This window comes from Gastrolobium bilobum, unplaced genomic scaffold (assembly GCF_033153095.1).
Source record: "Gastrolobium bilobum isolate Gb01-03AN ecotype WA unplaced genomic scaffold, APGP_CSIRO_Gbil_v1 utg5903, whole genome shotgun sequence".
NCBI lineage: Eukaryota > Viridiplantae > Streptophyta > Magnoliopsida > Fabales > Fabaceae > Gastrolobium > Gastrolobium bilobum.
The window spans coordinates 437,744-509,832 of NW_026899498.1; the positions used below are offsets into that span (position 1 = coordinate 437,744).

The 72,089-nt window shown below is 33.1% G+C and overlaps 5 protein-coding genes across 6 annotated transcripts in view; all 5 read left to right on the forward strand.

The window, feature by feature from the left end:
- The first annotated feature begins 15,407 nt into the window (after positions 1 to 15,407).
- On the forward strand, positions 15,408 to 17,670 carry LOC133290700 (chitinase-like protein 2). The gene is made up of 3 exons (XM_061488828.1): positions 15,408 to 16,358; positions 16,655 to 16,814; positions 17,034 to 17,670. Exons 1-3 carry the CDS (start codon positions 15,983 to 15,985, stop codon positions 17,452 to 17,454), a joined length of 957 nt encoding a protein of 318 aa, XP_061344812.1. The 5' UTR covers positions 15,408 to 15,982; the 3' UTR covers positions 17,455 to 17,670.
- A 13,538-nt stretch (positions 17,671 to 31,208) lies between these two features.
- Positions 31,209 to 37,018, forward strand: LOC133290674 (acetate--CoA ligase CCL3). The gene is made up of 3 exons (XM_061488802.1): positions 31,209 to 31,493; positions 34,464 to 35,051; positions 35,600 to 37,018. Exons 1-3 carry the CDS (start codon positions 31,278 to 31,280, stop codon positions 36,494 to 36,496), a joined length of 1,701 nt encoding a protein of 566 aa, XP_061344786.1. The 5' UTR covers positions 31,209 to 31,277; the 3' UTR covers positions 36,497 to 37,018.
- A 7,860-nt stretch (positions 37,019 to 44,878) lies between these two features.
- Positions 44,879 to 45,445, forward strand: LOC133290690 (uncharacterized). The gene has a single exon (XM_061488818.1). It carries the CDS (start codon positions 44,879 to 44,881, stop codon positions 45,443 to 45,445), a length of 567 nt encoding a protein of 188 aa, XP_061344802.1.
- A 6,223-nt stretch (positions 45,446 to 51,668) lies between these two features.
- LOC133290673 (putative beta-D-xylosidase) lies at positions 51,669 to 57,692 on the forward strand. The gene is made up of 6 exons (XM_061488800.1): positions 51,669 to 52,514; positions 54,608 to 54,889; positions 55,558 to 55,727; positions 55,819 to 56,267; positions 56,375 to 56,788; positions 56,886 to 57,692. The coding sequence occupies exons 1-6, from the start codon at positions 52,101 to 52,103 to the stop codon at positions 57,479 to 57,481; spliced, it is 2,325 nt and encodes a 774-aa protein (XP_061344784.1). The 5' UTR covers positions 51,669 to 52,100; the 3' UTR covers positions 57,482 to 57,692.
- A 13,310-nt stretch (positions 57,693 to 71,002) lies between these two features.
- LOC133290715 (uncharacterized) overlaps positions 71,003 to 72,089 on the forward strand; it is a 3,127-nt gene continuing 2,040 nt past the window's right edge. Inside the window, exons 1-2 of one of the 2 annotated variants that reach the window (XM_061488850.1) lie at positions 71,003 to 71,140; positions 71,397 to 71,454. In XM_061488850.1, coding sequence (XP_061344834.1) covers positions 71,407 to 71,454 — 48 coding nt within the window. In that variant the 5' untranslated portion in view covers positions 71,003 to 71,140; positions 71,397 to 71,406. Of the gene's footprint in view, positions 71,141 to 71,383; positions 71,455 to 72,089 lie in introns of both variants that reach the window. The other variant, XM_061488851.1, reaches the window with a different exon arrangement.

Consider the following 72,089-nt stretch of genomic DNA (forward strand, 5'->3'; position numbering starts at 1 on the left):
TTCTCTACTATTGCTGGAAAAGGATCCATTAAACTTTCTGAACACATTACTTTTAGAAAAAGGTTTTTCAAGAGGAAAAGTGGACACAACTCTTTTTATAAAGAAGAAAGATGATCATCTATTATTTGCACAAATTTATGTTGATGATATTATCTTTGGTGCCACTAACGTTAATCTTATTGAAGAGTTTGCTAATCTCATGCAAAGCGAATTTGAAATGTCTATGATGGGAGAGCTAAACTTCTTTCTTGGTCTCCAAATAAAGCAACAGAAGGATGAGATATTCATTAATCAAGCTAAATATTGCAAGGAGTTACTCAAAAAATTTGGAATGGACAACTCCAAGGCCATTGATACTCCCATGGGTACATCTTGTTCTTTAGACAAGGGCGAATGAGGTAATTCCATAGAAATTACTAAATATCGAGGTATGATCGGCTCACTCCTATATTTAACCGCAAGTAGGCCTGATATTATGTTTTGTGTGTGCATGTGTGCTAGATTTCAAGCTAATCCTAAGGAATCACATTTAAGTGCCGTAAAACGAATCATGAGATATCTTGTAGGCACTTCACACATGGGATTATGGTACCCTAAAGGTTCATCATGTGAACTAATAGGTTATTCCGATTCCGATTTTGCGGGTTGCAAATTGGATAGGAAAAGCACTAGTGGCACTTGCCACTTTCTTGGTTGCTCCCTAGTCTCTTGGCATAGCAAGAAACAAAATAGTGTGGCATTGTCCACGGCCGAAGCGGAATATGTGGCGGCCGGTAGTTGTTGTGCACAAATCATATGGATGAAACAACAACTAAAGGACTTTGGGGTTGATCTTGATCACATTCCCATCAGGTGTGATAACACTAGTGCCATCAATATCACCAAAAATCCCATTATGCACTCACGGACTAAACATATTGATATTAGGCATCATTTTATTCGAGATCATGTGCAAAACGGTGATTGTATTTTAGAATTTGTAGAATCTTCAAAACAATTGGCCGACATTTTTACCAAACCTCTCCCAAAAGAAGTGTTTTACAATTTGCGAAGAAAAATTGGTTTGATTGATCCATCATATTTGTGAACTTATATGGATTGTTCCTTGGCTTCTATATCTTCCTTGAACTTGAAATGATTTATCCTAAAAAGTTATTTTATGTGCCTCTTAATTCCTTGCTATGTTTTGTATGCCATATGTCATGTTTTGTTGGAATAAGAGTATACTTTCTGGTCTTTTTCGCATCTGATATTCAATATCCGAATATATTAAAATGAATATCCGGATATCATGAACCAAATATCCGGATATTCAATATTCGGATATCGTGAACCAAATATCCGAATACTTGTCGCACTGGAGGTTTTTCAGTCAGTGACCGTTCGCTTTTTTTCTTTCCCCCTTTCATTTCTGTATCGCCGTCTCCTTTCTTTCCCTGCCTCAGCCCTCTCTGCCCAAACCATATCTCCCATCCTCTCTGCGGCTCTCTCTCAAAGAACCATTCGCAAGCTCCTTCCATCTTCTCCTTGCATCATCATCCAAGCTTCTCTCTGTGCGCGTGCTGTTTCCAATCGTTCGTCTGAATGAGGTTTTGGTTTCCCCATCTTTTCCATCGTTTATTTTGTTCTCTTTGCAGTCTGTGCTGTTTCTTTCATTCAAATTCTGTGCTTCTCATTTGGAAAAGAGAGTTTATATATATTATTATTTATTCTGTTCTCTCTCGGCCTAATTCGGGTTGTTTCTTGCTTCATCCCAGCCATGGCTAACCGTGAGCGCCGCTCCAAGACGAGAAATGACACCAATGCCTCTTCATCTGCCCCCGCTGCTGTCGATACTGATCGTTCTGGCTTCGGGTATCTCTTCGATGGCAATGCCGAAGAGATACATACATTTATTGAGCTCTTCTCTACTCGACCCATTTTGGAGCCGAAGTACCTGGACGTCAAATTTTTCACTGCTCAGGGCTTTGATATCTGTCAGATTCTTGACGCCATCAACCTACGCGAGTTTGCTGCGCTTCGATGCTCTTACTAGGAGGTGCTTGTTAGAGCTTTCTACAAGAACCTCGACTACTCTCATGGCACGCTGCGGTCTCACGTCAAGGGAGTTGACATTGTCGTCTCCCCAGATGATTGGGAAGCGCTTATTGGTTATACTTATCAGTGGGATGATGAAGAAGTGGTGACTATTGCTGAACCAATCACTTTTGATGGCATTCACTTTTCAGACGTTCAGTCTTACGATCGTGCAGCTTTCGTGATCTCTGTTCTTCGCCCTAGGACTGCACAGACCAATCTGGTCCGAATAGGCGCCAAGAAGCTGACCATCTCCGCCCGCATTCTCTTGTATGTGCTTTCACACATCATTCTCCCCAGACATTCTAATCATGCCATTGTTTAGGAGAATGATCTATTTGCTATGTGGGCTATCGGTAATCAGCTCCCCATAGACTGGCGCCACACCATCTGCTCTCAGATGCGAGAGGCTTCCCATGGCTCCACTACTCACTTGCCATACCCTATGCTTATTCAGCGCATCGTGGAAATGAAGGGTGTACCAATGGATGGAGAAGCGAAGAAGAAGCTGATGACGGGTCACCACTGCTTCGGAGAGAAGTTACTTATAAAGGCACACATCATCCAATCCCATGGCCGGTGGCAATGGGATGATGAAGCCTCTGCTGATGATATGGAGGAGGACTTGCCCACTCCGCATGCTGCTGATAGGCCAGTCGATCCACCTTCTACTGTTGCGACTCGCCTTCCTCCACTGCCTCCTCCACACACCGCGTCTCGAGGCTACACTTCTCACGACATCATGCTTTACCTTCAGTAGCAAGAGGCTGCTCATATTGCTTTCCGTGAGGACTGGTACCATTTCCGTACGGATGTCTCTTCTCGTCTCACTCGCATCGAGACCTCCCTTTGCCTTCACTCTCCTGACAGTGATACTAGTGGCTCTCGTGATGATCCTGCTGAGGGAGATGAGGATGATGAGGCCACTGCTTCAGATGCGGACACTTCCAGTGCTGACGACGACTCTTAGTCTAGGATTGCTTATTTCTCTTTTGTTTCCTAGCTAGACTATGATTTTTTTTAGACGCTTGTACTCCTTTTGACTGCTGTTATGTTTTGAGTACAAAGCTTATCTACTTGATGTATGTACCGCTTTTTGCTTAATGATATGCATCGTATTTTCTTTGACATTTCATTACACTATCTTCTTACTTGCATACTCGTCTCACTATTGGATTGTTTCTTTTTGATATTGCCAAAGGGGGAGAAAGATCTACTAAATTGCGAAATAATTCAATTAGTCAAATTGCAAGGTAAATAGGGGGAGACATTGAAAATTAATAATTGAAATAACCTATACCATAAACTAAGGGGGAGTACTATATTTCAATTGAATGAATTTATGCAACACTAACTCTTCTTCTCAATTTAAAGTTTGTCATCATCAAAAAGGGGGAGATTGATGAATCAAAGTGATGATGTGGATACAATGTACACTTGATAATTCCACGTCAACATAGTTTTGATGACAACAAAGAGGAATGATTCAAAGTCAAAGCAATATCCAAAAAGCAAACGTGAAAGCATGCACCAAGTCTCAAGCATCAATCCAAGTCTAAAATCTCAAATGGTATATTTATTTAGGACTTAGGAAAAATGTGTAAAGATGTATAGATACAAAGCATTGCATGAGCTCAAGGTCATTCATCACTCATATATTTCAAAAACATGCATCCTTAAAAGAAAAGTCAAGACAAATGATCTCATATGTACAATATTGGTTTGGAAGAAGCACCTATGTGATACAAAGTTTTCTAGATAATCTCCATAACCAATAACAATGCATTACAAGTCATAAAGATCATTTGGAAAGAGTAGAAACTCAGAAATTGTACAAAAAAGGTTGCTGCTATGAAATATCCGGATATTCTACTTTGAATATCCGGATATCCAATATCTGGATATAGAATACAGAGTATCCGGATATCCAATATCCGGATATGGAATCCAGAATATCCGGATATCCAATATCCGGATATGTGCCCGATAAATATCCGGATATGTACGGACTGCAACGGCTACAAATGGCTAGTTTTCATAGGAGGTGTCATTATAAATACCCACATCAGTTGGGATGAACAGTACACGACCCTATAGCATTTATTGAAGCTTTATTACTCTTGCTAGCCTTTTATTGCTCATTAATTACTCACTTTGATCATTGCATGCACTTGAGCTCATCTTTCCTTTGAAGTTATACATCTCTTAGCTCTTCAATTTGTTCAATCTGTACTTTGAGAGTACTTAGCCACTTCTAATCACCTCAATCTTACTTCTTGATTTGAGAGGGAAGTGAACCCTATACTTAAGAGGTTACCAAATTCCTAAGTAAATTTGGAGTGAAAAATTGTGAGGCATCAAGAGCCCGAAGTCTTGAAAGGTTGTAGAGGTTTGTCAAGCACCCTCAAGCTTGATAGTTAGTGAAAAGAATTGATCGAGCGAGTTCAGTCTGGACGTAGGTCACGGTGGTAGTGACCGAACCAGGATATATCTAGTTTGCAATTTCTCTAACCTTTACCTCTTTACTTTATTATTGAAATTGCATCTTTAGATTGTCTTTATCTATTCACTTGCTTACTTTGTTAATCTCTACACTTGATCTCACACTTAGATTTTTCCTCATTAAATCACTTTATTGAAGAAATAGTCTTTAAAATATCAAAGGAGGCACTTTGCGAAAAGATTTTGTAAAACTCAATTCACCTCCCTCTTGAGTATTGAAGCTACTTGTGCAACAATATGCACATGTTCAGATACATATGAAAATCGCAATGTATATAATAGCTTATTCCCAAACTAATGTAAGTTTTGATATCATAAGTATAGTTTATAAATAATTTTAAAAAAATTAATGAAAATTTCAACATAACTATTTTGAGAATAAACACATGCAATGAAATGTTCAATATTAATTTATATTAACATGCAATAATCATAAAAAGCTTTTGAAATAAATTGAAATGATTTATCTAAATGAGCAGTCTTAATATGATGATCACTAAAGATATAACGTTACTCCAAAGATTTAGGTTAATGTGTTCTCTATATTTATTCAACTATATTTTTAGTTAGTGATATCTTATATTCAATTTGCATTGAGAACATTTGACACATGAACATTTCTTATAATAAAGAATCCCCTAGTTCTTAAATAGATATCCATATATATGAATTATTAATATCGACATAAAATAGTCTACCCAATCACATGTAGAGTAATAAAATTGTTTGGGCTTGTAAATTATTTTAGTTTCCATCAACATAACAAACTTTTGGCATACCCAAGACAATAACTTTATTAAATTTTTAATTTGATATATATCTATTTCAAACAATAAAATTTTCAACTTAGTAGTAAATAAGATATTAATATTGTGATTGAGATTTATTTGTCTAAATAACTAGCTGTTCATGCATAAAAAAAAAACTAGCTTTTCTATAACCTTTAAACAAGTTTGTACTGTCATATATCCTAATTTGTCTTTAATTTCTATATATGATAATATACATATTATCTTGAATTAATAAATAAAAATATCCTAAAAATCATATCATATATAATGGACTGAAAATCTCACAAACTAATTAAGAAATGTTAAATACACATAAATCAAATACATATGAAATGTAAGTTTAAATTGCTGACTTTTTTCCTTTCACCAATCAAATATTTCTTTCTATCAAAATGTTCAAAGAAAGAAAATATAAGCAAGTGCATCATATTAATAAGGCCAAGGTTAAATAAAATTTCCATAACCAATACTTTAATCTACAATAAGTACATGGAGAGTATCCTTTTCTACTACTAGAATGATAATGTATATAAAAATTGTTGCTTCATTCATTACACTTTGATGACTTAATCTTTCTTGCTAAAGGGTAAAGAATTTTGTATAAACTAACTTTTGGTTAGTAACAAATACTAGTTTCTATCAAATTTATATTTTTATAGTACAATCTAGAAGAGAAAATCCTGAATTTTTTATGGCAAGGTCCAAAAGATTTAATGTGGGTTATTTAATATTATTATCATTCATGACTTCAATGAGATAACCATTACAATATATATCTTTAAAATTTAGCAGATTCCTCATGGATATACCAGAGTATAAGGCATTGATTATTAATAATTTTATTCCTTTAGATAATAAAATACAAGCTCTTATAGAGTTTTCAATCAAGTTTATAATGCCAAAAAATAAAAATGACACTTGTCTTAGTCATATCTAAGGTCATTTGTTTGTAACCATAATCTTTTTAGTGTCTAAAATTATAATTCAAAATATTCGCTTCAATGAATATAGTTAAACCCATTGGTTCATAATTGAAATATGTCCATTTAAAACATTCACTTTATGGTTTATGGTTTTTCATCAAAAACTTATTTTTTTGTCTTCAATTACAAAAATGTATAAATTTGATTCATAAATTTTTTTCGAACAAATTTTCTCGATATGGTTACTACTGGAATATATTCAAGAGACAAAAGAATAGAGTGTTTTTTTCTCTAAATATCATTATTTTAAATTATTCAAAAGATCAATTAAATATTTTCAATCATGGTATAAATCTCTAGTTCTTTAGGAACTATGACACAACTATAAATAATGACCAATGATATCAATTTATTTTGTGCAATCCTACAAGGATGCCTAAAATGTATTTTCTTTAAGAATTTATAAAAAATTACAAATTCAAGATAGACAATGAATGTTAATCAACAATTTTTTATAACAAAATCTCCATGAAGAAAATACAAAACACAATTATATTGAAAATAACATGAAGAAAAAAAAATTGAGCCTTGAATCATATTAATCCAAAAGGAGAGGACAATAATACATTACTTTTTCAGTATAATCTCAAACTTGATTACCCCATCACTCCGTTGCTAGATGCTTTTGCCTGAAGATCAACATGAAGAATTTCGCTATACTATTAGGGCATATTTGGTGCACAGTATAGGATAAGCCTTGATAGTATAAGACTTGAGGGTCTGTTTGGTGTGACGTGTAAGACATGATAGTATAAGCTTATACTATACGTTATGACATTTTTAGTTGTTTGGTGTGACCATCGTATAGTATAAGCTTATACAGCATAATCCCTTAATACATAAAAACGATGTATAACTTAATCTGGCCTAAGGGTGAGGGATAAAACCTGATAAGAGATTGATGTATTAAGATCGTTGACCAATGTAATTCTCAAAAAATAATATATTATTTTAATATTAATCTATTAAAATAAAAATTTATTTTTCAATATATTAATTTTTAAAATATTGAATATTTTTATTTTTATAAAAATTAATTTATATTTTGGACACACTGATCAATAAATTTTTATAAAAATTAATATCATATGACATTTTTTGAAGAATTATATAAATTCTTTATTAAAGGATATTTTTATTAAAAATATTTATTTCTATCATATATAGTATTATACAGTGCATTACCAAATACTAGATAATATTATCTTATACAATATATTATTTTATACAATACCGTGCCAAATGCTTGATAGTATTAAAATTCAATCAGGTCTTATACAATCAGGCCTTATACTATCAGGTCTTATACTATCAGGCCTTATCATATACTATGCACCAAACATGCCCTGATAGTATAAGGGCCGATTGTATTAGACTTGATTAAATTGTAATACTATCCATCATTTGACATGATATTGTATAAGATAATATCATCTAGTAATTGGTAATGCACTGTATAATACTATATATAATAAAAATAAATATTTTTAACAAATTAAAAATACCCTTTAATAAAAATTTATATAATTCTTCTAAATATATTATATGATATTAATTTTTATAAAATCTATTGATAAGTGTGTCCAAAAAATATATTAATTTTTATAAAGATAAAAATTTCCAATATTTTAAAAATTAATTTTTATTTTAATATATTAATATTGAAATAATATATTAATTCTTGAAAATTGCATTGGTCAAGAATTTTAATACATCAACCCCTTATTAGGCTTAATCCCACCCCTTAGGCCTGATTAAGTTATACATCATTTTGATATATTAAGGAGTTCTGTTGTATAAGTTTATTCTATATAATGGTCACACCAAATAACAAAAAATGTCAGTATGTATAATATAAACTTATACTATCAAGTCTTATACATCGCACCAAACAAGCCCTTAGAGACTTGATTGTGCTAATAACATGTTATGAGATAAGAAAATAAAATATAGAAAAAGAGATGAAAACAATTAAATATGAAACTCTATTTCTTCATGAACTAGCAATAACTTATGTTTCTTTTTCATTTCTTCGTAAGAAAAATATGTCTTATATAAGACTTCAAACATAAAGGGGAAGAAAGGTTATAATACACCATTATATATAATGGTGTAATGTAACACACCATTATATATAAGGGTTCGCTTTTTCTGCAGTAAGCCCAATACGACATTTTTTTGGGACGGAAATCATGGTATTTTGTAATTTTAATTTATTTCAGGGTTATAATAATCTTTATATTTATAATTTTTTAAAATTTCAATACCAAAACGACATCGTTTTGGGAATAATTGCAGATAATTTATCTGCATTAACTGCAGAAATATTTTTCCCTATATATAATGGTTACACTTTTTATTTCTATTTTTGAGTTTTCTCAACCGGTTCATCATTCGGACTAGTCCGGTTCGAGCACTATCGAATTCAAAATGCCGGTGGCACTCCCAAGACTATTTTTTCAATTCTCAGGGCTCGAACTTTAATTGGACACACCAAACACCATAACTAATTTTACACTTAATAGTCATCCACTACATGTCAAATATCATGTTTTATAACAATACTTTATCTTTTTAATATTTGTACTAATTATTAACTTACTAGTATTTATTTTATAATTATTTATTATTAGTTATTAACACTTATATATTATGATAAAATTATTCTTACGAATTTTCATTTGAAAACTAAGTTAGTGTTTTAACATAAAATTTAAAAATATTATGAGGAAGATATAATTCATTCATTTACTTATTTTACTCTTATAAAGAGTATTATTAAAACTAGTCCAAGTCCAATCAATTGAACCGCTCCACTAATTGGTTGGTCCACCGAGTTTAAGTAGGGGTGCAAAAGGATCAAGCGGCTTGAAAGGGGCTTACATCTTGGTCTGCTTTTGGCTGGCTTGGCTTGACTCATTTTAAAAATAGTACATGCTTAAGCTCAGTATAAGACATATTTAGAAATTAAGTCACAAACCTATTTTAGCAGGCTTGGCTAAGCCGCCAGGTTCGATCCTATTTTTAATAAATACTATTTTTTTTTTAGTAAAATAATATCTTATCATTTTTTAATAATATAATATCTTGTTATTTATTAATAAAATAATATCTTGTTATTTTTTAATAAAATAATATCTTATAATTTTTTTATTTTCTATTTTTTTAACCTATATTTTATATTGTGCAATATGTCACTTTTGAACAGTGTTTAAAAACTTGACCTAGCCATCGACTCGACCGAGGTCAGGGGTCACGGGTTCAACCGCGGGGTCACAATATCGCTTCGTTGACTCGGTTTTATATATTAAAAAATATAAATATATATCCTATATGAAAAATCATCGAAGATTCAAAATATATTTTACATAATTCAACCAAATACATCCATAAGTCCATATTACACAAGCTAATCAAAGTATCAAACTATCAAAGTATAAAACACATATTCCAATGGAGTTAATAAAAAGTTATATCATCAAATTCTGGCCCTCCTTGTCCTTCTCCACCATTATCGTCCAAACCTTGAGGAACATTCATTGCTTTCATTTTGGGCTACAATGGCTATATGAGGTTCATCATCCTCATCTTAATTCATCCCATCTACAATAACACATTATATGTAAGTTAGTAAATAATATAAAGTGATCAAATCATCAAATTAAATAATAGAATTATAATAATAAAGAAACATACCAATATTATCTACAATTGGTTCAATGATTTTATTCCTCAAAGATCTTGCCTCTTTAATGACAGTTTCTCACATAGAGAACAAAATAATAGCCTATGAAGAAATATACGAAGCCCTTCAAAAAATTCGCTGCTTCTTAAAATACTGGAATGAATTTCTTTGTATTATTTGAAGTCATAAACAACAACAATTGAAAATTGAAGTCACGCATAAAATTATGCAAGAGCATGTGAAAGGAGATTCCTTACCCAAAAGAGGCGCCGACGTGACAAATCAACAGTGGAGAGAGAAGAATCAGCACGACGGTGGAAAGGGAGAGAGAAGACCGAAGAGAATAGGAAGAACCATCACCATAACAGAGGAGAGGCGGAGGAGATCCAGGGAACTGGGTCTGGGAGAAAAGATCGAAAGAGAAGAAGAATGATGATTCATATTTCATATCTAGTTCAAGATTTAGGCAGCAACAAAATTTTTTTACACACCAAACGATGTGATTTCGTGTGTAAGTTTTTATTTTATTTTAAAAATGCAGTGACTTCCTCTGACCTGGGAGTCACCTAGACCTGCCGGGTTTCGGGGGTTAGAGAGGTCAACGTGCACACAAAGTCTAACTGCTGACCTCAACCCTCAGAGAGAAGGGGTCAATGACCCGGCAGGGTCGATCTTTGGGTAGGGCGAGATTTAAAAATACTACTTTTGAATGCTTGGCAGGCTTGATAGGCCATACCAAGCATTGTATTTTATAAAAATAAGTTAGACCAAACTTATAATAATTTGGCTTCTATCAGACTAACAAGCCAAGTCAGGCTTGAAATAATTTACTTAAGCGTAGCCCATTTAGGCTAAAGCCTGACTTAGCGTGACTCATTCAACCCCTAGGCTCAACTAATGCTTACACGGTATCGATTTTCTGATTGAATCGATTATTGAAAATTGTGACAAAATATTCCACCAGAATCGAAATCCTAGAATTTAAACCTAACACCTAAGTTTTAGGGAGTGAAATGTTAACCATTAAGTCACATTACTTTGGTTGTTATATTACTTCTATTTATATATTTTGTATATATCTTTATAAGCATTTTAACTTATGACCCACTGATTTAATATCGTAATCAATTGATCCAATACCTCGACCGAGACGATGATTGATATGATTTAATAACATTTCTTATAAATAAGACATATGATATATACTTGTTGTTAAAAAAATATACTTTCTATCTTTTTGTTTTAATTGAGTCTTGTGTTTAAATTTTTTTGAAAAAAAGGAGTGAAGCATAATGTTTAATGAAGTTCAAAGTCTGTTATTATTTTGACAAATCTTAAGATATTGGAATATAATTTATTTAATTTATATATATATATAGGGCTCGCTTTTTCTGCAGTTACTGCAGATAAATTATCTGCAATAAGTCTAATACAACGTCATTTTGGGGCGGAAATCATGATGTTTTTGTAATTTAAATTTGTTTCAGGGTTATTATAGTCTTTATAATTATAATTATTTAATTTTTCAATCCCAAAACGATATTGTTTTGGAAATAAATGCAGATAATTTATCTGCAGTAACTGCAGAAATATTATTCTGATATATATATATAAATATATATATAAGGTCAGGATCATTTTACACCAGTGTAACTTACACTCTCAATCTTGTCCACTGATTCCACTTATATCTAGGGGTTCAAATTTTTTAGTAATGTGAACCATTTGATACAAGTGGATCAATGATCAAGATTGAGTCTCTTACACTGGTGTAAGAATATCCTGCCCCATATATATATAGGGGTAGGATCCTTTGACACCGATGTCAAAGTTGAAGTTTGACACCGGTGTCAAATTTGAAGTTTGACACCTCATCTAAGAGTCGTTAGATCAAAAAAGATCAACGACTCTGATTTGTAAGCATGCAATATCATTGATCTAACAACTCTTAGATGAGGTGTCAAACTACAAATTTGACACCGGTGTCAAAGGATCCTACCCCATATATATATATATATATATATATATATATATATATATATATAGGGTTTAGCGGATGTACAGTGACTGCACCTAAGGATTGGTGCAGTTATATAAAACTATGTTGTTTTATAGTGTGAAAGCATTAAATATGGAGAATCATAACCATACAAAAGTGAAAATAAATATAAAGCATTAAATATCGGAAATTATAACCATACAAAAGTGAAAATAAATATAATATTTCTATTTTCTACAATTAATTTTGAACGCGAACTTTCTTTATCCCACCCAAAACGACGTAGTTTTTAGGTAACTGCACCAATGCTTATATACAGTCACATTACAAATCATTTTGCCATATATATATATATATATATATATATATATATATATATATATATATATATATTTCTAAAATGAATTTAATATATGTTCCTCCAATCTCTATTGTAGTTTTAAAATTTTCTTAAATTTTGCTAGTTTTTTACATTTTAAATTAATTTGAAATAATCATAATTTACTCAGTTTACAAAATCATTATAATTTTTTTATTAAATTAATAATTTGTTTCATCTTATATGAAAATTGCAAAAATATACATTATCTTAAACAAAACAATATCCAGGGCCTAGATGTTATTTTTTTAAGATAAAAACTATTTTAAAGTTAAAGTAAAAAAAAATTTAAAAATAAAGCTACAAGTTATTTGATAACTATATAAATTTTTTATCTTAAAAGTTACTTAAGTTAAAAGCTATTTATTTTATTTATGGATAAAAAGTTATTTATTTAAAAAAACACATATTTTTTAAAAAAACTAATAAAACTTAAAAAAACTCTTCTAAGAGTTTTTGACTTTTTTTTTTATTACAAGAACTTTTATCAAACTTGATTAGAGTCCGTTTGGATGAGCTTTTTTTTCTTCAAAAACTATTTTTTTTAAGAAAAAAAAGCACTTCTCGAAAAAAATCTATTTGGATGCGTGCTTTTAAAAAAAGCAGAAGTCATAAAAAAAGTCAAAAACCTATTTTTTTCGGAAGCTAAAATTTTTAGCTTTTAAGAAAAGCAGAAGTCAAAAGTCAAATGTTTTTTTCAAAAATCAAATATATTTTTAAAAATCTAAATAGCTTTAACTTTTATAGAAAGTACTTTTAAAATAAAAAAGTGATAAAAAGAACTTTTATAAAAAGCCAATACAAACGAAGTCTTAATCTAGTTTCTATTTGTAAGAAAAAGAGAAAGTAAAAAAATTCAAACAGACAGTGAGGATCATATACCGTATTAATAAAATATTAATTTATAGTTTGTAAACGTATATCCAGACCTTAGTACAAAATTTAAGAGTTCTGTCAAAATCAAAGTGTAAGATCAATTCAGATTACACTTTCCGAAATTGCTGAAATTAGTTCTCTGGTGCCGACCACTTGGTCCCTCTCCCTCTTGGAATTCTCTCCTTCAGTGGGAAAAGCAGTTAAGTTCAAATACAACTCAACAGTGTCCTTTTTTTTCTTTTTGTAGGAAGGGAATGAATCATTTCAAGTCCCATGATTTCATGTGACGCAAAAGATCTGTTTGTCATGAGTTATACATATATTATTATATTATTACAATTTAATATTGCCGTGGGTTTTGCTGCTTTTGCAGTTCATCCAGAGAAAGTTGGAATCCATGTGGTCTGTATCAAGGTGAGATGAGATTGATTCAAGTTTTGAAGTTCTTTTATGTCTTCGTTCTTCTATGTGTTTTAGTTTTCATTTATAGATATGTTTTTTTTTTTTCATGTTAATTGAGAAAAAATATATCTCTTATACGCTTATCAAAATATATACTTTGAGGCTTTTTTTTTTTTTTTTTTTTTTTTTTAAGAGGTGAGCTTCACATGTTTTATTTTTACAATATGAGAAAAAATATTTTATGTGATATAGGAGTCATTTTTCCCTTTATCTATTCTTTGACTTTTGACTTAGTTAAACTAATTTTTTCAATAAATCTATTGTTAAATTCTGTAATTAGTAATAAATAGGTTCGTTAATATTTAGTTGGTTAATCATTTTATGAATAAGTCTTTGAGGGCCAACATTTTTCTTTGGGTAACATACAGGGCCAAAGCCCCGAGGGCCAACATATTTTATTGATTGCATTTAAGGATCTCTATATCATCCATTCTTTCTACTTGAATTTGCAACTGATATGACACTAGTCAGTATACTAAACGTGATATTGATGAAGGTTCCCTACCAAGTTACTAAACGTGATATTGATGAATGTGCACCATATTTTATGGATTTTCAATATGAAAAAGAAAATTACACTAACGCCGTATGGTGCTAGCCTTGCAGAGGGTATTCTTATGTCTTTTGATCTTGTTATATAAGAACATATCAACTTTTTTGTCCATTTTTTTTTTTGCAAAATACATCATGATTACAAGCTCAATAAAAAAATAAGAGAAAAGAATTATAAATTTATTTCATACCAAACCACACCAGATCCACTGACGGAGCCATAGTAGTGGCTCCAGGTACCTTGGCACCAGTTGCCTTTCAACAAATTTTACTTATGCACAAAAAGTTTGGTTGGTTATGTGAATTTTACTCTTACCTTGATATTTTGGCACCAGCTCCCTGTCATTTCTGTCTTTCAACTTGGTTGGTTTTGTGAATTTTTTCTTTAATAAAAAAAAAAAAAAACCCAAACAGTAGACTTGGTCACTTAAGCTCAATGACCATGCGCTGATGTGTTTTTGTTAAAAAATAATGGAGTTGTTAGTTTTGTAACTTTAGTAATTTATTGCAGGGAATTAAAAAATATAAAATATTCTAAAAGTAAAAGTTAAATAAATAATGCAGAAAATTAAAAATTAAAATGAAACATGATGAAGAAGATGGTAGGCCCTGACATTCATTATCCTATATTAGTTTTCAGTCTACAATTTATTTATTGACAACTAGAATACATAAAATATTAATTAGAAATCGAATGAGAATAAAATAATATAGTATCACTGTTCCCACTTATATATATATATATATATATATATATATATATATATATATATAAAAGGGTAAACATTTCTACAGTCACTTTAGATAAGGTTGTCTACAGCTATCATTTATAATTATATTCTTCCGGAAGAACATAGTTATAACATTAAAGTTGTTTTTTTTTTCTTTTACCTTAGTTTATTTTTTTAGAACTTGTTTACTGAGAGACAGAAAAAAGTAACTTTAATGTTATAACTATGTTCTCCCAGGAGAACATAGTTATAAATTATAGCTGTAAATAACTTTATCTAAGGTGATTGTAGAAATAATTTTTTTCATATATATATATATATATATTTTGGCACTGTGTGATTTTTGTTGCTGGCTTCATCACTGACCGGATCAGGTTATATATATTCTTATTGTGAGAAGGGATCATTTGAGTGTAGTATTGTAATTATTGAAGGTTAATTTGTCATTAAAAATTGTGGAGTGACATGATCTATATTAAAATGAGATGTGCTTTACCATTTTAATCAAGCTTACTCCGAAAACATATGTTGTTTCTTTTTTTTTACGTTGTTTCTTGTTTATATTGTTTGTGGTAAACTAGAATTTTGGCCTGACGTAAGAGAACCGAAAATGCCAAAATCACACGCTTTGGGCGTGGGTGCAGTGCTTGCTCTTTCAGGGGCTCATATTAATTAGATAGAACTCCCCAACCTCAAAGTTTTACTTCCCTTGTACTCAAACATGAATGAGAATGGAAGCAAAAGCTCCACCTACTCCAACTCTGAAAATCTCTTCCTCCTAATAAGTTACAAATTCGCTTTCAATCCCTTTCACTTCACATTACAGACTCTCTAGAGGCATCTTTTTAAATGGTACAAATATTCTCCACCTTACTCTTAACCGGTGCAAAAGCAACAAACAGACCACATAACAGGACTCAAGGGGAAAGAAAAAAGAAAAAGAAAGATGAATCCAACATGGGTTTTTCTGTTGAGTATTGCAACAATGTTAGTGATTGGGAATGGAGAATCATCAGAAGTGAAGCTATTGGTGAAGACAGTGAAGGGCAAGAAGGTATGTGATAAAGGGTGGGAATGTAAAGGATGGTCTGCTTATTGCTGCAATGAGACTATTTCTGATTACTTTGAGACTTACCAATTTGAGAACCTCTTCTCAAAACGCAATGCACCAGTGGCACATGCTGTTGGATTCTGGGAGTACCGTTCTTTTATTACTGCTGCAGCACTCTACCAGCCTCTTGGATTTGGAACCACTGGTGGAAAAACCAGTGGGCAAAAGGAGGTTGCAGCTTTCCTTGGTCATGTGGGCAGCAAAACCTCTTGTAAGTAACAATTTAATTGCCATATATTATGATATCACAAATGATATGATCATGGCCTTATTCTTCTTAATTCTTATGTTTGCTTGCTTGCTTGTTGAGTTATGGCTCTCAGTTACATGATCTCAATATTCTAGCCATGTCTATTAATAAAAGGCCAAACTTGGTTTGTGTAAGGGGAAAATAATGGATTATATTATATCGGTTCCAAAAAAGAGAAAGTATTATTTACCTTCCTTATTTGTATAAAGATGATCAAATTGAATAGTATATAACAACTTCTCGAAATACTATTTCAGGTGGTTATGGGGTGGCTACAGGGGGACCTTTTGCCTGGGGCTTATGCTACAATAAGGAATTGAGTCCTGATAAATACTATTGTGATGACTACTACAAATTAACCTATCCATGCACTCCTGGTGCAGCATACTATGGTCGTGGAGCCCTGCCAATCTACTGGTATTCATTCATATTAATGGTTACAATTTTAATAATGAAATTTGTCATTTTAATTGCTGCAAGTTGATTTATGGATAAATGGTTAATATTTTTCATACAATATAGTCATGTTAAAACTTGACAATATCCATTTCCAAAATTATTAGACAAAAGAACATAATTGTTTAATAATCTATGATCAAAATCCTTGTGTTTTCTCTCTTGATGCCTTCATGACAGGAATTACAATTATGGGAAAACTGGGGAAGCCTTGAAGGTGGATCTGTTGAACCATCCAGAATACATAGAACAAAATGCAACACTGGCCTTCCAGGCAGCAATATGGAAGTGGATGACCCCACCTGAGAAGCACATACCTTCAGCCCATGATGTCTTTGTTGGTAACTGGAAACCAACCAAGAATGACACATTGTCCAAGAGGGTTCCTGGATTTGGTGCCACCATCAATGTGTTATATGGGGATCAAGTGTGTGGCCAAGGATCTGATAATGAGGCTATGAACAACATCGTTTCTCACTATCTCTATTACCTTGATCTCTTGGGCGTTGGCAGAGAAGAAGCAGGGCCTAATGAAGTGCTCTCTTGTGCTGAACAAGCTGCTTTTAAGCCCTCTGGCACACCATCTTCTGCAACAAATTGAGCTTTGCTTGGTTGTGATTCTTGGCCTGTCCATTCTTGAATCCTGGAAAATCTAATAAAGGAGGGAAAGTAGATAATTTCAACTACTTTTGCTTTCATATGAGAGTGAAATGAGCTTGGAGTGGACACTAATAGTTATTGTGTATAGATTGTTACACTGCTATATATATCTTGGCATTTGATGTTTTTCCATTCCTGTATAATTTGAATATATTTTTGGTACAATGTATAAATTGAATACTTGATCATTAAGGATTGTCTGAACAATTTTGTTGACATGTGTATGTTGTGCATTTCACTAATCAGAATGGTATAAAGTTTCACTCAAATAATCTTCATTTTCATTTATTACTGTAACACTTAACTGCGAGCGTGTCCATGTATTTTTTTGTCTAGAATGTGCTAGTGCCGAAAAGGTAAAAACTGCATACTTTGGGAAACAATCTATTGAAAATTTGAAATATGACGTCATCTCTTAAATAATTTTTTATAGTAATATTTACTCTTATTTTCTACTAATTTTTTAAATAAAGATTTCAATTACTTAAACGACTTGTCTAATGTCCCACGAATTGATTTGCACCCATTTACTTTTCGCTATCAGATCATTGGCTAAACGAGTTGTGCTAAAAGCCTTAAGGGGTGTTTGGTAGCGGCTTTTAGTTTCTTTCCCCAGGCAACTTGAAATGGATTTTGAATTTAACTATGTTTGGTAAGAGAGTTAACAACATTTAGGTAGCAGAATCCTTTGCCCATGCATCGCGTTTAGTTTGCAAAATTTCTTTAAAAACACTGATTCAGAAACCCATATTGATGGTGGTATTTTGGGTTTGGTGGGGAAAAAAAAAATTTGAACGCAAGGTTGCTGACCAAGTTGTCCCTGTTGTTCCAGAAACACTGTTCCTCTTTAACCTTCCAAAACGGTAACATAAGAGGAACGATACTCCTTCCACTGCAATTTCAGTATCTACAAATATGTTTCCCCAAAAAAATACTCATTTCCCACAGCATTGATATAAGCAAAACAAAATAAACAGGATTCAAACCAGAACACTCTCGTAATATCCAACCTTATTTTTATGAATTTGACTGAATCTTCACACCACTCGCTCACCTTGACGGAGCTATGGTGGCGAGTTTGAAACCAGACAAAGAGAAAGACGGAGATCTCTGAGTAACGGAACGTGAATGTTGGTAGATAACCCCAAATCTGATTGGCTCCCGATTATGTTTGGCTTCAGATTCATATATTTTACAATGTTATTTTCGTTCTTTTGAACACAATTTCTAATTAATATTTTATTTTCAACCAAACATATATTTTATAAAATTTATTTAATTTTCTCGGTAAAATTTTTTATAATCAAATAATTTCTTTTACATTTTTCTATCAAATTCACTTTCTAACTATTTTTTTAATAATTACATTTCTCTAGTATTTAAAAATTTTCTCCTCAACCAAACGCCACCTAAAACAATTGTATTTGAACAGTTATAATATAATAAGGGAATTACTTTTCTTATGTTACATAAAAAAAAATTTATCTTCTACACTCACATTTTTCAAATGGGTCTCATAAGATTTTTTTTCTTTTACTTTCAACTTTTTTTTCTCTCCTAACTATTGTTTGAGCATGAGATAATATTTCTCAGTCTTCTCTTATGCAACATAAGAAAAGTATTACCCATATAATAAACATACAAATTTTCTTTCATTAAGCATAATTTATATTTATAAATTTTTTGTTTATAAACTCTTACAAACTACATTATGTATTTTCGGAAATGCATTCTTAACCGAGTCTATTCTCGATCAGAGGCAGACCCAAACAATTTTATTTATGTCTGCACATTTAGGGATGGGGTTTGGAGACAATGCCGCTGATTTTTTTTTTTAAAGAAAATTTTAAATGTATTAAAAATAAAAGAATATAAACAAAAAAAGAAAAAGAAAACTTGAACTTACTACACAAATAAAGTACCTTTTGGGTCCTCAACAAAAATCACGGAACCTAATTTAATCTCTTAGAAAAAAATTGACTTGTGATCTCTCTAAATTTCAAAATAGATCCATGTTAATCTTTTTGAGAGATTAATGTAGGTCTTCTTTGAATTTCAGAAGAACCACGATTTCGATTAACCGGGTCTATTTTGGAATTTAGAGGGACCGAGAGTCGACTTTTTTTTTCCTAATAGATTAAATTGGGTCATGTAATTTTAATTTTTGTTAAGTACTCAATATATATATTCAAAAATTTATGTGTGCTCTTGCACACATTTGCACCAAAATAGGTCCGTCAATGTTCCCGATAATACATAGTTGAATTTGTAAGAATTTATAATTTTTTTTTATAAATATAATTGATATGCATTCAGCATATAGGGAAATCTAAGCCAAAAAGAGAAAGAATGTTGATTAATCTTAAGCAAAAAGGGCAAATATTACTGTTGATCTGTTAAAATCTCAATCAGAGATTATATATTGATTTTGTGTTGATTTCGTAGGAAAAACAGACAAACTGGAGCTAAAAAGGAAAATTGCTAAACTGAAGGCCCACGCTGAGAGCGTGGGTATGACGCTGAAAGCGTGAGAAGACATTTTCTGACAGAGGAATCCACGCTACTAGCGTGGGATTCACGCTAGTAGCGCCAGAGATCAAAAACAGGCAGAAGCTACCACGCTACTAGCGTGAAACTGACGCTAGTAGCGCCAGATTCTCAAGCAGCCCACGCTTGAAGCGTGGTAACCACGCTAGTTGCGTGGGGCTCCAAGATTCTGAAGAAAAACTCCCATGCTCACAGCGTGGGAACCACGCTAGTGGCGTGGGAGGTGCGGACAATCAGCATTAAATCCCTTTTTAAATCAGAGACAAGATTGCACTGAGATTGCGACAAGGATTAGATCAAGATTCTACACAAGGTCAAAAACTCTATAAATAGAGACTCAGACCTCAAGAGGAAGAGAACTTTTGCGCAGAGAGAGATTGACAGATGCAGAACGCAGAGCAAACTTCTTCTCCAATTTTCTGGTGTTTATTTATTTATGAATTCTTTTCAATACTTTGAATTGTTAGACATGAATATGTCTGGCTAGTTTTTATTATTGTGGTAAGGGTCACAACCTTTGATGTGAACCCCTTGTAGTTTGGTTAAATTTATATTTAATTATTTTAAATTGCATTTATTTTATCCTGTTCTTCATCTTTTAATACTTTTAGAATTGATCACTCTATTAGGATTGCGAGGGTTAGGGTTTTCAATAGGAATATTGGAATTCTAGTTCCTGACAAGAGTAAAATAACAGTTCATGTATGCACTAGGAATAGGCTACATGAACTGCAAACGTGAAAAATTCACTGGGTTAAAGGATTAACTTGAAAAAGAATTTGTAAGGGCTTAGGATTCTAATAGGGTTAATAAAGTTAAGATTACTAAGGGATTATGACTTAACTAACCAATTAATAGATGGTGAATTGTTTGATCAATGAATAATTAAATGTAAATATTAATTAATATTACAAGGTGGGGATCAGAAAGGTGTTGACGTCCTTTATTGCAATAGTTTTTTAAATATTTTTCTCAACTTTAATCTTTTATTCTCAAGTTCTCAAAATCATCTTTGAATTATTCACAAGTCTTGAATAATTCTCAATTTTTACAATCACAAATATTCTCAAAACCAATTTTATTAATCCAACAAGAAAGGAATAGTTAAAATAATTTTGGTGCCTCAATCCTCGTGGAGACGATACTCTACTTACCCTTTTATTACTTGGTACGATCGGTGCACTTGCCGATTCTACGCAACAATAATCTTATCCGAAAACTATTGTGTTTCGTAGCTTCTAGATGTCTAAATTTCAATGGTTTAAACATTTTTTTTTTTTTGTATAAGTAAAAGTTTAAGTGGGGTTAGACATCGGTATCTCACTAGGATCAGGGAAGACCCCAACCTCATTGAGAATTTCTGGGAGAGATTACATATCACTCACCAACAAAGTCCTCACATCAGCCAGCGGAGTTTGAACCCACGCCCTTGAGGAGTATGGACCAAAACTTTAACCAACTGTATCCACCTTTGTTGGCAATGATTTAAACATATTAACCTGCGTATTTTGACTCATTTCTATATAGGAAGTCACTTAAAGACTTAAAGTTAACAAAAAATATATTTGTTTAATAAATTTTGTGCAGTTAATTTATAATTATTTCATTATGTTGGGTTTCTATAATTTTGAAATCATATAAGTGAAATAATTATTTTTATAATTTTGTCAATTGAATGGGTTCATGCGAGTTACCTTATACTTTGTCCTCCTTTTGGAATGGTGGTCGACATGCTTCACTTGACCTAACTAATTTGTTAATAAAAAATTTATTCCAACAAAATTTTATCTCGATAATTTATTAAGGTTTAATGTTTATGTTTTTTTTACAAAAAAATTTCTCTGTTACACTCACATAAAAGTAAGTGAGTCCTATTATATGTGATGACAGATAAATTTTTTCTACAACAAAACCAAAAACCTTTTTCTCATTTATTTTAAGCCTGTTTGGCACTTTTTTTTTTAAGTTACAAGCTAAATAAAAGAACTTTAAAAATAAAGTTACAAACTATTTGATGATTACATAAATTTTTTAACTTGGAAGCTCTTTTTATTATAAGAACTTTTATAAAAATCTGTTTGGCCTAACTTCTATTTATAAGAAGAAAAATTAAAGAAAAAAAAGATTTCCCAAACATGCATTTATTTTTATTTTTTTTAGGACCTTTTCTTTGATCTTATTCATGTCTTTCTTTTTTTTTCTTTTTCGTCGTGTAGTTTTTTCTACCTTAAAATACCATGGAGACGTTTAACATGCTCCATGCTCCCCAGTCCCCACGTTGACCTAGTTTTCATTGCCTAGCCATTAAGTTCTCTAAGCTTAGCTAGAACGGCAACCCTAGCCCAATAATAATAATAATAATAATAATACATTTTAGTGCTTATCAATATATAGTAATTTCAAAAATGGCAGAAGAAAAATTAGGGGTAGTAATTTGGGTAGATAAGATATGATACGAATTTAAAATTAAGTTAGAATCTTTTGCATCAACACCATTCGTTTATTTTGTGCTTGACATAATATGATACTAATAATTTGTAAATTCATAGTGTGTTGTTAATTATGTAGAACATTATAAAATTCAAATTTTCTGTAAAAAAGATTAATGTGGGTCAATTTCGAATTTACGAATAATACACAACTCAACATGATTTATTTTTTTTGGTCAATTTTTGTCAATATAAAACATGATACAAATTTAAAAAAGTTCCACACAAACAAAAAAATTTCATATTATATTCATGTCGTGTCAGTGAATAGTGTTAAAAATTGTCATCATTTCATTGGAAAAGAGGTTGAGAAAAAAACGCAACATACAGTTAGGTTTGAAACTTCATTACGATAGCCGCATAGTTTGAGTTTTAATTAGGATTGATATATCAAATTTAGAATATAGTTGCTAGTGACAAATGGCAAGATTGGAAGTATGTTATTTTGTATTTTCAAAAAAGAAAAGGAAGCATGTTATTGGGAATTGTCATTTGCTTGGTCAGAAAAGGTAACATTTTTAGTTGGAAGTTTCTTATTCTCAATTTCTCATCACTAACAAATCTAATAAAAAAAAAATGTTATACTTGATATTTATTAACCATGTCCTATTTTAAATCCGGGTCAAATTGTGTGGAATTGGGTTATTTTGAAATTTTATTTAATGAGTTAATTTTAGTTGTTCAATCATTGTTGTTGCTGATATAAGAAGCTAATTTGAGTTTGTTCTCCTTTTCTTACTTTTCTTTTGTCCTTTATTGCCCTTTTTACGGAAAAGAGATAGTATTTTTATTGAGCTCGCAGGATAATTTAGTGCCACTGTAAAGTGGGGCGAGTTGAGAATACCATCATCAGTTACCAATCTATGGGCAGGATAATATACCGCCAGTGTAAGTCAGGTGAGTTTGAGAATACCGTCAGCTACCAATCTATGGGCTTGGGTTAATTTAATTTGAATTTAAAATAATTAGAATTAATTGTTTAAAAGGTAAAAAGAATAAATTTTTAATAAAAATTTAGAAGATACATTTTATTTTTAATTAATTGATATAGCAATAGTTTGCGATTCACATGTTTCTGTGAGTCCTGTCCTAGTCTCCTATTTATGACTTTTGAATTCGATGCATTGCATATGATCACACAGGTCATTCGTGCAATTTGCATTTGATTTTTGACTTCTTGTCATTGTTTCCTAATTAAATTTGGGTATTCAAAGCTGAATCACACAGACAATAATTAAAGATGATGACGAAATACACGAAGGAATAGATCAAGACAAAGCTAATGAATAATGCCAAGTTCCATGCCAAAGGGCCCGGAGGGAAAATGAAATTCCTGTTTGTTTAGTGAGCGCCACAGTATTGATAACATAGCAATAGATTGAATTAAATTGAATTATTTATATATTAAATTAGAATAATCATAGCTAAGTTAGCGTCCGACAATTAAGCATGTGGAGGTGAGAATATTTGTTCGATTATCTTTAATATTATCTTTGAAAATATTTCAAAGCCTTAATCTTAAACTTGCTCCAAACAAGATTGTCATAAAGAAGTTAGATATGGAAAAAGAGAAGGGAGAGAATCAGAGAAGAAAATGTGACACAGAGAGAAAAAGAGAAAAAGAAGAGATATTTTGTCCAAATTTTTCATGATTTTCCATTAACGCCCTCTTGGGCTATATAATATCACTTGTTACAATATTTCCCTATTTTTTCAATTTCTTAATCTCAACATAAAAGTACAAATACTATTAAGGCAGTAAAGTATAAATTGGATCTTTTATCTATTGAAAATAATTCATTAAGTACGTGGGCTTCTTTCTAATACAAGTGGGCTTGTTCTCCCTCAGCCTAATGACTTGGGGTACAACAATTGCTTCGAGGATAACCGTAGTTTATAAAAAAAAAATATTTTAATTAGAAGTACTTTAAGTGCAAACTATTAATTAAGTTCTTCACATTATATTTTAAATAACTAGCGTATGACCCATGCATTCGGACACGACGGGTTGGCGATATAAGATATCATCAGATAAAAAAATATTTCTCTTTCCCCCCACTGTATAAGGGTAGTAGGAATAGTGACCAGGTTGTCACGTTTTTGGCAATTTTTTACCCATCTGCCACGCGAATAGTAAAATTTACCAGACTGTTACGTATTAAAGTTCACTACGACTGGTAGCAAACTTGGTGGCCAATAATTTTGTGACACGTGCATACTTTCGCAGGAAAAGATGACTGTCAGACGTCCAAGTTCGCTACCACTGGTCACAAAATAAATTTTGACAGAAAATAATTATGAAGCAATTGAACTAAGGTAAGTTTCCTTAGCAGATAGCCACAACAGATCTTATGATATCCGGCCTAGAATCGGCCAATAATTTCCTACGAAAGTGTGCCATGTGTCACAAAATTATTGGCCACCAAATTCGCTACCAGTCGTAGCGAACTTTAACGCATGACAATCTAGTAAATTTTATTGTTTGCATGACAATTTGGTATATAAATACCAAAAATGTGGAACATTGGTTACTGTTCCAGGGTAGTAACTATGGCACAAATGAGCCTGATTAGTTTACGTCTGAAAAAGAAGGGACACTTCCATGTTTTTTTTCTATAAATTGGTTTAATTAATTTTGCCAACAAAATTTCAATCTTAGTAGCTGTCATTTAAGATGAGCCGCCCATAGTGTGTTATTCAAATTGGACATTTCGAATCTGCATGCTCCAATTTGAGGGGGGTATTAGAGGAACAAATGTTGTTTTGAAAATATTCTGCATTTAATGTATATGTAATTATAGAAATAGAATTAGTTGTTTGCATAATTAGCTAGTATGTTAATATTCTACATTGAATAGAGTTAGTTATTAGCATAATTAGCTAGTATGATAATATTATGCATTGAATAGAATTAGCTGTCAACATAATTATAAGATTAGAATGTATAAATGACAGTTAATAGTTTACATCTGAAAATGAAGTTACACTTCCATGTTTTTTTCTATAATTTGGTTTAACTAATTAATTTGCTAAAAAAAGTTTCTGTAATTCTTTTTTCTCTTTCTCCCTCACTGTATAAGGGCAATTATTATGGCACAATTGAGCCCGATTCTTGGTTGGATATCATAAATAAATTATGGCTATATGCCGGAGAAACTTGCCTTAGTTCAATTACTTCGTAATTATTTTCTGTCAAAATCTATGGTATGTTTCACTCCCTTGGATTTCTGATTAACAACTAAAGCAACTGGGATAAAATGTGATTTGCTATATCCATTCTTAATGAATTATATGTTTTTTTTAAAAAAAAATTATTATATGAAGAGAGGAGTTCCTATTAGCCAATTTTATGAAACTAATACTACGTCTTCAAATAATTTTATAACCATAAGTTCTAATTATCATTCACCAATCTTTCAATTGTGTTTTATCATCACGACCATGCTTTTCAATTTACTATTACCTCATCTCATGTATGGCTTGCTATGTTAATTTTGATATCCAATTCAATTATAACTTATTATTGCTTGGTTCTATTACTTTGAAAAGAACTTTGGAACTGTTATTTTTCTACGATCTGGATAATGAAGTAATTTATATTGTCAAATTATGCACAAAACCATTGGTAGTAACATAGCTTGTGTCTGCAAATAACAACAATAACGTGGGATCAGAAGACACATATAATGATAGTAATCATAAGGGTATTAATGTTCTAATCACATCGCATATAATTAGAACATACAGAATACCTTAGAATATAAAGGCTTAATGATAACAAAAAGTTTTTTACATGACCAGAATACAACCATCCCAAAATTCATAATCATGTAGACATAGATATAAATTACAGCCCATAATCTTAGTCCAAAAACATCACAGTATATAAAAACTATTATAATCAATCTTCATGGCCTTAGTTGGTCTCATACATGTAAACAAATTTGCATCCCTAACTGCTTTTCCCTTCTCTATCTCTGCAAGTTTGTTGGTAGGAGTTACTGCCAAATAATCAATGTCTTCATTTTGTTCACTGAATTCCTGTATATGTATTGAAGATCATATTGCATTCAGAAGTAAGGAAAAGAAGATAAAGATTATAAATAAGGTTACACATGTACTAAAGTCTTTTGTACAGTAGACAATATTTCATCTACTTCACTAAGTGTTTTTGAGGACACTATATTGTTCGTCATGCACAAATCCGTGTATTTAACAGGTTCACAATTACCAAGCATATTGCATAATCGTAGCAACGATAACATTTCAATTACATTATTATTCCATTAATTTTTATAATACAATAATTACACGTTCATCTTTTTTATTGTTCAAGAGTAATTGGATGATGTCCTCATCACAACAAACCCTGCTCACTTGGTAAGCACTTTTCTCATAAGAATTAATACAGTTTTTCTTGACATTGACTTTAAACATATATGACTTATCAATTAAAGCATTATCTTGAGAGTATTTGTCCAAGTCACCACCCTAAAATCAAATATGAAAATTACCAGTTAATGGGTTTATGTTAAGACAAGCAAATGAAATGAATAGTAAACCCACAAGACACATAAGACTTGCCCTTCGAAAATTCTGCTCACGCAATTCTGCAACTGTAAGGCATAACAGGTTGGTTGCATCTTTGTCAAACAAAACAATTGAAGCATAGTTTGTGTCGTCAACCACCCTGACTTGCAGACTGAACCTGCAAGTAGATGCCAGATTAAGTTTGGATGAACATAAGTTAGGATTGTAAGGCATTTTGTAAGGCGGGACGATAATGAACACAAGACTTACTTCAGATAATAAGTAGGCAGATAGATGTCACAATTTCTGCAATACCACTTGCCAAAATCCGCAAACATTGAATACGTACATTTCTTACAGCCTTTGTACCACTAGTTGAAAGCAAATTTGATGCCCTTGATAGTGGCATACGTAACACATATCATGGCCTAATTACACCAAACATTAACAATCAAGGTTGAGACTGCTATTATTTAACTCATGAAAGAGGCTACAATTAACATAATATACATTACTACCTCCCTAAAATCCTTGTTGTCACAAATAAAATTTGTAGCAGTTTCCTTCCAAAAACCAACCGATTGTGAATATGTGGATTGGTTCGAAAGTTGTGTCAGTTTCTGTGCATTGTCTGACTGTGCATTAGGAAATCTGAGTATACAACAACGTTGATTGACTTATTCTTATGGTAGATGAAAGAAGAATAACATGTATCAGTTACAAAATATAACCTAGATCTGAAAGCTTCGACCTCAACAAAATCAAGATTGAAAAAGAGCCTTGTAGAGAATTTTATATTGGACAGACCCATTTTACCTACATACAAACAATAAAGTAATGTATTTTTTATACAAACAGATAAAAAATGAACAACAACTGAAATTGATGCAGACAATATCACCCATAAATTTTTTCATTCGAGCAAACTGAATGATGATGACCGTCGTGTTGGTTGAATTTTCATTATGATATTTAATAACCTCTTCTGCATAGCTCTCCCATAGACAGCAATCAAGTCTTGTACCCCTTCAGAAATAGTTAAACATATAAGTGTATAAATACAGCAACATTCATATTATCACATTCCTATAAATATAAAAAACACTTGAAATTGTCCAGCTTTAAGATTATCATCTTCATCTTCTTTCCAGATACCATGTATCCCTTAGAATCACTAATTCCATAAAGAAATCCAATAACGTCTGCAAGCGCAATTTTCATTAGTTGTTATAGATGAATAATAATGCGTTTGAAGAAATGGAAGAGAACATTACCGACTAAACACGTAGTGTCATTAGGATAGTTTTCAACATCCTCAAATTCCATGAACGAAAAATCGTTGATATGAAGGTTGGCATCGACACTCGCTGTCACAATAGTGCTTAGATTAAAAGTAAGCCTGTACTCATGTTGCGTTGGCTTAAATTTTTCAGAATTAAGGCCAACACCAAAATTTCGTATGACATATATTCCACCTTCCGCTAGTCAATCTCTTATCCTCAGGGAACCCTGTACAGTCCCCTGAATCTTATCACCCTGTTATTACGAAAAAAAGGACCTATAAGCAATGTTTAATAGTTGTAGGAATTAAAAAATACTAATCTGTACGATAGACGTGCTTAATAAAACTCAGATGGTCATCTATTGAAATCATCTCGACATTGTCTCCCATCTCGGGTCGATGAAAGTTGGACTGCCTCCAGAGTTTGATAACCCTAACTTTGATCCTCCATTGCTCTTTAGATGATGCCAGATCACGGATGAGATCAAATCTTGTAGCCATTTCAACAGATATCGAAACATAAATTTTGGCCAGCGAACAGATGGATCTATCATATTTAATAAATAAGTACGAGTCAGCCATATCAGGAGCCCAACTTGGGAAGGAAATTTTTAGCTATAAACAGGATATGGCTGACTCATAGATGACTTGTACTTAACTTTTGTATTTAATACTATGATACATATAAGGGTATATACTATTATTATTTTTATTAATTTATTATTACTATTGTTATTAACCAGTTAAGTATGAAAATGAAACTTCAGCTATATATAGGATATTGCCGACCCATGACTGAGTTATACTTATCTTTTGTATTTAATATTATGATACACATAATGGTATATTTATTATTATTTTTATAAATTTATTGTCACCATTAAAGATTGCTTACCATTGGTTGACTTGTACTTATCTTTTGTATTTAATATTATAGCTATAAATAAAATATTATTGACTCATTGTTTACTCCTGCTTATCTTTTGTATTTAATATTATGAAAGATATAAGGGTGTATACTATTATAATTTTTATTAATTTATTAATACTATTATTATTAACCGCTTAAGTATGAAAAAGGAAACTTCAGTTATAAATAGGATATTACTGACTTATACTTGACTCATACTTCTCTTTTGTATTTAATATTAGGAAAATATTACTGTCATTTTGCATGAGACATCTTATCTCATTTTCTCTCACTTCGATTTTCGCACCCCACCTTTTTCTTTTTTTTCTTACAATGGTGGGATCCACCCATTTTCTCTCTACAACATAAGATAATTATCTTATGTAAAAGAAGATTAATAAAACCCTTAATATTATGATTGTTCGGTCCTGTTGAACCGTATAAGATACCTCATGGTTATGCGCTCAGAAATATTTAAAAGATAGATATCCGATTGACTTATAGTCAATACTCCAGCTGCGCATTATCAATAGGCATATAGCCAAGACGTAAGTGTGTGCACATTGTTGGCAGTGATAATAAATAGGTCAAAAGTGTGTCCTGCGGCTTTAGCCTCTTATGTATAAGGATTACCTTCGTAGGTTTTTACCTTTGAGATCTCCCAGTTGATATGAAATCTGCCTTGATTGATGGGGATATGGATCTTATCCCTTGATCCTCTCTAGATTATATGATTTTGATATCCCTATCCAATTTTGCTAGTAATAGAGATGTTAGGATATGGATCCGGTCCATAACAATGATCATAAATAGAATATTACTCGTACTTATCTTTTATATTTAATATTATGATACACATAAGAATATATACTATTAATTTTTTTTTTATTAATATATCTTTACCATTATTATTAACCTGTTAAATTTGAAAACAAATCTGATTCATGAAATTTAAAGACGCGGCATTTTTGTTCTCTCATAGCTTCTCTTTTCTAGTATTAAAGACTAGTGACTTCTCAGTATTAAAAAGACTAGTATTAAAGATACGTTGACATGTCATGAAAAAGAGTAATAAAAAAACTTTATACGACTAATAGATCAGAATTAAAATCAAGTTTATTTGCAAAAAATTAAATAAAAAATTCTCACTTATAATTACTCGAGTAAATACTTTTTTTTGGTCCTGATGCCCGCTTTAATCCCTAGCAAATAAAAAGATCCATCTTGGTTCCTAAAAAATTTAAAATAGACTCATTTTAGTTCTTCTAGGGACTAATATAGGTCTTTTTTGAATTTGTGAGGGACCACGATTTAGTTAAAATTGGTCCATTTTAAATTTCTTAAGGACTACGATAGACCTTTTTATTTGTTAGGAACTAGAATGGGTATCGTAAAATTTGCTTAGACCAAAAAAAATATTTACTCTAATTACTTTTTGACTTCCCTTATGGGAAAATAAAATTGAATTGATAAGGGTAACTTCCCAGCTCTGACTGGTTTTCAGAGTAAAAACATCTGGTCATTGCAGCTGAGAAAGGTGAAGCACACCAATTCACTCTGCACAAGTAACTGAACCAAAACAATTGTTTTGTTTTAGGGAAAAACAAATATAATGTTGTAAGACAATTTTTTTGTTATGCTGTAGAAACAATAAGTGTGAGGTTTATATGTTTAAAATAGAAAGAAAAAAATAAAAAAATAAAGCACAAATATCAATATATATGTAAAAAACTTTGTATTTGTAATGTAACGTGACAAATGCAAAACCCTTTGTTTTAAGATAGAAACAAAAACAAAAAAGCAATTCTCCATCGACACCCATAGTATAATAATAATTAACAGACGTTGGATCGACAAGACACGTATCCAATGATGCATTGTTGTCAGCTATATAAAGACCAGACAACGTCGTAGAGTAGCACTCGTCATACATTAAGTTTTGTTCTACCGTAGTAGCAGAAACTAGAGACTCTAGACAGAGAGATATAGAGAGAGGGGTGCAGGAAATGGTTGTGGCACGCGATATAGACGATTTGCCAAAGAACGATGCGAACTACACTGCGTTGACCCCACTGTGGTTCTTGGAAAGAGCAGCTACTGTGCACCCCACCAGAAGATCGGTGGTACATGGATCACGGCACTACACGTGGCATCAGACTTACAAGCGTTGCCGTCGACTTGCCTCTGCTCTTTCTAACCATTCCATCGGTCTCGGCAACACTGTAACTTTCTCTTTCTTTCTCTCTCAACAACTATTTAAATTTTCTTCTCTTTTTAAAGAAGAGAAAATCAGATTGTGTACTGTGTTTGTGTCCTGGATGTTATGGCTTTGCTTTTTCTCTTTTTGACTATTTTTTGTGACTTTTTTTTTTCCTGAAAAAAAAAAATAGCTTTTGGCTAAACGGACCGTTTAGTTATGTTGGAGATTTTATGAATTCGAAAATATACTTAATACTTTTGCATAATTGGGGGAATCAATTGCCCGTGGTTTATGTTTCTTTATTATTTTGTGTAGCTGAAATTAGCTCTAATCTTGCTTTCGTAATTGATGCCTTTGACTTTATATAAACTGATGAGAGATATAGTCTCACATTGGTTGTATGTGCAACCAATGTGACCTTTACAAGGCCTTAGGCACTCTCACCTTTTGAGCTAGCTTTTGGGGTGGTGTATCCCAAGGTTCTTTACATGGTATCAAGAGCCTAAGGAACGTTGATTTTTTTTTATTTTTTTTTTTCCGGTGAACCCACTGTTCATCGTATTTTACAATTTTTTTTTTCCGGAACTGTCTCGTTGTCAGTTTCCGGACGATTTTTCTTCTACTTTCACGCTTCTGTACCGTCAACCATCATCGTCCGGTGGAATTTTCAGGCACGCAGCACACCGCCGTGATCGTCTTGACAACGCGGTCACACCGGCACCAGCCGCTCCCTCAGACGACCTCCCACGCGCTCTCACGCGCGCGTGCAAGGTTTCAGCACGCTCCTCCAACTGGAGGCGCGTGGAGCCTCCTTTCCGGCCGCGGTTGGTTGCGTTCTTTTTCGTCTTGCTGAGACGCTTCTGGATCCGGTCTTGTTTTTCTGTTCCGACACCTTTTTTGCGTTGACGCACAGATCCCTCTTCTACCGGTTAGTTGTACGATCTGTTCTTTCTGATTTTTCTTTGATTATGGACTCTCCTGTCTCCAATGTTTCTGTTTCTGGGACTCCGGCTGGACAAAAGTCGGAGTCTCCTATTTTTTCAAATTATATCCTTGCTCCGTTGAGTGTGGATAAATTGGATGGGTCCAACTATGATACTTGGTCTTCCGATCTGCGACTTTGGTTGGATGGGCAGAATTATACATCTCATCTCACCACTAAGGCTGAATCTGTGGCGGAAAAGGAGCGCACACGGTGGAAGATGATTGATGCTCAGTTGTGTAGTCTCATTAAAGCTACTCTTCATCTGTCTATCAAACAAATTTTTCGACCTGCTGTTACTTGTGAAGCTATTTGGAGTCAGGCAAAAGCACTGTACACCAATGATACCCAGAGACTCTATGGTGTGTGTCAGAAATTGATGACTACCTTTGCTCCTCGGGACTTCAATTGTCCTATGACTGAATATTTGGGGCAAGCTCAGAGTCTACTTCATGATCTTAATGAACTTCTGCCTCTCAATGCGGATGTTTCTAAGGAACAGAACAACGTAATACACTGTTTATGCTGTTCATTTTATATGGTTTGCCTGACCATTTGTCTGCCAATCGAGATCAAATTTTAGGATCTGCTACAGTTCCTACTCTGGATTCCGTGATGTCTACCTTGCTTAGAATTCCCTCTAAGCCCTCTACGTCATCAGCACCTCCTATGATGCCTATACCCCCAGTGGATTCTGTTGACTCTTCCGCTCTTGCTGCTCAAGGGTATGGTCGTGGACGTAGAGAAGATTCTGTTGACTCTTCCGCTTTTGCTGGTCAAGGATATGGTCGTGGACGTCGAGAAGATTCTGTTGACCCTTCCGCTTTTACTCTTCATCCGTCTATCAAACAAATTAGCTCTGATCTCTTAATGCATTTGCAACCATACACAATGAAAATCTTGCTTTCGTAATTGATGCCTTTGACTTTATATAACCAAGTTCAGTGACCATGGTAATCAAATTACTTCCTTGTTATGGTCTCTGCACTGCGTAAAATACTGCCTTGTTATTTTGTTTTATGTTCCCTCATTTAACTTACAATTTATGACTCTCATGTTTGGGGAGTTTAATTCTAATGTAGTCAGTCACTGGTCATCAATAGGGTCTAAGTATGACCTTGCATTTCCGTTGGAGACTTGGAGTAGATAGCCAAATCATTGTTTAGCTTAATAAAATCAAGCAATAATTTTGTACCTAACAAAAAATAATAATAAACCAGTACTTGTTTTAGACCCAAATCTATGTTCTCTGTAACACCCCGTTGTACACCCGGTTCGTTATCATTATGTATAATTGTAACTGCGCTTAATATCATATATAATCATAATGATCCGGGTGTACAACACGGTGTTAAATTCTGTAAGCTTGTAAGATTTCTCAGAACCATGTTCTCTCCGAAATTCTTTTGATTATGTGTGTGAAATAAAGTCCAATGAATTGGTTTACCCTGCGTCTCTCTAGTAAGTTGTTTGTGCTTTCAGGCATCCAATAGCCTGTCAATTTTTTCCCCTCTCATTTATAACAAGAAGGAATTGACTACTGGCGAAGAAAATATGAAGTAAAATGGCAGAGATAAGAGATACTTCATTGTATAATAGACAAAACATCAAATTAGTTGCTTTATCTCTAGTTATTTTAGAGTTTTCATGAATCATATTCGGCATTTAATTTTGCATATTATTGTTGGTGTTCTTTGGCTTTTATCTTCTTAAGCATTTGTTAAAGTGGATCCATAAGATTTAGCTTCTTCAGTTATTATGTCTGCATGCAAATAATTAAATTTGCACACTAATTCATGTGAGTACCTATGGAAGCAGGGATTTCTGCAGTGGTTTCACTTAAGTCTGTTTACAACGTTTGACTTCATTTCCCATATTTTCGTTGTGTTAACTTTTATCTTATGTCCTTGATATTGTTTTCTGTTGTATTAAAGTGTGTTCACATCAAAAAAGTTTCCTTTATGTTTTTTTCTGCATAATACTGAAGTAGTTTTCTTATGCTGCCAACAGGTATCTGTCATTGCACCCAACACTCCAGCCCTTTATGAAGCTCATTTTGGGATTCCAATGGCAGGAGCTGTACTGAACAATGTTAATATTCGGTTAAATGCATCAACAGTAGCTTTCCTTCTTGGTTATTGTTCAGCAGCAGTTGTAATCGTGGATCAAGAGTTCTTTTCCTTGGCAGAAGAAGCTTTGAAAATCTGGTCTGAGAAAAGCAAAAGCTTTAAGCCTCCAATTGTAATTGTCATTGGTGATGAGAACTGCAATCCTAATGAGCTCAGATATGCTTTGGCCAAAGGAGCCATAGAATATGAGAAATTTCTTGAAAGTGGTGACCCTGAATATAAATGGAAACCTCCAGAGGATGAGTGGCAGAGCATTGCTTTGGGTTACACATCTGGTACCACTGCTAGTCCTAAGGGTGTGGTATTACACCACCGAGGGGCATATCTAATGTCTCTAAGTGGAGCTCTTATTTGGGGAATGCATGAAGGTGCTGTGTTTCTGTGGACGTTACCCATGTTTCATTGCAATGGCTGGTGCTATACTTGGACACTTGCAGCTCTTTGTGGGACAAACATTTGTCTTCGTCAGGTAAATTGATATGTTTTGTTTATGCCCTGCTATTATTGGGGTGTTTGAAACAAATTGTTAACTTGGTTTCCTTATTAGGTAATATGATGCTCATAACTTTTTGACAATTTCTAATTCTAGCTTGAAATTTGATGCTATTATAAATGCTAGTAGGTCAAATAGATGAAGGCCTCGTTGAGCACATGACTTATGAGCCTCTTAAATAATAGTGACATGCATGGATGAAATATAAATTTAATTTATAATGAACTCGAATATATTTTGATCAGGATTTCAGAGTTCTTCTGAATAGTAATCTTTTTTATGTTTTTCCGCTGAGTGACTGGTGGTAACATGCTAATTTTAAAGTTTAAACATACCAAAATCTGTTATATTTCAAAAGAACAATTCTCTGTTATGTACTGCTTGAAGTAAATCTGCTCAAGTATGCTGCTCTTTTCTTAACTAATAATGTTGTATACTTTTTGTGAGTTGTTTTCTTCAACAGCTAGTTACTTGATTGTTATTGATGTCCACCCTCACTCACCTTTCTTGATGCATTTACACAGGTAACAGCTAAGGCAATATATGCAGCCATTGCCGAATATAAAGTGACTCATTTTGCTGCAGCACCAGTGGTGCTTAACAAAATAGTCAATGCATCTCCTGAGGAAGCCATCCTTCCTCTACCTCATGTTGTACATGTGAATACAGCTGGGGCAGCTCCTCCTCCATCTGTTATTGCCGGGATGTCTGAACTAGGATTTCGTGTCACTCACACTTACGGTCTCACAGAAACTTATGGCCCTTCCACTGTATGTGCCTGGAAGCCAGAGTGGGAATCACTTCCCCCTGAACAACTAGCCAGGCTCAATGCAAGGCAAGGGGTGCGGTACATTTCCTTGGAAGGCCTAGATGTTGTGAACACAAAAACCATGCAACCTGTTCCTGCTGATGGTACTACAATTGGTGAGATTGTGATGCGAGGTAATGGTGTGATGAAAGGATATTTAAAGAATCCTAAAGCTAATGAGGAGGCCTTTGCAAATGGATGGTATCATTCTGGTGATCTTGCTGTGAAGCATCCAGATGGATATATAGAAATTAAGGACAGGTCAAAGGACATTATCATCTCTGGTGCTGAAAATATCAGCAGTGTTGAAATAGAGAATGTTCTGTATTCTCATCCTGCAATACTAGAGGCATCAGTGGTTGCAAGGCCAGATGAGAAATGGGGTGAGTCTCCCTGTGCGTTTGTGACATTGAAGCAAGGAGTGGATGGAACTAATGAGAAGCTTCTAGCTGAAGATATAGTTAAGTTCTGCAGGTCCAACATGCCTGCTTATTGGGTTCCAAAATCTGTTGTATTTGGACCCTTGCCAAAGACAGCTACTGGGAAGACACAGAAGCATTTGCTGAGGGCAAAGGCAAAGGACATGGGGCCTGTCAAGATGAGCAAGTTGTAACCATGTTACGTAGATGGTCATGAAAAAAAGAAGAAAAACAAAGCCTGCTAGTTGTTGCTCCGTGACTTGTGTGACTAGGATTGTTGTTAATGTTGTATTATTTATAATAAAAGCTTGGGAGCATATAATCATCTAATCTCTTGTTGTAAGAGATACTCCCTCTTATACTATAAACTCAACACATGATGAGATCTATTATGTGTTAAAAATTAAAAAGACAAATTTATCAATGTGTCTATAACATAATTCTCTTTTACTATATAAGAGAATAATTTTCCCAAAAGCTTTTGAGCAATTTAATATCAAACTTAACACCTTATCTAAAACTCTTCTCCTTGCGTTTGTGACACTGAAGCCTGGAGTGGATCAAGTTCTGCAGGTCCAAGACGCCTGCTTATTGGGCCCCAAGATCAGTTTTATTTGGACCGTTAGTAAAGACAACTACTGGGAAAGCACACTGAGGGCGAATGTAAAGAAGGACACTGGGCTTGTCAAGATAAGCAAGTTGTAACCATGTTACATAGATTATGATTAAAATAAAGCTGTCAGTTGTTGCTCCATGACATGTGTGAGTAGGATTTGTTCTTCATTTTGTTTTATCTATTATAAATTTTTTTTTGAGTATTTTAATAGAAATAGCGGAAATGAGATGTTAAGGTTGATGTGTATTTGTACAAACATATGTAAGATGTGAGAGAAGAGTTGTATAGGTGGCTGAAAACATCAGATAACATATATTGAGATGGTTTTAACAAAATATTTTGAAGATCCGTGGTTTTAAATAAGAAATAATGTTGATATAACCAAATCGTGGTAGCTCAGTTGGTAGCAAGCAAGTTAAGTAAGTGGAAAGGAACATAGAGTATTCATATCTGACCCGCCCCACACTATGGATTAGTCCTATAACTAACTCAAAAAAATCGAAATTGTGACGATACTGGAGGAGCTAACTCATCTCAAAGAACTAATTATAATTGGGTTACTCAATGAATAAATAAATATCAATATTGATGAATATTAATCTTTCACAACTTGTCCAAAACTACTTTATTGAGTTGTTTGTTTATGGTTTCATGTTTTCTTGTGTTGCAGGACAGCATGAGAGAAAAAAAAGTAGAAATAAATTAAATGTAGGTCTCACATTTTATATTAAAAAAGAAGAAAAAAATGTTTGTTATTTTAAATGACATAAAGTTATGTCATTTTAAGAGAGAGACAGACACATAATTTTTTTTTATTTAAATTTTAAATTATAAAAAATCACTCACTTTCTTTTTCCCATGATTTCTATTTTTCTGTGTCTATCTCTCTTCTAAAATGACATAACTTATGTCATTTAAAATGATAAACACCAAACCCAAAAAAGAAAAAAAATTAATTGACATGGAACATAAAAAAGTTTTGCTTTCCTGTAACACGAGAGCATGATTTTCGTTTGTTTATTTATGCAAATACGGGCCCTAAACTTTGTTACTTGATGTAAACGGAATTGAAATTTTGGTCCTGCTTTTATAGCTAGAGTTACATATTTTCTTGGGGTTTACAGGAGGCACATCAGCAAAATCGTCTTTTCTCATTCACATCCTCGTATGGGGCGGAAAGGTGAACTCGTTCCTATCTGCTAGTTGTTTGTAACGTTCCATAAATCTACATATAATAATAATATAACCAAAACATTACTGGATGGCTGCAAAGAATCAAAGATCCAAATATTAAGGTTGGCAATCACACCCTAATCTGTTATTGTCTGCCACTACTACTCCTTAAGGGATTCAATTATGGCAACAAATCGTGTAGTCCTACATAAAAATCTTTATCATTTCCTGAGTAGAAGAATCAAGAACTGATATTCATTTATTTATTTATTTTTGCTTTTTAATGTGATTTGAGCAATGACCTGTAACATCTAGAAGCTCAGATCTTTTGAAAAATGAAGTGGCGTAAATTAGAATTAAACTAGCTGGATAATGCAAAGGTTCTTGCCAATTAGTTATTCAAATTAATAATCTTTGTACAATGGATACCACAATTTCAATATCTTAACTACCATGATTTGATTGACTGTCTCAAAGATATTCCTTGCAATATTTCTTAGACTTGGGTTCCAATTTTCCATAGAGAAGGACCCCACTATATTCCATTGGGATATAGTAAAAACAAACCAATAACCTCTCTACCTAGAGTATGTTACTGCTTTAAACAAACATGGTAATTGAAAACAGAACATTGAACAGAGAACAAAAAAATATGTAAAATTTTAGGAACTTATGATAGGGAGAGAGAGCTTCAAAATTAGGTAGGTAAAACTTTTGAAAAGTCAACTCAAAGTACGGGATTAAAGAAAAGTGATGAACGACAATTAATAACTCAAATCATGTAATCAATAAATTATTGATCTTTGGAGTTTAACATGATTTTAACTTCATCATGTAAGGAAACTTCCAATTGGGTAACTAGTTTTTGGAAAAGCAATGTGATCACGTCACTTGGGGTTTAAGGATAAGAATGTATCCCCGATCACAAAAGCAACTACACCATGCTTATATACCATGCCACTGTTTTGGACTTTAGACTGTTAGAAACAACATTCTTATAATCTGTTGCTGATGTGGTTCTGGTTCAGTGGTTCTCATCTATCTGATATGGATCAGCCAAGTAGTCAGGTAGCCATGCATATCTATGTGAAGATGGATTTGGTTTCATTGGTGCATGTAACTATTCTTTTGTTCTAATCCAAAAATCTTCGTCAAAATCAACACACTCCCAAAGGATAGGATTTGTGGGTCCATTTTATTTATGATCCAGTTAGATCTGTTCAGCCCCCATTGCTTTTGCCACCTTCACAATCTATCCCTTAATTCCCTCTTTTCGCTTTCATCCTCTATCTATCTCATTGCACAACGCCAGACGTACCCAACACATCATGCATGAAAGTTGTACTCAAATGTGAATTGGATATGATGCATGTTGGTAGCAACCACAATAATATAATAATACTCGGTTTCAATATTTATATATAAATTTGATTCTTTTAGGGGGTGTGACAAAAGTATAAATAAATACATATTTTGATAAAATAAATATTCCAAAAATAATTAAATTAAAAATATGCATTATTTCATAAATAAAAGGGAAAATTTTCTTTTGTTTTTATTTATTAAATTTGGTTCAATGGATGATTGATTACTTACTTTTATGTATTCTCACCAAAGAATGTGATTCATATATATATATATATATATATATATATATATATATAGGATCTTTTGACATCAGTGTCAACTTTGACACTGGTGTCAAAGGAGAGCCATTGGATAAAAAAATATCAACGACTCTGATTTGTAAGCATATATATAGAGGTAGGATCCTTTGACATCAGTGTCAAATTTGAAATTTGACACCTCATCAAAGAGCCATTGGATCAAAAAAGATCAACGGCTCTGATTTGTAAGCATGTGACATCATTGATCTTTTTTAATCTAACGGCTCTCAGATGAGGTGTCAAATTTGACACCGGTGTCAAAGGATCCTGCCTCTATATATATATATATATATATATATATATATATCAGAAAAATATTTCTGCAGTTACCGGAGATAACTTATCTGCATTTACTTCCAAAACGATGTCGTTTTGGGATTAAAATATTAAAAAATTACAATTATAAAAACTAAAATAACCCTGAAATAAATTAAAATTACAAAAATACTATGATTTCTGTCCCAAAACGGCATCGTATTGTGCTTATTGCAGATAACTTATCTGCAGTAATTGCAGAAAAAATGAACCCTATATATATATATATTCATTATATAGGAAGAAAAAAAAGTGATCCATACTTTGAAATTTTGGGTTAATAACCCCAAAGGGTAGCTCAGTTGTTGGCAACTCAGCTTCTAAGGATTTGCTTGGGTCTAGGATTCAAACACTATCTCAAGCAAATTCTTGAAAAATTTTGGGAGCCAGAGGATGTGCCTCTGTCTTCGAATAGGTGATTAGTCTCATCCTTCCTCCGGTAGCGAAGCTCAATGCACCCGTTGTTCTAAATAGGGGTAGTCTTCGGGCCGTACTCCGAGGACAAGATGACAGGATATACAAAAAAAAAAAAATGGATTAATTGCTTTTCGGTTTGGACTCTCGAATTGCTTATTAGTTAATCAAATACTAAAATTGGATTAAATGTTGGCAAACTGATTTCCTTCACCAAGCATCCTTCTTTACCACTAATCAAATACTTAAATATTAGTTAATCTTATCCCAGTCCTTCTTTATAGACATAGAAAAACTAATGGAATCAAATAAGCATCACAAAAATAATAAGAGGACGATTTAAATTCATTTAAGGGAACAACACGATAATGTTTTAAAGAAGAAAAAAAAAACAGTTTGTAAACTGCAATGCAATGATTGAAAGAGTGAAAGACACACAAATTGACTTAATATTAATAAAAAAAATAATTAGTGTCTTATCTCGTTTCTTGAAGGTTTTCAAGTGGAACTAGAGTTAAAGTTAGTTGAGTGTCCGTTGGTGACATCGAATTGAATTAGTTATATGGGGTATTATGTTCTGTTTTTTTTTTTCTCCTTAAAACTGTTTTGTAAAATAGTTATGGAAACAGTTATTTTCTATATTTTTTTATTTTTGAAAGTTAAAAACTAAAATAGAAAACAAAAACAACTCAGACACATTCTTTAAATTTGATTCTAAAAACAAAAAAACAGTTATAATTTTCAAAATATTTTTTACAAAACAGGCCTTAACAAACGAGTTTTTTAGTTTTTTTGTTCTAAAAACTAAAAAATTATTTTTAAAAACAACAATCAAAAAGAGCCATGGTCTCTGTATATTCTGTTAAACAATATGGTCCCACACGACATAACGTACCTATGGTGACTCATGAGTTTTAGTTTTTTAGGAGCAAGAAGGAAATAAATAATTTTGAGTACCCCTTCTTAATATATTTTGAACTTTTTATATCCTTTAAAATTAAATATTTTTTCTTAGCGCTCATCTTGATTCTTTCAAATTTAAATTTTTCAAAAAAATTATAACGTTCTCATATTTTGTATGTTAATAAATTTTTTGGAAATTTACTGTACTATATGCCGGTTTTGTCGTATTTTAAATGCAACAATGCTAATTAGGCTGAAGTTTTGCTATTTTGACAAGTGCTTTAATAAATTATTTTAATAATTATCTATATTATTTTGTGATTAATTTTTAAAAAAGTGATAAGAAAACTTGATGATAAACAAATGATCATAAATTAAATGTCAGTGACAATTATATATAAAAAAAGCATAAAATGACCTGCCTAAAAATGTGTATTTATAAGTTTGAAACCGATCATCGAATTTTGAGTTGTTACATACAAAATCTTATAAAGAAAAAACCATAAAATTTAAGTTGAGGGAGATTATATTTACAACCTCTTTTTTTTTTATAATCTCTTGCGATCACTTTTATGGTTGTTGAATCAAAATCAAAGTTAATTTGATTTTGATTCAACAACCATAAAAGTGGTTGTAAGAGTTTGTAAGTAAAACCTCTCGCATTGCATGATATTTTAAATTTAGGAATAACTTTTAAAGTATAAATGAAGGTAAAATCTAAATTAAAAAATTTAAAAGAAAAAAAAACTTAAAAACTATAAAAGATTGTGTAAAATTAATGTAAGTAGAATTTAAAAATATTGCATAAAAAAGAAAAAATATTAAAATTATAAAAAGATATGCATAATCAATTAATAAAGTTTGAGAGTAAAAATAACTGAGATTTACCACGAAACACATAAGTCAACTCGTAAAGGGTTGTTCTAACTTAATAAGTGGTCTAGAGTTTGAGTCTTATGTACGCAGCTGTGTTAAAAACTTGGCTGAAGAGCTTTTCCGCCCTTATGGTTCTGCCTGACTCGACCAGATTAGTTGATTAATTGATGAATCGGCGGAGAAATATCTAAAAAATTTAATAATTGAGATTTTGAGAGAGAAAATTTGTAACATAAAAAGAGAAGAAATTAAAAATAATTACTTTAACTGTATAATCAAGTATGATTCGAGGATAAAAAACCTATCATAAAAAATTGAAACTAATTAATAATTCGAGATTTAATAGAAACACGTAAAATAGCAATTAATTATGTCTCGAGAAAGAAAGTAAAATTAAAAATTAACAGATCCAGATCACCTTTGTATAATTATGATTCTTCACATTCTCATGTCATGCTTTTTTTTTCACATGAAAGGATCCAGATCTATATACTAATTGGAAATAAATCTTCTCATGTGACAAAAAATATGACATGGTCATGTGAGAAGGTGAATCAACGGTTATGATTTGTTAACTAATTATTTCAATATTTTTTGTCTTTCTTCCTTTATTACGATTGATACACTCTTATATGATTATGATTTTCTACATCACCATGCAATATTTTTTTCACATAAGAGCGTCCAGATCCAATATCATTATACATTTCATTAAAGTGCTGTTAGATACCGTTGCTATAAATTTCCCGTCATCCTGGTAGCATTTATGGCTTTTATTAATGTATGTTGTTCCCTTTTTAGTTCGGCGAGGGATCAGTTTTGAACTAACGAAAGACAATACAACATGCATGATGGGTACTCAAACCAAAATCTATGCCACGACAAAACTTCAACTATAAAAGGATTTTACCATAATTGCTTGTGCTATGCTTCAAGTTAAAGCTTTCCCCAACAAAACCTTTCGCGGCCCTTTCATATGTTCCTATTTTGTCTTCATTTACCCACTGATCGATATTATAATGCGTTCTTTATGCTTAACTTGAAATAGAGAGAACAGTGCATAGCCATTTTAGAAAAATCCTATAGTATTGCTCAATTAAAAACAACAACGTGATGCCATTTAAAGGGGAAAGAATTTGGAATAATATGATGCCATCTAAAATATTCAAATTCTGTCACTCCCACAAAAAAAAAATTCATTAAAAAAGATTATACATGCTCCTTTTTTAGAATTAACGAAAATAATGATAAGGCAAAGAATCTATTCCATGAATTTTTAAAGGATACAATTTAGTTTAAACGGAATGATACCCCTTTCAAATTAATGGAAACGTCTTCGTAAAATATGTTTAACAGAAAGTATGCAAAAATACTTTTAAATTCAGGTAAAATTTTCAAAAGTAAGAGTTAAAAAACAACATGTGAGAGAAAAAATATTTAAAACCATAAAAAAAGTAAGCATAATTAATTTAGATAAAAAACTACAGATTATGGCTATAGTTTTATTATAACAGAAAAACTACAGGGAAAAATTTGTCATTTAGAGAGTTAATTAAACAAATATTCTCAGTTAATGTATATAGAAAAAGGTTTGGTTTGGCCGGCATCACTAACATGAAGAGCTTCACTAATAGACAAGTTGAACCGAAGCAATCATTCTGATTTTTATTCTTTTGCTCTTAATTTTAAAAGGCTAAAAGCAAATAAGCTATAGCTTTCGGTCCTTAGTTTGGACATGAAAGGTTTACTCACATTTACTTTAAAAACATGAGATGAAACCAATGGCGGATGCGGACATAAAATATTAGATTTCAGCTATTTTTTTCTCTCTTGGTTGCAGGTCCTTATTTGTCTCTTGGTTTAATATATATATTAGGAGTAAATATTCTTTTAAGTCCCTAACAAAAAAATGGTCCCCATTTTAGTTCCTTACAAAAAAAAATTAGTCTCGAGGTCCCTACAAAATTTAAAGTGGATCAATTTAGTTAAATTCGTAGTCACTCACAAATTCAAAAAAGACCTACATTAATCCCTTAAAAAGACCAAAATAGATTCACTTTGAATTTCATAGGGATCAAGTGACTAATTTTTTTTTTTTTATAATGGACTAAAGTGGGGAGCGGATTTTTTGTTAGGGATCAAAAAAAATATTTATGTTATCAAAAAAAAAAAAAAAAAAAAAATATATTTATTCTTATATTAATTAGCAACGTACATAGATGATTAAAACAACGTAGTAACACAAATTGATTAGAGAGAAAACTTATTCTTCCTCCCCTGTCATGTACCCATTCCTATGTGTTAGAGAATATCACATTGTTAGGATATTAGTTGTTGTATTAGCTAAGATTGTGAGGATATAATAACATCCTTTGTTAGCTTAGTATACGGTTTGTTAGCTTAGTTTAGTGTTTGAGTTTGTTACGTAAGTTTTGTATCAGATATGGCTAGGATTAGTTTGTTATTAGTTTGTTAGCATTTCTGTTTTCACTGTAAATCTATTTAAACGTATTCATCAATGAGAATTACAAGGTTGAATACCAGAATTTAACTTGGTATCAGAGCGATCCTTTAAAAACTTCCGCAAACGAGAGAGAGTGTGAAAGCTGGCCATGGCCGAAGGCAACACCAACTTGAAGCCATCTAATCCCTGGTCTCCCTTCTATCTGGCAGGGTCTGATAGTTCAGGGGTCATGCTCACAGCGGTGTTGCTTCGAGGGGAAGCTAATTACGATAATTGGGCCAAGCTCATGAAAAACGCACTCAAAGCTAAGAATAAGCTCGGTTTTGTAACTGGAGTTTTGAAGAAACCCGAAAGGGAGACTGGAGAAGAATGGCGAGCATGGGAAATGTGCAATTCCATGATCAATGGGTGGATTCATAACACCATTGATCCAAAGCTTCAACCATTTATTAAATGTTTCGATCAAGTGAAGGATCTCTGGGAAGACTTGAAGGAGAGATGTGCAATGCAGAATTTTCCCAGACACTATCAACTCAGGGCCAGTCTAGCAACCATCCGACAACAAGGTAGCACTGTAGGCGAGTACTATAGGAAGCTACGGGCCATCTGGGACGAGCTTGAAGCCAGCAAAACATACAGGTCATGTGTATGTGGTGATAACTGCTTTCATGCCAAGGACGTTAGCGATGACAGTGAGGACGTTCGGGTGTATTAATTCCTGATGGGATTGGATGAAGGAGTATTTGGGAACTTACGTTCTCAAATTTTAAATACTACACCACTACCAAATGTCAACAAGGCCATCGTCACCCAAGAAGAAACGCACCGCACCATTGCTCGAAGTCAAGATGAACGCAGCAATATCGTTGGTTATGTAGCACAGACGCATGCTTATAGTGCGCGACCAGACGTCAAAATGTCGCAGATGCTGCCTGATAAGCCTCCTGACAGAACCCCTTGTCCGCATTGTGGGAAGACAAACCACGATCCTTCCAGATGTTGGACAAAGTTTGGCTATCCTCCTATGCGTGGTGGTGCAACTCGTGGACGTGGCAGAGGTAAGTCTGGTGGACGATTCATCCAGGAGCAAGCCCATGCTATTCAGACCTCAGCACAGCCGCATGATACACCACCATCCGTTGCTGCATACTCGGCCCTAACACCAGAAGTCATCAATAAACTTGTTGCACTTGTGGAACAACCTCAGCCAAGTGACAAATTAACTGGTAAGGCTACTCATTTCATTTATAATGGCTTATTGATAGTGGAGCTTCCCAACAAATTATAGGATCCTTAGATGCATTGATCAATGTCACTCAAGTACCACGTTTGGTAGTAAGCTTGCCGAATGGTTCAATAACTTATGCAGAAAAGAAAGGAACGGTGGTGATCAATAAATCCTTCACATTACACCATGTTTTATATGTTCCTCATTTGTGTTGCAATCTTATATCTGTTTCGCAACTGTTACAACATGGTGATTACAAACTGATGTTCACTGAGAAAGAGTGTCTTTTGCAGGACCAGGTACTGAAGAGGGAGATTGGTTTGGGTGAACTCAGCCAAGGAGTTTATGTGTTTCAGCCTCAGGTCATTTCAACATTTGCCGTTCAACCACCAGACACCATTGAATTATGGCATAAAAGGCTTGGTCACCCCTCCTATGAAGTAGTTTCTTTAATTCCTTGTGTTTCCCGTTTTCGTGACAAAGAAGTCATCAATAAATCATGTGATGTTTGTGTTCGTGCAAAGCACACTTGATCCATGTTTCCTTTAAGTATTTCTCGTAGTAAAGAGTGCTTTGATCTTGTTCATTGAGATACATGGGGCCCTTATAAAGAGCTTTCTACTTCCGGTTCAAATTATTTTTTGACTATTGTTGATGATTTTAGTAGAGCAATTTGGCTGTATATGATGGCAGAAAAACGTAAAACAAGTGATCGTGTCATTAAATTTCTCACAATGCTAAAAACTCAATTTGGCAAAACAGTTAAAATGCTTCGGTCTGACAATGAGACATAATTTAAATCCCATTGTTTGCAGCCAACTTTTGTTAATATGGGCATACAACACCAGACATCATGTATCTATACATATGAACAAAATGGCCGTGTAGAAAGGAAACATAGGCACATTCTTAATGTTTCAAGAGCTTTATTGTTTCAAGCTTTTTTGCCTGTTCAGTTTTGGGAAGAGAGTGTTTTGACAGCAGTACACTTAATTAATCGAACACCAACTCGGGTCTTGGAAGAGAAGAGTCCACATGAAATGTTGTTTGGACTTGACATAAGCTATGATTATTTGCGCATATTTGGTTGTTTATGTTATGCTAATATGCGGCCAAAACCAAGTGACAAGTTCGCTTCACGTTCCCATAAGTGTATCTTTGTTGGGTATCCTATGGGGCAAAAAGGGTGGAAATTATTTGATCTAGACAATAATGAGTATTTTGTAAGAAGAGATGTCAAGTTTTATGAGCATGAGTTTCCCTTCAAACAGCATGTTGTACAAGACAGTATTTCAGACTCTCCACCATGGTTACCTCCGCATTTGCCATGTCTTGATGAAATTGCACCAGCTGAAATTATGACAGAAACAGCGCATGGTGATACTGAAGAAAGATGCAGCCAATCTTCACAGAACTGCCTGGATATTTCAGGAGATGGGGGGAGCAATACCGAGACCAATACTAAGAGCATTCTTCCTGCACCTCAGGAACGACAGAGTCGAGCAAAGAATGCCCATTCATATCTGCAAGACTACCAGTGCAATATGGCTGAAACACATGGACATCCAAAGGCAGACACTCACGCTGACTCTTCTTCTAGTACCAGTTATCCTATGGCTCAGTTTCTTAATTTTTCTAGACTCTCTCCTACACACCGCGCCTTCGCTGCAGCTATTGATACAGGTGTTGAACCAAGGAGTTACAAAGACGCGTTACATGATCCTCGCTGGGTAGATGCCATGTGCAAGGAGATTACTGCCTTAGAGGAGAATAATACATGGTGTATAACTGATTTACCTCCACAAAGAAAAGCTCTTCCTAGTAAATGGGTGTTCCAAATAAAGTATCATTCCGATGGCACAATCGAAAGGTACAAAGATCGTTTGGTGATAGCTGGAAATTATCAGGTTGTAGGTGAAGACTACACTGAAACGTACGCTCTGGTGGCTAAGATGGTCAGCGTACGGACATTCCTAGCAGTAGCCACAGCAAGAAACTGGGAATTGCATCAGTTGGAAGTCCACAATGCTTTCTTAAATGGAGAATTAAGTGAAGAAGTATACATGAAGTTTCCACCTGGGTTCAGCAATGGCACGACCAACAAAGTCTGCAAACTCCGTAAATCCTTATATGGCTTAAAACAATCCCCGCGGAATTGGTTTTCAAAATTGAGCACCTCGCTAAAAGCATATGGTTTTATTCAATCACATGCAGATTATACCCTTTTTACTCTGAAGAAGGGTGATATATTTTTAGTTCTTTTAATTTGTGTTGATGATATAGTGTTGGGAGGCAATAATTCCCAAGCATGCAAGGAGGTGAAGGAATATTTGAATCAATGTTTCAAAATCAAAGACCTAGGAAACTTGAAATATTTCTTGGGGATTGAAGTTACTCGTAGGAAATAAGGTATTTTCTTGTGCCAAAGAAAGTATGCTCTTGATATTCTCCATGAATCAGGACTCAGTGGAAGTAAGCCTGCCAATTCACCAATTGAACAAAACCATCGTTTGGCACTTGTGGAAAGTCCAGCACTTGTGGATCCTGAGAGATATAGGCGCATTGTTGGCAGGTTGATCTATTTAACTATTACACGTCCTAATCTGAGTTATTCAGTTCATACTTTGTCCCAGTTTATGCAACAACCAAAACAAGCTCACTTGGAGTCAGCAATGAGAGTTCTCAAGTACATTAAAAGAAATATGGGACAAGGACTATTTTTAAAATCTGATTGTGATCTTAAACTTCATGCATATTGTGATTCAGATTGGGCTTCGTGTTCTCTTACTCGCAGGTCAGTCACATGATTCTTTGTCATGCTAGGAACATCACCGATTTCATGGAGGACGAAGAAACAAGTAACGGTGTCACGTTCATCCGCGAAGGCTGAGTATAGAGCTATGACAGCTGCTGCAGCTGAGTTGGTTTGGCTCAAAGGATTTCTTTCATCCCTTGGTGTACTTCATAACAGTCCAATGGAATTGTTTTGCGATAATCAAGCAGCACTCCACATAGCTGCTAATCCGGTGTTTCATGAACGAACTAAACACATAGAGTGTATTGTCATTTTGTACGTGATCATATCCTTTCCAACAACATTGTCACTGCACATGTTCGCTCCAAATCCCAGCTAGCAGATTTGTTCACCAAGGCATTAGGTCAAGCAGATTTTCTTGCATTTCTTTCCATGTTGGGCATTTCATTCTTGCATGCTCCAACTTGAGGAGGAGTGTTAGAGAATATCACATTGTTAGGATATTAGTTGTTGTATTAGATAAGATTGTGAGGATATGATAACATCCTTTGTTAGCTTAGTATACGGTTTGTTAGCTTAGTTTAGTGTTTGAGTTTGTTACGCAAGTTTTGTATCAGATATGGCTAGGATTAGTTTGTTATTAGTTTGTTAGCATTTCTGTTTTCACTGTAAATCTATTTAAACGTATTCATCAATGAGAATTACGAGACTGAATACCAGAATTTATCTCTATGCTCTCTTCATCCTTTGTTTCCTTTTTCATTTTTATAAAAAGAGAGGACATTCTCAAATAAGTTAATATCTAGAGACGAGGCTTTCACTATGATTTTGCTTGCCTTCTATACAGGTCGTGTTGACTTTTTTATTCATCACTATAAAATAGAATGATGATGTATGGATGTCCCGAAGTATATTCTCATCATATTTGTTTTGGAGGATTGGTAAGATTTAAGGGGGAAAATAATTAGTCAAACTATTGCCTGCAGCTTGTTATGGAAGCAACTAGATTATGAGCGGGTTCAAGTGTTGATTTAAACTTTCTTTACAAAAAAAAATTTCGGGGGCACTGCCCCAAACCCCCGCCACTAAATGTGCGGACATAAAGAAATTTTCCTGAGTCCGTCACTGGATGAAACCACTCGATTCTTTTGTCCTTGAAAAGTTGTTTGTTTTGCCACATTTAAGTACAAAAAAAAGCACGAATCATTCATTTAATTTCCCAATCTGATATATATTATACTTTAATAAAATATTCAACATAGGCGATCATATAATCATTTACTCAAATCAAAATTTAACCACCAAAAAATGCATTCCACTTGATTAAATATTTATTAATTGTATTACGACAGCGGTAGCATGTGGGACTGGAATCTTGCTTGGGTACCTCACATGCCATACTCTAAAGACAGTTGGTTGGATATCACATATATGATTTACAATTAGAGGCAGCTCACTTCTTCCTTATTTTGTTTTAATTGAAAAAAAGAGAAATGAAATGATAGGAAGTTAGCAGTCTTTTTTTCAACTTTTTGGTCAATGATAATTTTTTTTTTAATTTCTCCATCAGTTCATCAATTAATCGACTAATTCGGTTGAGTTAGACAAGACTATAAAGACAACAAAACTCTTCCTATCAAGTTTTTAACATAATTGCTTACCCATAACTTGAACTTGAGACCACTAATCCGGTCGAATCGGGTAACATCATAAGAGCTATAAAGCTCTCCTTACAAAGTTTTTAACACAATTGAGTATCTAGAACTTGAACTCAAAATCACTAGTTAAGCTGTAACAATCCCTTACGAGTTGATCCACCTGCTTTGTGAATTTGGTTAATGATAATAATTTTTAAACTCAGAACGTTTTAATGAAATTTAGAAGACAAATTCTTTATTTTCAATTATTCTTATCGCACTTGGAAAATATATACTAAATGGATATCATTCGTCTATCCCCTTATCCAATCATATATTCAAAATGCCTATGTGCTAATCAATATCAATATCAATATCAATATATATATATATATTATACTCACAAACAAAAAGCATGTGGGCCCCTATTGCGGTTGGCGTAGAATTTCTTACATGCATGCATATATCCAACAACATAATGTTGTAATTACATTCTTTCTTTCTGGGGTAAGTAAGGACTAAGGAGAACTTGACCGTATAGATATGCCTATCGGAATCAATTCACCTCTCTTATTTTTCTGTTCCTTTTTTTGTCCGAAGAATAATCAAAGATTTTTAAAAAAGTATTGAAAACGAGGTCAAGTTATTGTGTATTTTATGAAAGAATAATGAGCCATCTCTAAATTAAAAGTTGCACTCAACATTGATGTATGTATATAGTAAAAGAAAAATAAATAAATAAATACTATAGTATTCTTTAGAAGTATACTTGCAAGTTGCATATGGGAGGAAGAAACACCAGCAAAAGATGACATAAACTAATATTTTCTGCAAATGGAATCACGGGTTTTGATCTTTCTTTATAGTGCTTTAGTCAGTTCCAGTAACGTCACGGGGTGGATCATCGGTAAACACACAACAACAGAATTTGTGTAACAGTCTGTAAGAGTAGTCATTGTATTTGGTGGGTGAAGCTTCAGAAACCGTCAAATATTTTGACTTGTGTAGTTTTTTAATGCATTTGTCAATGGAATTATGATTATTTAACTCTCGAGAGCGAAATCTTAAATCAATAGTCAAAATAGCAACCTAGCTTGTGGAATTGTAAACTTGTGAACATATGCAAAAAAACATGCATTCGAGAGAAAGGTATATAGCTATAAGCCAAGCCTGCGGTCGGGGGATACATGTAAGAAAGCGAGAGATTCTCTCGTCCGTGAATGCCCATAACTCAAATTCACTCCTCAAAAAGATTAAAAATAAATAAATAAAATTAGACACAGCCTTTCTCTCTCTCTTTTTTTTTTATTGGAACCTTTGTTTATATATATATACATCTTCCTAAGTTATGGCATATAATATATTTAATTGATTTAATTTAGCATCTACCATGCTAGTCCACAAATGAGAAAGGGAACAAACCGGTCACCACCCACTGAGCCTAACTACGTGTTACACTGACTCACCTCTCTTCCCTTAAAGTAAATATATCTACTCAAGTTTTTAGCTCTCAGTCATTGTAAGTTTCATACATATGTAACATATGAAATATCCAATCGTTCAATTAATCGACGTGGAAACCCTATCATGAGAGCTTCTTTCTCTGCTTCCATCGTTACCCAAACCCAAACCAAACCCTTTAAAAGACGCAACTCCCCTCTATATATACACACACACCCTACTCTCCATATCACTCCTCACCTCATTCATTCATTCTCAAACCACATTTACAATATTCACAAATTAAACCATGGCTTGTTGCAATAGCAAAAGCTTATTGACTTTTGGGTTATTGATCATTTGTGTGACACTGACCTTACTAGGGGTTGGGGAAGGGAGGGTGCCATTTGCATGTGACCCTCAAAACGGGTTAACTAGGGGATTCAAGTTCTGCAGAACAAACGTGCCAATCCACGTAAGGGTTCAGGACCTCGTAGGGAGGCTCACATTGCCGGAAAAGATAAGGTTGGTGGTGAATAATGCCATTGCGGTGCCGAGGCTTGGTATCCAAGGCTATGAGTGGTGGTCGGAGGCGTTACATGGTGTCTCCGATGTGGGGCCCGGAACCAAGTTCGGTGGGGCCTACCCCGGTGCCACCAGCTTCCCTCAGGTCATCACCACCGCTGCTTCCTTCAATCAGTCTCTGTGGCAAGAAATTGGACGGGTGAGATTAATTGATCATTGATTACTATTCCATCATATCCCATATGAATCAAGTATATATATATATATCAACATTTTCATTTCATCCATCTTTAACTAATATATAATTAAAAGTAGATTCCTTGGTTTTTCTTTTCGGCCATTCATAATAAAATTAATCATTTATCCATTCACCGGTATATAATAACATTATAACATTGTAGTCTTTAGAATGCAGACGCTAGCCAAATCGGTGGATAGCTTTTCTATACGAGTATAAAGTATACTTATCGCTTTTCGCTTTCATATGTTACTTTTTTATTATTATTAGTTTGGTGAATTGATATATTACCTTTATATAAATGAAATGATTTCATGTGCAATTTGAGAAAATGAAGTCCCAGATGATTTCAATTTGTAAAATCTTGCATAATTAGGTGCAACAACTTTTTATTTTATTTTATTTTTACAAATTTTATTTTAGTTTCTTCCCATGAATTTTTTGGATCTTTTAATTTTCAAAAAACGTATATGTTCACGTACAGTTTAAGTTTTGACTCAGTAATAATCTAATCAGTCCTCCTGAGTCCTCAGTAAAAGTGAAAAGGTAACTAAAAATTGGGCCTCACCGAAACATCTGAATGACGACAAAAATATGTTTTTTGTAAATTACAAACTATTAACTACCAAATATTTGTATTTACTGTCCAATCATGAGAGCGAAACTTTATTCCTTTTTTGTTGCTTATTATTTTGTTTGATTCTCATCCAAAAATAATTTTTTTTGAGTGCATATACAAATGAAAAAGGGAAAAGGTTGTAAATAAAAATTATAGGATTTTATTTTTCTCATGTTGCTCAAAATAAAATTATTTCCATGATAGTACATAGTTATAATAGTAAATTTTTTTTTTCTCCACCACGTCAATCGACAATGTCTGAGGAGAAAGAAAAATAAAATAACTTTAATATTATTCGTAATACAATTTTTTTTTTTGTAAAAAAACTTTTTTTCTAACAATATGAGAAAGGATTTCCGAAAAATATATGGCGCTACTCGGCTACTCGTTAGTCACTTGTTTTAGCTGGTTTACATAGAAACTGACAAATTGTGTCCCATGTGCCTTGTATTGCATGCATCTGAATATATGAAGTTTTCCAATCGGGTCAATTTATATGGTTTAGAAAATGAGGACGATGTTGAAAAATCATCAACTTAATTCGTCAGCTGCTAGTGGCAAAAAGAAAGTCCATTACGCTATTATTTCTTTAACTACGAAAGCAACAGCATCATCATATAGTGGTTTTGTTTGTCCGTGGTTTTGTCCCTCTTGACGTCATTAATTAAATAAGTACGTATTAAGATTGGATCCATTATATATAGTTGATTACGCTTTCGATGGCAATTAATAAATCCTTTTCATTTCTTAAATTGCTCTCTTCATTTAAATAGCAGGAAATTATATAGACAAGGTTTTGCCATCGAAAATTAATTATTGTTAGTGAAGGATAAAAACCAATTGAATTTGCATCTTTGGGGTTGTTTTTGTGAAGCATAAAAAACCACCGTCTTTGATGTTGTTATTGTTCAGCAAATAATTGACATACACTAGGTGTTTGATGTTGCCCACCAACACCTCTTCTTGCAAGTTGCAAAAACGTGCGTGGTCCTTTCTGTTACGTCCTTTTTAATTGAAAAAGAAAATTTTATTATTATTTATTTTGGTCCTGGGGCTATACATGTCGATGCTTTTCAAAGGTCATTAAGTTGCTTTTGGTGTAACAATGAGACCCAATAATTACCTAATCACGTTTGCCACATATACTGTATTATTGGTGAAGTCCTTCTCTTAACACGCTACTGTCTTGAACAAGAAAGGGCCCTCGATATTAGTAAACTTCGTGACGTTATTGGATTCCATTAAAATGTTAAAAATGGAGTGTCTTGTTTGTTTCGTAGTACCAAAAGTTATTCTTTTATTCCGGTTAGTAGCATAGCTAGCCTTATGTTATGACATAGAGAAAGGACATAAAAAAAAAATGATTTTTCTTTTTAGAATAAGAAAAAAAGATTATTGAATTGAGTAATTGAATTATATATTTATATATATGCAGGTGGTGTCTGATGAAGCTAGAGCAATGTACAATGGTGGGGTGGGTGGGTTGACATATTGGAGCCCTAATGTGAACATTTTCCGTGACCCACGGTGGGGCCGTGGTCAAGAAACTCCCGGCGAAGACCCCACTTTGGCTGCAAAATACGCCGCCAGCTATGTCCAAGGACTTCAAGGTGACGGTTCGGGTAACAGGCTCAAGGTTGCTGCTTCTTGTAAACACTACACTGCCTATGACCTTGATAACTGGAATGGTATTGACAGGTTTCATTTCAACGCCAGGGTATGTATGTATGCTTAAATTATGTTATTATATCTTATAGTTTATATTTTTTAGAAATCATTAGAATTAAAATATATTATCCTTTGATTTAAAATTTCACCCACCCAATTGTTTGAGCTCAGCACAAGTGGCAGGCAGGTTCTCTATGAGTTCATTGATAGCACTTTTCATGTGCGTACATGCTTTTTTTATTGGTTACTTAGGCCACATGGACATTCACTCATATTATTCCTATCTATATTGAGCAAGCAAGGGTATAGAGTGGGGCCTACCTTTATAGTTTCTAATTCTATCATTCTCATTTCTTTGGTTCAAATAAGTATAGTTTCCATCAACGCAAGAGAAAAAAAAAAGTGATTCTCATTAAATTGGAAGTAATTCAAGTTGTTGATAAGGACTTGCGGCCACTTGCAATTAGTTCGGATAAGTGACAGCAATGCCAATCAAAATATCAAACTACCAAATCACACCACTTGTGCACCATAAGCCGTTTTATTTTCTCTGTCATTGATTACAGTGTCCCTCGTTGACGTGACATTAAAGGAAAAGTTGGAATAGAATTTAGCTAAAAATATCCACACACAAAAATTATAGGCGAGCAGAGCAAAGATTGAAAGCCCAAAGAAATGCATTATCATGATTATTTTGGGCTGTGGATATGCATGCAGGTGAGCAAGCAAGACTTGGAGGACACCTATGACGTACCATTCAAAGCGTGCGTGTTGGATGGGAAAGTGGCGAGTGTGATGTGCTCCTACAATCAGGTTAATGGCAAGCCCACGTGTGCTGATCCTGATCTCCTTCGCAACACCATCCGTGGCAAATGGCGCCTCAATGGGTCAGCCCACAATTTGAAAACTAGCCTTTTTCTCTTTCACTTGGGCTTTTGGTGGTTTCACTTCTCACCAATGTTTTATCTTATAAAATAGGTACATAGTCTCGGATTGTGACTCGGTTGGTGTTTTCTATGACAACCAACACTACACAAGCACGCCCGAAGAGGCAGCCGCAGAAGCCATTAAAGCAGGCCTGGATTTGGATTGTGGGCCATTCTTGGCCCTCCACACCGAAGGTGCCATTAATAAAGGGCTTATTTCGGAAAATGATCTTAACCTTGCCTTAGCCAACCTTCTTACTGTCCAAATGAGATTGGGCATGTTCGATGGCGAACCATCGGCCCAACAGTACGGAAACTTGGGCCCAGGAGACGTATGCACAGAGGCCCATCAAGAACTAGCCCTTGAGGCAGCTAGACAGGGAATAGTCCTACTACAGAACAACGGAAACACCCTGCCACTATCCCCTGTGCAACACCGCACCGTAGCAGTCATTGGGCCCAATTCGGACGTTACTGTTACAATGATAGGAAACTATGCTGGTTAGTTAGTGGTCACTAATTTAACCTCTTTTTTATTATTATTATTATAAAACTACCAAAAACTATATATTATAATTGTAATTTCAAATTCCTTTGTTATGGGGTAGGTGTGGCATGTGGTTATACGACCCCTTTGCAAGGGATAGCGAGATATGTGAAGACCATTCATCAAGCTGCATGTAGGGACGTGGGTTGTGGTGATAACCAACTATTTGGAGTGGCAGAGATGGCAGCCAGGCATGGTGATGCGACGGTGTTAGTAATCGGGCTTGACCAATCCATAGAAGCAGAAACTAGAGACAGGGTTGGGCTTCTATTACCGGGCCACCAACAAGAGCTTGTGTCTAGGGTGGCCCGGGCCTCAATAGGCCCAGTTATCTTGGTCATCATGTCTGGTGGGCCTGTTGATGTCTCATTTGCCAAAGCTGATCCCAAGATTGGTGCTATTTTGTGGGTTGGATATCCAGGCCAAGCTGGGGGAACTGCCATAGCTGATGTTATCTTTGGCAGAACTAACCCAGGTAGATTAATCACACTCACATTTTATTTATTTATTTATTTACAACAATTTGACACTTCCAATTTTTGTAACATTTGACTTATTTTATGGAATTGTAGGAGGAAGGCTACCTATGACATGGTACCCACAGGACTATGTAGCTAAAGTGCCAATGACAAACATGGACATGCGTCCAAATCCAGCATCTGGGTACCCAGGACGAACCTACAGATTCTACAAGGGTCCAGTGGTATTCCCATTTGGGCATGGGCTGAGTTACACTAGATTCACCCACAGCTTAGCACTTGCTCCAAAACAGGTCTCGGTGCCCTATGCAAGCCTCAAAGCCTTGAAAAACTCAACCGCATCAAGCAAAGGAGTGAGGGTGAGTCATGCCAATTGTGGAGCACTGGAGGTGGGGTTCCACGTTGATGTGAAAAACGAAGGCACAATGGATGGGACCCATACCCTTTTAATTTTCTCAAAGCCACCTCGTGGAAAATGGAATGCAATTAAACAATTGGTGAGCTTCCACAAAATACATGTTCCCGCTGGTTCAAAGCAGCGAGTCAAGGTTGGGGTTCATGTCTGCAAGCACCTATCCATTGTGGACGAGTTTGGGATTCGAAGAATCCCAATGGGTGAACATGAACTCCAAATTGGTGATGTCAAACATTCAATTTCTGTCCAAACTCTGGAAGAAATCAAACATTAACTGTCAAACAACTTTGACAGAGATACAATACAACTAAGTTTTACAAATAGCAAATAAGTCGAAAATTCGAAGAATAAAATTATGAAAAAAGAAGTTGCGTGCGTGCGTGCCTGCAAATGTAAAATAAGGATTAATACGTGGTCATTTGTAAGTCAAATTATAGTCCAACATATAATGTCCCATTCTTACTGCAAATGTAAAATAGGGGGAAAATATAGGTGACATTTGTAAGCCAGTCAGTGTCAAAGTGCACTATTGGCACTTCATATGTTGAACATGGTTTTTGAACAAAGTTTTAAGTTCTTATCCTTTCTCATTCCAGCTGTCGTCTCAAAATTGAATGTCATGCTTAGTTGCTTACAACGTACTCAACCCCAACAAGCTTTATGCCTTTATTGTTGTTGCTCGCCTCCTGCGCCCTTATTTCTAGACATTTGGGCTACCCTCGCCAATGGCAATGACCAAGATTAAAACAAAATCATGCATTTTTCAAATTTCGTGAATTATAAACCTAAAATGGGTATTTAATTGTATAATGAAAGGGTAATTTATATATCCACCGGTAAAGTATCACAGTCACGTATATAGCTGGAAGTTGTAATAGAATTTTCTAAATGGTGAGAGCTATGTATTTGCAATTAATTAAGAACAAGGGATAAGATAGAACAATAATTTTTCTATTGATTAATAAATCAGACTGTTATAATTTGCCACTTTAATATATTCTTCCCCTGTGTGGCTGTGTCAACGCTCAGTAATAGATAGCAGGTGGACCTTTGGTGAAACTAACTATATTATCCCCAATTAAAAATTAGAATAAAATGAGTGTATGGTATATGTTGGTGAGGTTAGTGAGAAGGAAGACGTACTTGTTAGTATATAGGTGTCCTAGAGACAATCTGTTTTATCAGATGAACACTTTTTTCTATTTGGTATATCATGATTAATAAATTTGAGCAAACTTTATCTTTATCATATTTATGTCTCGCCAATATTTTATTGTTAATATGCGTTTAAAGATAAAGACCCTAGGAATAGAGCAGGTGTTCACTCGGGGATCTATGATAGGGATCATGATCATGAGGACTCGAGGACACTGAATGTCTATTACCTAAAAATCTGTTCCTGGTCTTGAATCACCAAGAAAGGGTATTGGTGATCTCAATAAGACTAGTACGACATCATCTACTTGTATGGAGATACAAGGTAAGGACCTCATGGAATGCAGACATGTTGATGCCTTAGCTGATGTCGTGGGTGAATCTGTTGGAGAACAGATAGCGCTGAACTGACCCGCTTAGAGACTCCACAAGGATCCATTATAGAGAGCATCATTGGATTTGAAAAGTCTCTGAACGTTTGGTAGTGTGGATCGTCCTAGACTTTAGGATGTCATCGAATACTATGTCCTAGAGTTATACTTTGACTGTACAACTCTATCCGCCTGAAAAATGGGGAGAACAGTGTACTCTTGGGTATAACTCGAATACATGAGTATAGATGGACATGCCGAAAGGACTCACAATCCCCTATAAGGGATTAGTCGTTCACAAAGACCGGTAGAGCTGAGATGACTTCTAGTTGACTCGGGAATCTATGCATAGTAAGAGATCATGAAGAGTCATGATCTGTCTTAGAGTCAATAGAAGAAGATTCCTAGTTCCTGTGAAATATTATATTTAGTCAATAAAGAGAGATGATACTCTATCCTTGCTCTCGACTAAATGTGAATGGCAATGTGAGGGATAATGCTGGCACGGTATCCAAATCAGAAAGGTAGATCACTTGATCAACTCAATTAGTTCTGGGGCTACAGAGCATTGCTAGTGTATCATGTAGTCATTAAATGAATTGGGCCTTTTAAAGGAGTTTAACTGGTTCAAGTTTATTTATGTCAGTAACTAATTGGGCCTAATGGGTCACACACAAAAGTTATTCCTTATTGCAAGTTATAGCAAGTTTGGACCAATAATGAGTTATTGGGCTTTGTCAAGACTATGAGTCAAGTTGGGTTGGAGTAGGGACTCCAAGCCCACTTGATCCATGTGCCCTTTTGGGACATTAGTGGTGAAAAAATTTCCTCCACTAATGGGCCCAAATATAATGATAGGCCAAAGAAGCCTTGGGGCATGAATCCTAGTAAGTCAAAGAGTTGACTTGACCAAAATAAGGTTTGGGCAAATTTGAAATTTGAATTTTGAAATTTAAAATTTGAATTTGAATTTAAAAATTAAAATTGGAAATTTGAATTTCGAATTCGAATTACGAACTTGGATAAGATTGAATTTATATTTGAGTTTAAATTTCAAATTTGAATTTGAATTTTAAATTCTATGAGGTTAGGTTGTTGAGAATAATTTAAAATTATTTAAAGGAATAATCCAATAGAGATTGGATGAAAATTCTCTCAACTACTCTTTCATTTGAATTCAGAATTTAAATGAAGACCGTTGCAACAAAATTTCTGAGGAAAGGAAAGGTATTAAAGGGGCGCATAATTAAAGGGAGTGAATCAAGGAAAGTCTCTCTCATCCTTTTAACTAGTGAATTACCCGTGCGATGCCCGGGGGGAAAAGAACAAAATCGTTGTCGCCGTCGTTGGTGTGTCGTCTTACTGGTAAATCCACACGTTGATCTTGATATGAAACTCTTAATAATAATATCATAATAAAAAATAATTGTATTGTTATAATTTTTAACTTGAAAAGGCTCTGTAGCATTCAGAAAGATAAAAAAGTAAAATAAAATTTTGTAGGATGAAACGTTTAATTGTATCGAGTAACCTTCACGTCCAATTGCAAAAGTGATAAATAGAATAATGTCAATGTAAAAACAATTTAAATGTCATAATGTCAAAACTGCTCACAATTAATAATTCACAAATAACATGATACAATTCGGTGTTCCAGCAAAATATCTCTGACATCAGCCTGCTAACTATAAAAGAAATAAAAACAGAATATGTTAGCATAACATATGATTTAGCGAATAAAGAACAGAAGAACTGAACAAGTAATTGTCAGAAATATTATTCAATGTGGTTTTTTGCTTTTGAATTTCAGAATCATATTTCAAAAATACAGTATAAAAATAATCAAAATCCAACGCTAATCAACATTTGAAAAAAATATAACTTAAGGAATGCAGATTTTACCTGTACCAAAGAGCAACGTTATATCCAATCGACTGAAGCAATATAAATTACAGTAATCTCTGAAATACTTCTTTGTAGACCATGTTAAAGGTACTGTTTGTTACACAACCATCATCATCAACTATCAAAATCTTCAATCCCTTTTTGCTCTTTACTCGGGATAGTGTCACATATAATTGCCTATGACTAAAGACTGGCCTGGGTAGATAAATTTCAACATGAGAAAGCTATTGTCCTTGACTCTTATTGATTGTCATGGCAAACGAAACGACGAGGGGAAATTGTCTTCTTTGGAAATTTACAGGAAAAGAATGACTTGAGGAGCTCATTGGAAATTGTCTTCTTTGGAAATTTACAGGAAAAGTAAACTAACTATAATAACACAGATAATACACTTCAATGCACAAAAAATGCGAAAATAAACAAAGAGCAATGCCTTAGAAAATCCAATCTATTGTCAATTTCATTCTCGGTATTGTAGATAAAAAGTTGAGCAAATTTTGGAGACTTGTTATCAGGCGGAATAAGGCTGCCCATTAAATGATGAACCTGTCCTCCAACTCAAAAACAGTAAGGTCCAGAACCTTCATTTACGGATCTATCAACTTTTGCACCGAAGGAGGTGAAGGCAAAAATCATGTTGTACGTTCGAATATATCGTAAAAAATGACGGCTCCTTATATCTTCATTATTGTGCAGTTGAAGCAATGTATCTGGAGCCATTTTTAAAGAAGGAAGTTTAACTTTTCCATTGCCGCAGCACAAACCGAACTCAGGCGTGCATGACTTTCTGTCTTTTTTAAGTCTATCTTCATACCACATACTTGCTCCACAATGCGTGCAGATGAAAGTGGGATCCCCAACGTCCCAATAATCTACATATATTCACAGAGCAAAAAGTCATATTACAAAGAAAATTATAATTCAGAATAAAAAATAATCAAACTAATTTATACAACGACCTTCGTTGACAGAAGATATGTCTAACACAGGCTGATCGGGTGAATTGGTGTCTGTAGCAAACACGGCTTGGTTAAAAATATAACATAGGACGGTAGAAAAAATACATATTCTTGTCAAACATCATTAAAAAACATTGAGCGAAATAGTACACGTTGATCTTACTTTGTTGACAGACATAAGTTGAAGTACTACTTGGGCAGTTATCATTCCCTGACACGAATTTCTCTTTAGATAACACAGTAACAGTTGAACGCATGGTGATTGCATCCTCAGCATTAATCTCTATTCAAACATTAAAAAATACATATTGGACACCCTATTAAGCATTGCATTAGAAAAAAACTCAAACGTTGAAATCCATATCCATGTAGTAATGACGTATTAAATGTTTAAACTCACAGGTAAACTAACCTGTTAAATCAACCATTCTACTAATGGAATTGAGTGTGCTTGTAAATTCCTTTGAATTCTTCCTCTGAGCAATGATTCCTTGGCGTCTCATCCTAGCATTTTTGCTATCTACAAAAAAGATAAGAACTATAGTATTATTATAATAATTCATAATAAATTTTTATCATCTTATTCTATAACATGATATATCGAAACAATAAAAGGATTTTTTCATTAAAGATTACCTCGATGTGGATTTGAATTATTAACTACTTCAGCAATTGGGGAGGGAAAAGTTAAATTTGTTCGTACGTCGTTTATTTCATTAAGCCTGCTCGGTCCAGATAGTCACACTAAATTACAGTAATGTGCAATTGCAAATTTGCAGCTCTACAAAAAAAAATGAAAAACCTATCAACGGGTGAGTTCGAGCACGAAGAAGGATTCCCTAGACAAAATTGAGACCATAAGTTCAATTTTCATGTCAGTAATAAAAAAATGACATTTTATATCAGGAAGTCACGGAACAAATTTCATAAACACAGTTGAAGAAGAAGTTTGCTGACCATTAGAAATATCACGAGGAGGGTGTCTACAACTGCTACCACCACTATGCATATTGGTAATTTCAGAAAGACTGCTTGTTGAAAACAACAAAAAGTAAATTGGTATGATGATGTCTAATAACTGCAAGGAGTAAAGATTATTCACTTTGGTTTTTGGTAAATTAACATTTGAGGGAGACAACTTACGTTCCAAAATTGGAGGGAGAAGCAGCAGAAATATCTTCTTGACAATATGAATAATAACAATTAGACCACAGAGACAAAGTATATGAGGAATATGAATAATAAAATTAAGATAGGAATATAATGCAGAATAATAACTTAGTCATACCAATTGACGGAAAATTTGGTATACACTCCGTAGGGGAGGAATTACTTAACAACTCATTGAAATAACTCGTTTTTTTTTTGTATTTCTCCAAGGAATCTCTGTTCATAAAATAAAAGCAACAAACATGGTAAAAAGAAGAAGATCGACTATGATGCTAAATAACCAAGAAAATAAAAGATAATGTAAACATAAAAAAAGAACATTTTTTTTATTACCATCGGAAGTATTAAGAATACACTGTCTACTACTGCATGTGCAATCGTTCCTCACATTGGTTACTTGAGAAATGCTAAATAGTATACAAAATAAAATTAAAACGTTAAATAATAATAACACACATGCTATTCTTACTGATAATTTTGCTGCACAAGAAAAAATGATAAAGAGAACTTGCCTGGGAAAAGGAGAAGCAGAAAATGTAGGAACATTTTCTCCACAATAACAAAAACAAAAATCAGATGGTAATATACTTCAACAAAGAAAACGAAGCATATTGTTTCTGCCATACCTTTCAGTGCAAACCTTTCATTACTGTGTCGTCTCTTTCGCGAAGTAGTTTTCATTGCTGATAGATTACTACTCATTATGGGATGCAAAGGAAATAAACAAAAGGGTTTGCAAATGAAGAAGCGAAGTTGATATCAAAATATTAAAAAACAAATATTAAGGCATTGGTACACTGTCAAAGTTCAACCCATGATAATAGGCCACAGAATAAGGAAAATGTCAATAGCTCCTCGTTACAAAAAATTGACCAATCTACCATTTTTATTGGCATTTATTAATTTGTTTAAAAATTTAAAAGTCCAACACACTAATTCGAAATTCAGGGGAGCATTAAAAATAACTTCAAACGAAACGTTTAATGCACCACTTACCTTCACATTGAAATTGGTCATCTCATCTAATGAGTTAGCTGATTTAAAATTTTGAATTTTAAAATGGAATCACTCACCTGTTTTAATGATTCAACTATTTTTACATTGAAATTATTAAATATTTTAGATATTTTAAAATACGAAAAAAAACGGAAAATTAATTTTTTATTCAATTAATTTTTTTGATTTTTCTTTTAAAAATTGAAAATTAAATTTTAATTTCTAATAATTTAAAACAAATGTGGTGGCAGACAAAGCATTTAATGCGCCACTTACCTTCATAATGGAATTGGTCATCTCATTTAATGAGTGAGCTGATTTAAAATTTTGAATTTTGAAATATAATCACTCACCTATTTTAATGACTCAGCTATTTTTACATTGGAATTATTAAATATTTTAAATATTTTAAAATACGAAAAAAAACGGAAAATTAATTTTTTATTCAATTAATTTTTTTGATCTTTCTTTTAAAAATCGAAAAATCAATTTTAATTTCTAATAATTTAAAACAAATGTGGTGGCAGACAAATCATTTAATGCGCCGCATACCTTCACATTGAAATTGGTCATCTCATTTAATGAGTCAGCTGATTTGAAATTTCTAATAATTTAAAACAAATGAGGTGGCAGACAAAGCATTTAATGCGCCACTTACCTTCACATTGGAATTGGTCATCTCATCTAATGAGTCAGCTGATTTAAAATTTTGAATTTTGAAATATAATCACTTACCTATTTTAACGACTCAGCTATTTTTACAGTGGAATTATTAAATATTTTAAAATACGAAAAAATGGAAAATTAATTTTTTATTCAATTAATTTATTCAATTTTTCTTTTAAAAATTGAAAATCAATTTTAAATTCTAATAATTTAAAACAAATGTGGTGGCAGACAAATCATTTAATGCGCCGCATACCTTCACATTGGAATTGATCATCTCATTTAATGAGTCAGCTGATTTAAAATTTCTAATAATTTAAAACAAATGAGGTGGCAGACAAAACATTTAATGCGCAACTTACTTTCACATTTGAATTGGTCATCTCATCTAATGAGTCAGCTGATTTAAAATTTTGAATTTTGAAATGGAATCACTCACCTGTTTTAATTATTCAGCTATTTTTACATTGGAATTATTAATTTTCAAAATATTTAAAAATACGAAAAAAAACGGAAAATTAATTTTTTATTCAATTAAGCTGTGGTGTAAAATTTTGAGAAATTGTATATCAGCAACGTACATGAATGATACGGATTAAAGACAGGTTATTAACTAAGAAGAATATTTTACCTCGGATAATAATCTTCCCAATGTTTTTGGCAGTTCTTACAATACCACTTCTCAAAATCCTCATAAACGGAAAATGGACACTTTTTGCATGACTTGTACCACCAGTTGTATTTGCTCTCAATTGCCTTTATAGTCCCGTAGGTGATGCAGGTAGTTACCTTAATTAAAGCAATCGCAGTTTAACATAAAATATCATCAATACAAAATTGACAGAATTAAAGGAAAGTAAAAATTTAAGAAAAGTAAAAATAAAATTTGAACATTTACCTCAACACAAAGTTTCACATCACTGATAGACTTTTTTTCAGTCTCCTTAAGAAAATCATTTTCGAAAGAATATGATGACTCAGTAGACAATTGAGTCATCCTTTTACTACTTTTCACACCATCAATCGAGAGACTATAATGCAAAAATTAATAATTAAAAAATCAAAAAAATATGAAAATCCATTAATCAATAACCGAATAAATGAGCTGAAGAAAGAAGGTACACACTATTTTTTGAACTCAACAATCTCATTCAGTTTAGAATCCATTACAATCCTTGTTGTATATTTTGTATTTGTTATCCCGACCTTACCTATTGAGTTAAAAGGTTCAAATAAACATTGAATACAGAAGCAAAATTAATTAAAATAACGTGCATAAAAACTGATTATAAAAGAAAAAATTAAAACAACGTTGTTTGGAAAAAACATACCTCTAAAACACTTAATCCTTCCCAGTTGGACTATCAGGACGTTATGAGGATCGTCGCTGTCTGCCAAAAAAGATTGGACCTCATCCACATAATGCTCCCACAAAGTGCACTCCAACTTATGACCCCTTCACGTGAGTTGCAGCAAGCACAACGTTAATACGCGTAAAATATAAACTAACAGAGCTGGACAAAAATAATTCATTTAACTAAACATTTGTAAGTACCTCAGGTCGTCAAGCTCCAACACCACCATTTTTGTCTTCCTACCAGAAACCATACGATCACAAACTTTCCCAATTCCTGAGATTAAACCAATGACGTCTACAAAAAAAAAATGCAGCAAAGAGTTTGTGAAAAAAATTATGCAATAATAAAAAACGAATACAGAAACATAAAAAACACAGTTAATGAAAAAAATAATGATACAGAATAAGATTACTCGTGACAAAACATTAAAAACACAAACTATGACCGCAAAGAGTTTAAAAATAAAGAAATAGTCATGATACAGAATAAACCAATGACGTTTAAAAATTAAAAAAAGGCAGCAAAGAGTATGGGAAAAAAATAAAACCCGCAATAATTAAAAAAACGATAACAGTGAGGAAGAATCTATTACCGACTAAATAAGGGGAGTCAGTCGTTTCTTTGTCAATGATGTTATAATCAACAAAAACAAAATCACTCGCACAAATATCAGAAACAACAATCGATTTAACATCAGTCCTTAAGTTGAAAGACAAACGATATTGATGCTTGGTTGGCCTAAACACATCGCTATTGAATCCAACTCCAATTTTTTTTATAAAATAGCACTATCCTTCGTTGATTTTATTCTGCACCTGCAAGGTACCTTTGACAGTGGCGTGGATCCTACCACCCTACAAAAGAATCGAGCCAACTTAAGTCAACAACGTTAACTAAAATGATCAAAACAAAGATGGAAGATTTTTAAAACACAGAACACAACCTGTTCATCCAATAAAAACCATTTCAAGATTGTCCTCCAAATTTTTACGCTGAAAGTTAGGAACTTTCCAAGTCCGAACCACCTTCACCTTAATCCTCCAGTCCTCCTTGGCAGGATTAACATCCTTTAGAAAATCATATTTTGAACTCATATTTTGTGTAAGAAGAAAAAACAGAGAAGCAATCACCGACGTTGAAGAATAATGCGTATCAGGAATTGTATAAATGAGAGTGATTTATAGTTTTTGAATTGTCTTCTTTAAAAAATGTGAAGTATTTGAATTAAACTGAATAAAGATTTAAAAAACAAAGATAACGACAAAAGAGTGATTCAGTAGTTATAAATGAGATTTTCATGGAATAAAACAGTCATTTGTTTTAATAACAATGAATATCCCTTTTTTTTCAAAAAACGTAAAGATTTGAATTAAACTCAATAAAGGTTAAAAAAAACTATTAGATTACATGATAACCATCAATTATTTAAAAAACAAAGATGACGACAAAAGAGTGATTCAGTAGTTATAAATGAGATTTTCATGGAATAAAACAGAAGTTTTTTCTAATAACAAAACACTCATTCCTGATTCCACTGAATCAAGAGGTTAATAAAAGATTCAAATTTAAAAATCTGAAAATAAGGAACAAAGGTCGGGATATGTATAATTTTTTTTTTACTAATTAATTTTTTTCGAGTAAATAGAATTGTATTCTTTAAAAAATGTGAAGTTTTTGAATTAAACTGAATAAAGATTTAAAAAACAAAGATAACGACAAAGAGTGATTTAGTAGTTATAAATCAATGAATATCCCATTTTTTTAACAGTCATTTCATGGAATAAAACAGTCATTTGTTTTAATAACAATGAATATCCTGTTTTTTTTTCAAAAAACGTAAAGATTTGAATTAAACTGAATAAAGGTTAAAAAAAATGATTAGATTACATGATCAACATCAATTATTTAAAAAACAAAGATGACGACAAAAGAGTGATTCAGTAGTTATAAATGAGATTTTCATGGAATAAAACAGTCATTTGTTTTAATAACAATGAATATCCCTTTTTTTTTTCAAAAAACGTAAAGATTTGAATTAAACTGAATAAAGGTTAAAAAAACGATTAGATTACATGATCAACATCAATTATTTAAAAAACAAAGATGACGACAAAAGAGTGATTTAGTAGTTATAAATGAGATTTTCATGGAATAAAACAGAAGTTTTTTCTAATAACAAAACACTCATACCTGATTCCACTGAATCAAGAGGTTGATAAAAGATTCAAATTTAAAAATATGAAAATAAGGAACAAAGGTCGGGATATGTATAATTTTTTTTTTACTAATTAATTTTTTTTCGAGCAAATAGAATTGTATTCTTTAAAAAATGTGAAGTTTTTGAATTAAACTGAATAAAGATTTAAAAAACTAAGATAACGACAAAGAGTGATTAAGTAGTTATAAATCAATGAATATCCCATTTTTTAACAGTCATTTCATGGAATAAAACAGTCATTTGTTTTAATAACAATGAATATCCTGTTTTTTTTTTCAAAAAATGTAAAGATTTGAATTAAACTGAATAAAGGTTAAAAAAAACGATTAGAAATGGTGAATAAGCAATCTTGACCATTGATTTAAAGTAACAAATCCTTTCAATTGAAAATATAATTCTTTTTGTATTTATTATATTCACCGATTTACCATTAAAAGAAACTTTTTTAAATGTTGTAGTGTGAACACAATGGTGAAATTGAACCACAGTGCGACACGTCAGCAAGGTTTCCACAGAATGAAATTCCTTTATAATATAATTTATAATATAAGATATGTGCGCCTAATTAAAGAGAAATGATGTGGGGCGCATAATGAGATGGAGAGAATCAAGAAAAGTCTCTCTCATCACTTTAACTTGTGCGCCTAATCATAGGAGGGGCTTATGTGGTAGATTAGTTTTTTTTTTTTTTTATAAAAACCTGATGCATCATCTCTCTAAGTGTGTGTAGAATTCGAAAAAAAAAAACTCCAACCTTTCCTTCTCTCTTTTGTTGCACCATCACCTAACCTCAAGACACCATTATAGTCTTGAGAAAAATAATCCAAACACTTGGTAGCCTCTTCCTTGCATGCGCCTAGCCAGCCACCGAGGATAAGGAGGGATTAAGGAGAAAGAGTTCTCGCTAGCAAGAAGGAGATAACCGTGTGGATCACCATTGGAGGGCGTCATCCTTTTGCGCCTACAAGTGAAAAGGTAATTCTGAAACCCTATTGTTTCAACGTAAAGCATTCATACATGGGGTGTATAGATGGTCTATGCTTCCGCTGCGAATTTTTTTTGTTTTTAACCCATGTATGCGCACCATGGTACGATTATGGTGCAGTCTTTCGAACCTTCAGTAGTGTACTTTGATTTTATAATTTTCAGAATATCTTTTTCTTCCTCTCTCTCAAGTAACTCAGTTGTTACTTGTTACATTAGCATTGTCAACTAAAAAGAAAATAACTTTTACATCATTTGCGATTCAGCATGATTATACGATTAGTTTGTAATTAATGATAAAACCGCTTGGATCTTCATAAATTGTGTTTTTTTTTAATGAAAAAAAATATCAAGTAGCAAAAAAAAAAAGGTAGGAGGAAGAAATACGATATAGATAAATATTAATACGGGGCAGGTTATATTTACAAATTTTTTTATTTACAAGCTTTTATAAACTACATTATGTTCTATTGAGGGAACACTAATTTCATTATGTTTTCCCGAAAAAATATAGTGTAATTTGTAAAAAAAAATTTAAAAAATTTATAAACTAATCTTTTTCCTATTAATATATCGCGTAAATTCGATGGCGGGGAAGTGTCGGTAATGTGGATGATTGGCACGTGAGAGAATTGTACGTTGGAGGTATGAGATGACCAATTGACGCTGATATTCTAACGTCTTAAACTATGACATCCAATGGCAACATAGCTCTCCTTGTCCCTTCGAATTTTAAAAATAAAACAGAAGAATAATAATTTAATTGAATCTGGCCAAATTTAATTGTCATTGGCCCTTTTCAGGGGCATGTTTGTTATATAGTGTAAGATAAAGTCCGACATTATAAAATTCGATAGTATAAGGCATGATTATATAAAATTTGGTTTTTTTTTTTTTTTTTGGTAAATAAATTTGGTTAAATTTTAATATTATCTAATGTTTGGTATAAAATTGTATAAGATAATGTATTGTATTAGATAATATTATTTAGTATTTGGTAATGCAATGTATAATATTAGATAGGATAAAAATAAATATTTGTGATAATCCTCTAATAAAAAATTTATATAATTCTTCCAAATATGTTATATGATATTAACTTTTATAGAAATTTATTGATCAAAAGTATCCAAAAATATATTAATTTTTATAAAAATAAAATCTCCAATATTTTAAAAATTAATATATTAAAAAATATTTTTTATTTTAATATATTAATTCTTGATAATTGCACTGGTCAGCGATATTAATACATCAATTTATTATCAGGCCTAATCTCGTCCCCTTAGACTTGATTAAGTTATACATTATTTTAATATATTAAGGGATCATTATGTATAAGCTTATATATACTATACGATGATCACACCAAACAACTGAAAATATCATATACATTATACATTATAGTATAAATTTATATTATCAGATTTTATACATTATACCAAACAATTTCTTGGGAGCGCATTTTTTCTATTATGGTAGCATGTACTTTCACTCATAATAAAACACTTGTTAATATTATATATATTTTGTATAGGGTGAATAGATTGTTATGTTACATGATATAACAAAATATTCCTACTCTTACAATGGAATATGGGCCCCATCCTTTAATTTTTCTCTCTCCACTTTCCTCTCTTCTCTATCTTTTCCATTGTGAGAGTAAAAATTGTTATGTGACATCATATAACATAACAATTCATTTATCCTTTTTATATATGTTACTGTATATATTTGATTTTTATTTGAGGGATATATGGAAGACAAGAATATTGTAGAAGTTTTTCTACTTTAGAGAAAAAAAAATTCCTAAAAAAGTTGAAAATTATGCTAACTAGCCATTAGAAAAAAAACACGAACTCCTAAAACCAACCATCAAATCTGTCCTTGGTATTTATTTAGGATTTGATGTTTGATACAGTGGATCCAAATTTAAATGCTTATTATTATTATATTATTGTTATTATTATTATTTGTTTTGGTAGCTTCTTTCTATGCCTCTCCCTCATATAAATGCCATATCTTGGCATCTTTAGCGTATGCATATTCTTATCTAACCTTCTCACTCAATCCCCTTATAAGCTCATTGTCTCTACTTTTCTCTCTCGCTTTCTCTTCTTCCCTGCATCTCTACCTTTCTCTTGCCACAAGGTAATTACCAATATACTCACTTTTTTATGCCTTCTTTTCTACTTTGTGTGTGTTTAATTTCACTGGCCCTATAAAAGGCTATCCCTTCCTTGTTTGGGAGAGTGCCCTGTTGCTATTCTCTACTCTCTTTCTGAGTTTTCCTTTTCTCTTGTTCTGTAACTAACTCATATTAAAGGTTACATTTCATTGATTAATATTCCAACTTTTGGAAGATTGGTTTTTGATTTGTGGGTGATCAATTAGTTTTGTTGAACAGGTAAACGGAGATGGCAGGGCGTAACAGGGAAGACTATTTCACTGCCCCGGAAGCTGAGGTACCGTACCTAACCCAACCCTTCACTCGTTTTTTTTATTTTATTTATGGGTTTAATGTTTAAATTTATCTCCTAGAAACAATATACCCTTTATTTATTCATAGTTTTTCTGTGTTCAATTTTTTTTCCTTATAATATCACAACATTATTATATACGAATTAGAAATATGAAAACCAGTTTCATTTCATGGTACTGCTAATAATTGATTAGTGGGGCTGTGAATTAGGCAAATGAAGGCTTTCTTTCACAGCAACTACTAACTGGTGCTTAATGATAATTATTAAATCACAGCGGTGAATAATGTTATAATGTTGTTTGGTGTGGCATTGTAAATTTGCAATAGGATTGCCACACGCTCACATGTAAAGGGAATGAATGGTACCAAAAATTACAGGGGAATAAAATTTGTCTGCAAAAGCTGACTATCTCTTGTTGATTGAATGACATAAGTGCACGTGTCTATTTTTCATTGTGTACATTACAATTACATAGTACCCATGTACTCTTTTTCAATCATTGTTTGTGGTTCCATGCACCTAAGTTTTTTAAGATTGCTTTGGATGCCTAATTACTGATAACAGTTATACGGTAAGTCGGTGACAGTATTTGAATTCAATTTTGAAAATTGAATGTC

What these genes read in the sequence shown, in the direction of transcription:
- LOC133290700 (XM_061488828.1), top strand. Translation starts at nt 15,983, where the DNA reads ATGAATCCAACATGGGTTTTTCTGTTGAGTATTGCAACAATGTTAGTG. An exon ending in TGTGGGCAGCAAAACCTCTT is followed by an intron (nt 16,359 to 16,654) that starts GTAAGTAACAAT and finishes ATACTATTTCAG; the next exon opens with GTGGTTATGGGGTGGCTACA. An exon ending in GGAGCCCTGCCAATCTACTG is followed by an intron (nt 16,815 to 17,033) that starts GTATTCATTCAT and finishes CCTTCATGACAG; the next exon opens with GAATTACAATTATGGGAAAA.
- LOC133290674 (XM_061488802.1), top strand. Translation starts at nt 31,278, where the DNA reads ATGGTTGTGGCACGCGATATAGACGATTTGCCAAAGAACGATGCGAAC. An exon ending in CCATCGGTCTCGGCAACACT is followed by an intron (nt 31,494 to 34,463) that starts GTAACTTTCTCT and finishes TGCTGCCAACAG; the next exon opens with GTATCTGTCATTGCACCCAA. An exon ending in CAAACATTTGTCTTCGTCAG is followed by an intron (nt 35,052 to 35,599) that starts GTAAATTGATAT and finishes GCATTTACACAG; the next exon opens with GTAACAGCTAAGGCAATATA.
- LOC133290690 (XM_061488818.1), top strand. Translation starts at nt 44,879, where the DNA reads ATGGCCGAAGGCAACACCAACTTGAAGCCATCTAATCCCTGGTCTCCC.
- LOC133290673 (XM_061488800.1), top strand. Translation starts at nt 52,101, where the DNA reads ATGGCTTGTTGCAATAGCAAAAGCTTATTGACTTTTGGGTTATTGATC. An exon ending in GGCAAATGGCGCCTCAATGG is followed by an intron (nt 55,728 to 55,818) that starts GTCAGCCCACAA and finishes CTTATAAAATAG; the next exon opens with GTACATAGTCTCGGATTGTG. An exon ending in AATGATAGGAAACTATGCTG is followed by an intron (nt 56,268 to 56,374) that starts GTTAGTTAGTGG and finishes GTTATGGGGTAG; the next exon opens with GTGTGGCATGTGGTTATACG.